Source organism: Pogona vitticeps, chromosome 4 (assembly GCF_051106095.1).
Source record: "Pogona vitticeps strain Pit_001003342236 chromosome 4, PviZW2.1, whole genome shotgun sequence".
NCBI classification, from domain to species: domain Eukaryota; kingdom Metazoa; phylum Chordata; class Lepidosauria; order Squamata; family Agamidae; genus Pogona; species Pogona vitticeps.
In genome coordinates this window covers 102,365,298-102,437,386 of record NC_135786.1, presented here as the reverse complement: position 1 = coordinate 102,437,386, position 72,089 = coordinate 102,365,298, and the positions used below count along the sequence as shown (strand labels likewise).

Here is a 72,089-nt window from a genome sequence, read left to right as displayed (position 1 = left end):
ACAGCACAGTGGCCAAGACCATACAGCAGTTTAACAGGACAGGTTCCACTCAGAACAGGCCTCATCATGGTTGACCAAAGAAGTTGAGTGCCTGTTCTCAGTGTCATATCCAGAGGTTGGCTTTGGGAAATAGACGTACAGTATGAGTGTTGGCAGCATTGCTGCAGAGGTTGAAGGGGGGGCAGCCTGTCAGTGCTCAGACCATACACCACACGTTGCATCAAATTGGTCTCCAGGGCTGTCATCCCAGAAGGAGGCCTCTTCTAAAGATGATGCACAAGAAAGCCCACATATGGTTTGCTGCAGACAAGCAGACTAAGGACATGGATTTCTGGAACCATGTCCTGTGGTCCAATGAGACCAAGATAAACTTATTTGGTTCAGCTTGTGTCAAGTGTGTGTGTTGGCAATCAGGTGAGGAGTACAAAGGCAAGTGTGTCATGCCTACAGTCAAGCATGGTGGTGGGAATGTCATGGTCTGGGGCTGCATGAGTGCTGCCTGCACTGGGGAGCTACAGTTCATTGAAGGAACCATGAATGCCAACATGTACTGTGACATACTGAAGCAGAGCATGATCCCCTCCCTTCAGAGACTGGGCTGCAGGTCAGTATTCCAACATGATAATGACCCCAAACAGACCTCCGAAATGACCACCGCCTTGCTAAAGAAGCTGAAGGTGAAGGTGATGGACTGGCCAAGCATGTCTCCAGACCTAAACCCTATTGAGCATCTGTGGGGCATTCTGACATGGAAGGTGGTGGTGCGCAAGGTCTCTAACATCCACAAGCTCTGTGATGTTGTCATGGAAGAGTGGAAGAGAACTCCAGTGGCAACCTGTGAAGCTGAGGTAAACTCAAGAGGCTTAAGGCCGTGGTGGAAAATAAGGGTGGCCACACAAAATATTGACATTTTGTGCCCAGTTTGGACATTGTCACTTAGGAGTGTACTCACTTTTGTTGCCAGCGGTTTAGATATTAATGGATGTGTGTCACGATCTTTTGAGGGGACAGCACATTTACACTGTTATACAAGCTGTATACTCACTGCTTTACATTATATCTAAGTGTCATTTTTTCAGTGTTGTCACATATAGGATATCTTCCTAAATCAAAACAAACTAAAGGAAGACATAACTCTGTAAAAGGTACACAGATGTCAAAATCTGAGGTGAAACTTCAGATCAGTGTTTAAATTCAAGTTAGAACACATCATAATTGAAATATGAAAGTTTACATGTGAAGAGTTGGAAAATTTCAAAAATTTGTGAGTGATAGTATCTGGCTATGGAACTGACAGGGGGCTAGACCTGATGATCCCTTCCAGCTCTGTAGTTTGATGATGATGATGATGATTTTCATTGAGTTCCAAAAAGAGTTCACTGGGGATTTTTTCTTTATTCCATTCTCAGAACTAGGAATATTATTAGACTGCTATGCCATACAGCTCTCAAGAAAAATACATTATACTGGAAATAGGAAGGAACAAGGGCCGTTGTCTCTGCCCAAAATATGCCAAAATTTGGTGACAGGAAATGTAGGGTTCAACCAAATTTTCCCCATTTCAGCATTTGGCTCGGAAATAATGCTTCTCTGATGGCTAGTCTTATTGGCTGACCCCACTCACTCTTCTCAAAATCCTGTTGGAATGGAAATACTGCTTCCATTGTTAACTACTATTTCAGTGCTTTTTTCTTTCTTTCTTTCTTTCTTTCTTTCTTTCTTTCTTTCTTTCTTTCTTTCTTTCAGGGTTGTTCAGATGAACAATGGAGGATCATGTCATATGGTGAATGGAGGGATGTTACAAATCTATTTAATCATGTTGGCTTACTTAAGGTACTGTAAATAAAGTTGTGGCCTGCGTCAACTGAGGAAAAAAGCAAAAAAGGAAGGAAATGTCAGTGTGAACAAACTAGATATAATTGTATTGATTAAGGGGTAATGTGGCACTCTGTTTGAGTTATGCCACTCAACTCTCATTCACAACAAATCTTCCAAAGAAGGTTGGTAAAATGTGCCTCTCCAGATGTTTTGACTACTACTCTCTTCAGTCTAGTCAGCATCTGCAGTAGTGAGTGATAATGGAAACTGTACTCCAGTAACATCTGCAATGTTACAAAAATACCCAGTCCAGTTTGAAAAAAATCATTAGATTTGTCTATTCAGAGCTAAACATGGAGGCTGCGAAAAGTCACTCTAAGAAATATGAGTATAACGTCTATCTGAAGTCATCCATAATAAATCAGTTGTAGGCTGATGCTTCAAATCTCACAGAATCATCCTACTAGTCTTCTGTTACGATTGGCTTCACATGTTTCTATGTTCATTCTTCTTAAAAGTACCTTTCTTTATTCCGTTTTTTTCCCACTGAATCGGGCAAAGTTAGGAAGATTTCCAAAAGAGATAGATCAAGCTTGCAAAGTAAAAGCTCAGACTTTTTTCCTTGCACTCAAAACAAAAAAAAATGTATATGTTGAGAGACAGATTGGTATTTGAACAAAACAATATTAGCAGGCGTTAATTGTGAATGTTTTGTAGCCGACTTTGTGACTTAAAGTAATAAAAGAAGATCACAGCTCCTTATTAGTTACGGCCACCCACCGTGCTGGGAACCTTGGATGATCAAAGAGTAGATCTATTTAGCAGCATAATGTTGACATACTCTTTTGCTCTTTTGCATAATGTGATCAAAAACATGTATCTGAGAAATGAGTGTTTTTAACCATCCAGTGCTTTCTGTTAGGTTAAAGAGCATTCCCTATTTGCTTCAAAAGTTAATGAATTCAGACACTGTTGTCTTCTTATTTTACTTTTATTTCCCCCAGAGGAATCCTTGATGTACTGTGAATAATGTTTTATAATACACATACTATGTTTCTGTGCCCGCCAGAGCAGGCTGGATTTCTGTAGCCTAAGCGATTACTTTTGCACTCCCCCCCCATTTCATTTCATACATGTATTCATTAACCTGCTGTACGTGCATTAATTCATATTTGTTTGCAACATAATTAAGACTGTTTTGTCAGGTGATGGTTAAGACGCTTGACTGGGACGCCGTCTCTGAGGCTTTCCACTATTTCTCCACGTTCTGAGATAAAACTTTCCAAAGCATGCACTGCCGAGAAGAAGGGGTCAGATGCTACTGGGTGACCTCTTCTTGGCTCAGGGTTTATTTTAACTCAGGACCATTTACCCTTGTCCAATAGAACTAACTTAGAAAACAGCAGGTTTCCTTGAAATATCAAAGATCACAGCACTTGTATCTTAGGGCTCGTCCACACAATGGTGTCATCTCCAGTCCTTCTGCAGTTACTCTGGTTATTCTAGTCATTTTGTTGTTGTTGCAGATTTGGGAAAAAAAATCAAAGCAGCATTTGCATCCACACATGCATAGAGTACAGTATTTGTTGCTGGATGCACTGGGTCATGACAATATTATCTGTCTGCACATACCTGGCATTGCTCCCTGACATCTCACTGCCAAGATAGGTTACAGTCCCCTTTTGCCTGTCTTCTCTGCCCTCTTTCCATCTAGGTCATTCTCTCCTGCTTTCTCTCATTGTTTTACTTGTCCATCAGCACAGAGGCATGGAGAGGGACCAGCAGCAAAACAACCATAATATCATCCAATGACATTCACCCACAGAGTACGTAGATCGGCACAGAACAATACTGTTCTAAGGTCCACACAAGCAGAGCCACCCAGCTGTCATGATTTTTAAAAAAAGAAAAAGAAAAAAAACTTGGAAAGAAAGGGTTTTTGGCTCCCATTTTGACTATGTTGACACCAGTTTTAAGTTGTGTTACACCAGGAAGCAATATCAGTACCATGAGTGCAAGGAAAATTGAAACAATGCTCACAATGGTTCTGTGGGATATAATCAAGGTAGCTAGGATTTTCTTAAGGCAGGAAGAAGCAATAGAGAGGCAAAGCATTCCAGAATTAGAGTTTTACTAAAAAAAGTGAAATGAGATGATGATTTATTTTCTGTGATGGGTATGCTAGAGACAGGAGTGTGTGTGTGTCCGTGTGTCTCTCTGTCTCTGTCTTAGTACTGCATCCCTTCTTCTTTACTCCTCCCAAGGTTCAGGAAAAAGACGTAGGATTCCTTAGCAGGAGGGCAAATCTCAAAAGAGAAATTGGAGAAAGTTTGCTTGTTTGGCATGTCAAAGCTTTGCCAGGTGAATTCTGCTGGTAATCAGATAGGCTACAATTGTTCTCACATGATTGCTTCTGAAATATCCGAAAAATCAAATGATGTAAGAATTCAGTAGCTTGCTATGAACCCCAAAAGGTGTTTGAAGCAGAATATCTACCAATAGCACTCTTCTTTGGATCATGTAAGTGGGGGAGGACCTCACTGAGTTCAGGAATTTGAGTACAGTAGGACCCTCATATCTGCAGGGGATTGGTTTCAAGCCCCCCACCCCTGCAGATGCTGAAAATGCAGATTATAGCAAATGCTGTTTTAATAGTGAACACTATACATAGCATAGTCTCTGGCTCCCTCTAGTGGACAGTTCTGGTAACTTCATCTTTAGAGAAATATATTTCTAGGATTTTTCTTTTAATATTTTTTAATATTTTCAGATTGTGGATTAGTAAATCAATGGATACTGATCCCACAGGTAAGGGTTTCCTGCCATACTGTATAGTTATGATCTTAGAAAACAGAGGAAGAATGGAGTCCTGTGTCAGTTTTCATTACACAACTCTTGCAGTGACATGAGGGCAGAAATCAGAAATAGTTAATTATCTGCAAAAGTAGGTGTTCTTTGGATGTCTCCCAAAGAAAGGCATAGCAAATTCAGAGCAAGGAATAGGAATTCATCCAGTGCTGGATGGGGTTACAGTCCTTCTGAAAACACCTGTGTGCTCGTGGATTCATCTCTGAGCCTGGATACCCAGGTTTTGGTAGTGGTCAGGAGTGCCCTTGCACAATTAAAAATAGTACACCAGCTGCACTCATTCTTTGAGAGCTCTGATCCAGCCATGGTGACAAGTGCCTTTGTTATATCTCAGCTGGATTATTGCAACATGTTTTTCATGGGGCTGCCTTTGGAAAGTGTTCAGAATGTCCAGTGGGCCCAAAATACCATGGCCATATTGTTAACTGGGGGTGGTTACAGGAAGCATGTAACTCCCCTGTTACAGAGGTTTCACTGCTCCATTTCTGGGCACATTTCAAGCTACTGGTTTTAAACTCTAATGCTTTGAATGGCTGGGTCCAAGCCATCTAAATCAGTGGTTCTTAACGTGGGTGATAATGCCCCCCAGGGGGCGATTTCATTTTTCAGGGGGGCAGTAGAACGAAAAGGGGCGGTGTGGGGGTGCTGGAGCAGAAGGGGGGCGGTAGGGGGTCGCTGGAGCAAGCCAAACCTGTGAAGATGGCTGCAGCCTTTTTACAGTGTGCATGAATATATATTTTCCTCCAATCTTAATTTAGTTTCAGAGTTTTTGTCTTGAAATTTTTAGTTCCTGCATTGCGGTTTGTTTTTATGCCCTTTTTATACCGTACTTCTTTTTGCGTCTTAAAATTCGCTTGCAACTAAATTATTAAATGTTACTTTTGGGGGGCATTTCATTTTCTTGGAATTGAATTTTGTTTTCAGGGGTCATTGGATTTAAGTGTCTTAAATAAATAAATAAATAAATAAATAAATAAATAAATAAATAAATAAATAAATAAATAAATAAATAAATAAATAAATAAATAAATAAATATCATCGCCATGGGGAGGGGGGCGATGATAACTTCCTCAATGGCTCAAGGGGGCGTTTCTTTCAAAAAGGTTAAGAACCACTGATCTAAATGACTGTATCTCTCTTTATAAGCTGCCCAGGTATTAAGCTCACCAGGAGAGGCCTTTCCCTCAGTCCCACCATGCGTTTAGTGAGGACACAGAAGAAGGTCTTCTTTGTTACTGCTATGACTGAAACTCCACCTCTGCTGTCCAGGATTTCTGGGACTTGAAGTCCAATAACACCTGGAGGCCCAAGGTTGGGGACCACTGCTTTAAGTGACTGGTTGATCAAGGAGATTTTTTTTAAAGGGAATATTTCATTCTGTGTTTTACTTATACTTTTAATATTGTTCTTATTGTGGGTTTTAATGTGATATTTGTTTATTACTTTTTGAATATTTTAATAATTTATTATTTGGTTTTTAACTTTGGTTTTGTTTTTTAATACTGTAAGCTGCTTTGGATTCTTTAGGAGAAAGGCAGCATATAAATATTTTAAATAAATAAAATCACGCTTCAGAAGTAGTCAGTGGGCATAATCCACTTTGTTACTTTATTAGTGTAAGAACTGATGTAAGATTTTTAATGAGGCATTTTAGACACATTTTGATGGATTTTCTTTTTATGCCATTTTTCTTATCAATCCTAATGTTGTTTAAAATAATATTGGATGGGAAAAACCTCAATAAAATGAGCTGCCTTCCAACTTTTTAATGAGGAATATCAACAAATTTATCATATTGTTACAAATCCACAATATAAAACATTGGCCATTACTTATTCTTTCATGGTTGTCTTGAATTACCTTTAAAAGCCATCTAAGCCAATACAGGCTATCAGGCACTAGTATTCATCACCTCAAGACTAGAGAGAGGTGGGGCTTGTCACGGTGCTGTCAGCAGCTCCTGAGGTAGCTCCCCGGAAAAGCTGGAACCGCCCAGTCTGGGGGCCCCCTAGATGATGGAGAGCCAAAGGGGAGACTAGGAGAAGTCTCCCTAAAGCAGTTAGTGAGCAACAGAGGGGAAAGAAGTCGGGTGGCAACCTGGTATTTCTTCCCTCTGAAGAGATCACCCATGCACAGATTGGATGCAGGAGCCATCTTGGGCAGTTAAGCTGTGAGTAACCCAACCCCTATGGAGGAGAGGAGAACAAACAAATACAGAGTTGTATTGACAACAATAAAGTAAGTTGAAGCCTTTGATCTATGAATAGCCCTATAAAGCAGAAAGAGAAAGTAGAGTGCAAAATATTTATTTTTAATACCTGTACAACATGTAACATTTCACACTTGCATACATACATACACAGTCAGAAATGCCGCCCGATCTTCACCAGCTTCAGAAATCTGATCTTTGCCAATGCTGCAATAAAGTGTTGTAATTTAGAAGCGGAAAGCTTGCTTACTGATCTGCTCTCTCAAAAGCAAAACTAACTTTCAAACTGCAGGCTGGTCAAGGCCAACAATGAGAGAGTGAGAGGGGAAAATGATTCTGGAAAAAATCCCTCTGTCCTACTGCCAGCTAAGTAAAGAAACTACCTCAAGAATGTCCCCAGGCTACAAGTAATCCTGGCATTTTTATGTTTGCAAAAGGCCTTTTCTTGCACTTCTCAAAGCTCCTCCAAGGTAGTGTGGAACTTATTTTTGAGATGTGGGTCTGCCATTTACTGTTTGCCCATCAACCTCAACTTCTGCCCTCTAACAGTGCAAGCCACTTGCTCACACAATACCCGCTTCATTTGCAAGCAACAGTGCCCTCTGCTGAGTCTTCTTGGGCTGCCTTTTTCCTTTCCCTCTCTCATTCCTCCCACCCCTGCAGAACCTTCCCCAAGGGCCAACTTCTTCTACCCCACACCCATGTTTCATGCTGCCTACAGACTCTGCTTGAAAGAACAGGATCTGATTCTGCTACACATGCAGACAGAGAGACACAAAAGAGATATTAATATATATGTCTCTGTATAACAAAATCTTATTCCCCGCCTGATATACACCAAAGGAGCCTAAGTCTAATTTAATATTTCCCTGTTGATTTATAATGTATTAATTTATTAATCTACTCATCCTCTATCTTATTCCTGATTATATTAAGTAAACAATATACAATGATATGTATATAATGTTAATGTAAGGTGAGGGTTCAAAAAAGGGCACAGAGAAACTGTTAGCATAACATATCCTAATAGCAAATTTCTGGGATTTATAAGCAGCTACTGTATGACCTTGGGAGGAAAGTGGTGACAAACCTAGACAGCATCTTAAAAAGCAGAAACATCACCTTGCCAACAAAGTTCGCATAGCCAAAGCTATGGTTTTTCCTGTAGTGATGTATGGAAGTGAGGGCTGGACCATAAAGAAGGCTGACCGCTATAGAATTGATGCTTTTGAATTGTAATGTTGGAGGAGACTCTTGAGAGTCCCCTGGACTGCAAGGAGAACAAAGCTATCAATTTTGAAGGAAAACAACCCTGAATGCTCACTGGAAGGACAGATCCTGAAGTTGAGGCTCCAATCCTTTGGCCATCTCATGAGAAGAGAAGACTCCCTGGAAAAGACTCTGATGTTGGGAGAGTGTGAAGGCAAGAGGAGAAGGGGACGACAGAGGACGAGATGGTTGGACAGTGTCATTGAAGCGACCAGCATGAATTTGACCAAACTCCAGGAGTCAATGGAAGAAAGGAGGGCCTGGTGTGCTCTGGTCCACGGGGTCATGAAGAGTTGGACATGACTTAACGACTAAACAGCAACTGTATGGCCACCTTTTAGTTGGAAAGCCTTTTGCGTCCTAATCCATAGGAGTAAATGTTCTCTGAATAGTAGTTCTTACAGATATGCAGAACTATTAAATTTGGATTCAGATGTATTTGGAACTTTCCAAATATGGCATTACTCAGTGAAATCCAAATATTTCCAAATCTAAATGCATGACCCTACAATATAGCTCTATATCTCTGGCATGTTCCCATCTGCAATTTGTTCAAGTTGCACTTTGAAGAATCTTCTAGTCTCTCTTGCTCTCTTTTCCCTAAAGCTGTAAAGTATTCATAAAAGCTAACAACTATCTGAGAAAATTAGCATTGATGGATGTTTTCTTGCTCTCCATCAGGAAATGATGTACTTGAAACTCATTACAGATCTTCACAGAATCTCTGCCGAATGTGCCTTGGGCTTTGTGTGGATCAGCACATGCTGCATTTTCTGCATAATTCATATCTCTTGTGTCGCATCTAATGTGTAACATGTATTCCTTATTAATTAGAAAAATAAGAGCTGCCCCTCTTTACCTTCAAACAGAACCAGAGAATTGTTGCGGAAATCAAGAAAACATAGACAGACCAGTCTTCTCCTACTTCTACTTTGAATTGAATTTTAACACTCACTCTTGATCTCTGTATCATTTTTTAAAAATAGCCAACGGAGTGGAGCTGAGATGGGCCATCATTCTGAAGTCATTGGTTCTCTGTACTTGGGCAATGGTGTCAGAAGTTCTAAATAGTCAGCCAAACATTGGCCAGGTTTCTATTTCCCTTTCTCTCTGTGTTCCCTCCACCAGCGAATGGGATTTTTGGGAATCGAGAACACTTCCTTCCTTTTTCTGCTCCAAAGCATTAAGTCCTCTTGGTGATGAATAATGACAACAGCCATAAGTCTAGATTCCATACATCTTTCTCTCAACACACTTGTACTTTGGATTCAGAAGGCTATTTTCTACCCAGAACTCTGGAATGCATTCAGGTTATGGAACCTAGATTGATTTGGATCCAAACTTCCTTTGACTAGAACTTAGTTCCCAGAATGCTCCTACTAGAAGAAGACAATGGTCAGTACCCTGTTCGTGCTGGCATAACATAAAGTTACACCAACTTAAATGTGCTAGGCATTACATCTGGCAACAAAGAATTATGCTATGGAATTGCACAATCGGTCATGCATCCCAGAGAGAAACAATTGTGCAATATGCTAGCAGATTGCTTTGGGGATACCACTTCTTCCTTGGGGCTAGCGCAACTATTATCCATACAACCTATTGCACCTATGTGGTTGTGCAATAGGATTTTGGCCACTCCTCGTCCATTGTTTGCCAGTTCTCCCACAGAACACTGTTTTCTTCTTTTGAAAACTGCTTCAGAGGGCCAGGGGCTGGGCACCTTTTGGAACAGCACTGTAGATGGTGCTGGGAGTCAAAGGAAGAATTGATGAAAACTGCTTCCTGCCCGATCTTCAGTGTCAGCCTCTGTTGCAGGGAAGGACAACCTGGATGGGCCACATCTTGTTCAACCTTGACTCCTGTCATCCTTATCGACAATATCCGGAGCACCACAAGTTGTTCACACCTGAAGTAAAAACTGGCTTTTAGTCAGTTCTGTGAACAGACACTGACTTTACGTTTTCTGTGACTAGAGTGAATACAAAGTTCTTCCTCCTTATGTGTAAATGTGCCACAAGACATTGTTTAGATAGTTAGGAGGAAAACAGAGAAGAGAGGGAAAAGAATCTGGAAGCATTTTAAAAACTATCTCCCTTCCCTCTTACCTGCAGTCTGAAATGGTTTACACTCCAGAATCCAGAATCTGTGTCATTTGTGGGGCATCCATTACTATTTCTGCAATGTGGCAATAGTTTTTTTAAAAAAAAGATACACGTCTGCAAAGCCCAGACCTTTGACAGAGAAAGTAACACAACACAGAACTGCTTTTGCACTCACACTATAAAGCATTTTGAAAGAATGGGAGTGAACCAAAGTTTAACTAAATCAACTATGAAATATTCTTTCATTTATGAACTGCAGCTTTTTTGCATAGCTCATTTATAATAAAGGTTTTTCCCATCACCTTAGCATCTCACCTCAGGGCAAAATCATAGATTTTCCCCCAAGTATTGATTCTTCGTTATATCCTAAATGAGATATAGGGATTAATTTTTCTTTCTTGCGTGGAGCTCTGGCTTTTGAAATGCATTGTCTTGGCCCAGCTCAGTCCATTATGAGGAACTGAAGAAATGTCACATTTTTTGCCTTCTTATGGGGATTCCACTGTTAAAAGTGTTTAATTTCTTTTGACACAAATCTTGCCATTTTGAATATTGGTTAAAGGTGAAAGAAAAGCAATGGAATTATTAATAAATTGAAGGGAGGGGATACTCCTTGAGGATAAAGAATGTGCATTCTTAGCCTAGAGCCTTCAAATAATTCAAGACAACTAATTAGTTTTCATTTCTTTTCCAAGTGCTGTGAGGAAAATCCATTCAATATTTAGGGCTGCAGTGCAAAGCATGCTTACTAGAAAGTTGGCCTGCTGAACTCAGTATGACTTGCTCCTGTTTAAATATGCATCCAGTCGGCCTATAAGCAACCTCAGTTATTTAACCAAAGAGAATATGAAGATGACTCAATGTTGTTGTCCTTCTGAGAGGATTTTGCCTAATATTGTTGTTATGTGCCATCAACTGACTTATGGCAACCTCTCAAGGCAAGATATATAAGAAGTGGTTTTACCAGTTTAACAGCTCCAGTGAGCTTCCATGGCTGAGTGGGGATTCCAACCCTGGCCTCCTGAGTCCTAGTTTGTCACCTTACCCGCTATACCCCACTGGATATTCTTGCCTGATATACTGTAGCAGGGTAAACATGTTTTCAACAAAATAATTAAAGAAATGCCAAATTATTGTTGCTATCATTATAATTACATTTTGCATTACAAATTAACCAAAAGATTTTTTCATAGGTTTCTTGGGATACAGTGGGGTCTCTACTTAAGAACGTCCCTACTTAAGAACAATCCAACTTAAGAACAGCTCCATTTGCTAAATTTTGCTTCTACTTGAGAACAGAAATCCAAGATAAGAAAAGGAAAAAAAAACCTTTCCTGCTCTTTTTTTAACCTTAGGTCATCTTAGGTTAAAAAAAAAATTATCCCCCTAGTGGTAGAGTACGTATTAACCAGCTTTGCATTACAGTGGTGCCTCGCTTAACGAGTGCACCGTATAGCGATGTTTCCGTATAGCGATCCCTTTTTCGGGATCGCTATACGGAAACATACCCGATCTTCGCAATGGGGAAAACCCGCATTGCGAAGATCGGGTATTGCGGCGGCCATTTTGGAGCCGCCGAACAGCTGATCAGTGGTTCCAAAATGGCCGCCGGAAGCCCGGAAATGGCTGCCGGCCACCGTTTTCGCGCCCTGCCCTCGCTTAGCGAAGGCGCGAAAATGGCTGCCGGCACCTGGAATCCTCGCTGAACGGGTAAGTAACGAAGGTATTGGAACGCATTAAACGGAGTTTAATGCGTTCCAATACCTTTCCCCTACCCGTTTAGCGATGATTCCGTATAGCGAGGGTTAATCCGGAACGGATTAACCTCGCTATACGGGGCACCACTGTAGTTCCTATGGGAACTAATGCTTCAATGTACGAACACACCTCTACATAACAAAAAACCATCCAGAACAGATTAATTGGTTTTCAGTCCATTCCTATGGGAAATTTTGCTTCAACTTAAGAACGTTTCAACTTAAGAACACCATTCCAAAATGGATTAAGTTCTTAAGTAGAGGTTCCACTGTACCTTATGGAGGAGAACAAGTAATGTTCCATAAGCTTCCCTAAGAAATTTGTCCATCACTGCCAATCATCTCCTAATGCACATCAAAAGTAGGGACCAAAAGGAAATTCAAAATAGCCCTAAATGTTTATGAACTGATTCATTTCATGATCTAAGATACTAAAGACACAAATAGATCATACATATCAGTGAAGGTATGTACAGTATATATCTTTTTGCTTCCAATTATTTAGAAGAAACCACAAATGGAGTTTTCTCTTTTTCCTTTCTGAATTATATGCAAGTAAATGCACAGAACTCCAAATGCATACCTTAGGGGGGGAAAGACACGTCTACAGAGAAGTGCATGTAAAATATGTGTATTATGAAAAGCATGCAAAACCTGATTACATTTGGGAAATAATAAATAATTATGTGCTGTCAGGTCAGTTCTGACTTATGGTGACCCTTATCAAGTTTTTATAGGTAGAGGTAGAGGGCACTCTAGAGAAGACTCCTTGGAAAAGACCTTGATGTTAGGAAAGTGTGAAGGCAAGAGGAGAAGGGGACGACAGAGGATGAGATGGTAGGAAAGTGTCATTGAAGCGATCAACATGAATTTGACACAACTCCGGGAAGCAGTGGAAGATAGGAGGGCCCGGTGTGCTCTGGTCCATGGGGTCACAAAGAGTTGGACATGACTAAACGACTAAACAACAAACAACAAGAGGGTACTCAGAAGTGGTTTAGCATTCCCTTCTTCTGGGGGCACCATAGGGTTGTGCAACTTGCCCAAGGTAACACAGGCTGACTCTACTCACTTGAGGAACAATGTGGAATTGAACTCTCAACTTCTAGGTTCCACAGCTAGATACCTAAACCACTGAACCATCTGGCCAGCCCTATTTGAGAAAGGGCATACAAAAATATGTACCAGTTTCCATGCAATCAACCTCCCCGGCTCCAGGAAGAAGAAAAAAATTCATTTAAAACAAGAAGAGGGAGAAAATACAGGTAGAATTAGGGAGAAAGTAATCAGAATCAATACTCAGTGATTGTAACATCTCTAACTAGCACAAAAACCACAGCGATCTTCCTTGTGTGGTGGGTTGTAAGGATGCTTGAAACTTAGTAAATTGCTTTGATTATTTGAGAACTATATTGCTAGATTGTAAAATTCCAGGCTGGTTCTGTAGGTTTCTGTTTTGTATAGTAATCATTTCTTGGGTACCTAGAGAAAGAAAGAATTAATGTAATAAAATTGTCTCTCTGTCTGTCACTTATACACCCTTATATGAACATCTCACAAAATTATATAAAGTTGCAGCTACAAGTGCTTGAGAACCTGGCTATTGAGACTCGATTTTGTACACTCAGTTTAACTGCCAGCTTAACCATTCTTTTTGAAAGAGCTAAATTTGGGGAAGAGTGTTGCGATGGTCATCCTTCCTAATAAAACATTTCTTCATATTCTATCAGAAGAGCTCCTCCTGCTGGTGAAAAGTGGTTGTCAAGTACGTCCCATTATATAGCAATAGAGAAGTACTTTAGCCTTAATTATGTGCTTCCTGTATTTCTAGATAAAATTAGAACAGGCCGTTTCCAGAAATACGGTTGAAAGAAAGTTCTGTTGAAAAGCAGCCTGCCTCTATTTACACTGCTGTAATCTAAGATGCTTCAATCATCAATGAAAAGTGGAGGATTTGCATTTCTTTTTGAAAAAAATAAAGATGAATAATATTTGCATGCTTTCTGTCCAGTTGCTAGGATTAATGCAATTAATTCTATGCATGGATAGTTCAAGATAGGAACTGGATCCAGATTAAGGAAGGATAAATGTCTCAGTTCTGTTGTCTTCCCTAATCATAATAAAAATATTAACTAAAACAAAATCCTCAAATTCTTTCAGTTGTGTTTATGAAGAATTTGCAGTTTAATTTTCTTCTGTAAAAAATAAATAGAATAAAATCCTGAACATTTGCACTAACAGTGAAAGATCATTCTCAGCAACGTCCCCTGAAATCCGAAACACTGCCTTCCAAAATGAGGGTCCCTATACCTTCCAGACCAGATATTTAGGGTCATAGATATGCTCCAAAGACAAATACTTTTATGCATATGTTCAGAAGGAAATTGATCACACCCCAAAAAGGTATACTGAGAATTATGGACGGACGGAATATAAAAGCAAGAAACAGACCAGAACAAAACTATGCTAAAGAATTTGGCCTAGAAGTCACAAATAAAGCAGAAAAGCAATTTTTAGAATCTTGTGAGTCACAAATTTGTTTATGCCAAGTACAGGCTTACAGAAACCTGATGGGTAATTGTGCAGATGGACGTCACTGAATGCCCAATAGAGAAATCAAATAGAATCTATAATTGGAAGCCAAAGTTAAAGAAGTTGTATTCTCTCTACAAGAATACGATCGGGAGCAGACAACTGCAGTAGCAAAATTTAATTTGAATGACATTCCTAAATAGTTTCAAAACCATATAAACAACAGATTTTCATTATTACGTTCAATTGATTGAAAACCAGAACAACCATAGATTCAACCAGAGACATTTATCAAGGGAGAATGCAAAAAGATTATTCCTGCAGTAAAAAGAAAAAGAAAACCCCCATGTATGGCTGAAGAAATTCTTAAAATAACTAAAACAGATGAGAAGGAAAAGTAAATGTCACAAAAACAGTTCTCCTCCTAAGGTCCCAAATTCTCTTTTCAGAATCCTATATGCAGTTATTCAGAGACTAGCACATAATGATAAACAGAATCATAATAATATTTTTTGCAAACAAACAAGAGATAACTACAAAAAAAATCAGAGATCTCCATAAGATCCAAACAATTGAATGGAAATTTAAGGTACCATTAGGGATGCTGAAAGATTTTTTTAAAAAGGAATGTACTTTCTGGTCAGCAAAAATAAACAGAAAATGAAAGCAGTATACATCAGAACAATGAAGAAGAGATTCAAAGACAAATTTTGTTAAACAAGATCCTTTCGTGGAGAACCTATAATTTTAGAAAATAAAGTGAAAGTTGCTTTTAAAGCACTTGGAAGAAATACGTAAATCCCCAAGAATAGATGGTTTGTTTTTTTGTCTGTCTATCTGTCTGTCTGTTTGTTTGTTTGTTTGTTTGTTTGTTTGTTTGTGAAGCTTATATCTCAACTCAGTGAGATCACTACCTGGGGTGGTTTACATGAAATGAACTAAAAACTACACGAATCAAACAAGAATGGAATTTCCATCAACCTGACAACTGAATCAATTGGACATTATAGCTATAATAAAAAGGTGAATGTTTCATGACACCTGAAATAAAAATAGAAACCCTAACAAAATTACAATAAACCACATAAACAAAACAAACAAAACATAACAAAATGTAACAAACTATTGAGTCACAAATCAGCCTATGAAAGGATACTGCTGAAGACCTCCCTAAACAATTCTGTTTTATCAAGTTTCTTAAGGGAGGTCTGTCTCACTTCCAAAGGAAGTCTATTTCACAAAGATGGTACCACTATTGAAAATAACCAATTCCTGATAGCATTTTTCTTTATCTCTGTTGGTGTAGACACCTTCAATAGTAAGGTCTGGAAGGCTAGGCTTAACCAATTAGATGTTCTTGGGGAGAGACTCTCTAGGAGATAACGAGGTCCCAAATCATTAAGAGCCTTCTAAGTCAGAACTAACCCCTGTGTTATCAACATAGCTACTTTCAGAGACTGCATCACACAATGAGGTAACAAATATAGACAACAAGCCAATGGCCCACATACTGGAAATATTCATTTATGCATTCCGGTCCAAACCAGACTTGTAATGAGGAACATCACATTAATGTCTTATGCTTAAAATTTTACAACAGAAACATTTACTATATACAATATGGAGCAAGAAATGCCAGATGTTCATGCTGGAGTCAATAAAGGAAAAGACACTAGAGATCATGTTGCAAATATATGTTGGCTACTGGAGTATACCATTCTGATACCTGTCGGACAAAGGAGGTTACCACCTTCCATATTCTGATCCATAAAACTAGACAAGGGGATATTTAGGCTTTATTGGACTGACAAGAAACTTTTGATATATATTAACATTAGAGATGGAGGTATTCGCATACAAATATGAATACCCCCACTCAGGTGGCGATAATGAGGGTCCAGCCCCATGGGGCCGGATGGTCCACTCACAATTCTGCTGCTGCTGCAACCTTCACGCTCCCATCCTATAACTCAGGAGATCGTGATCGGCGAGCCACTCTTTGACCTGGCAGAAAGGCTTGTCATCCCGCCTCGTCCTAGGAGTGGCGAGCCAATCACAATCTCTGGAGTGATAGGATAGGGGCATGGAGGTTGTGGCAGCGGCGAAATTGTGAGTGGACTGCCTGGTCCCATGGGGCTGGACCCTCGTTATCGCCACCTGTGCGGGGGTATTTGTATTTGTATATGAATACTGTAACAACCCCAGACCTACTGGAGTGTGCCACACTATAACTAAGCTGCCACCAACCATTCCCTATAAGGAGTCACACAGACCAGGAATGGATTTTAACAAATAAAAGAACAAGGTTTATTTAAATAACAAACAGGGTAAATAAAAAGATCAAGTAAATAAGATACTGTAACGTGGCAAAATCCCAAACATATACATATACCAGTTTGGTTCACACAGAACACTTTAAAGTAAAGCACAGACCCCGAACCTATCAGTTCTGGCTACCTATAAAGAAACCTGAACCTATCAGGTAGGTACTAACTGACACACAGTTGTACTCAGTCTGACACACAGACTCCAACTCCTACAACTAAAACTCTCCACACAAGCTCCAAATATATATACAGTACAGCACCTCCCCCCTGATGTCCCGCCTTCCACTCCCCATAGGATGGAACTTTCCCTCCAAACCCATGACAGACAGGTACCATCAGTGCTGTATGTAACACCTCCCCTCTTTATAAGTTGTTTTGCAGGGGAAAAGCTAAAGTGCTTTTCTCCAAAAAAACAACCAGGATCAAAACACACAAAAACAGTTATACAATAACACAATACCATACTTACTCATACTTACACTCTAGGTTAAACATATCAATTAGGCATTTAAACATTGACATTTACAATACATTAAGTCACCTTTATTAATACAAACCAGGCATGTTTAATAAACAGGTACATTTAACTTTTGGGTCACTAAAATATATACATAGTCCATGTTTCTTCGCCGTCTTCATTCTTCGGGTCTTCTTGACAATGCGTCAGCAACACAGTTCTTTGACCCTCTGACCACCTTCACTTCAAAGTCATAGTCTTGCAGGTTTAAAGCCCACCTCATAAGTTTACTATTATGGGTTTTCATTGTCTTTAACCACTGCAGTGGTGAGTGGTCAGTGCACAGAACAAAATGTCTTCCCCAGATGTAAGGTTTGGCCTTCTGAATCGCGTATACTATGGCCAGGCACTCCTTTTCCACGGTTGCCAAATGTCTCTCACCTTTCTGGAGTTTCCTACTCAGGTAGGACACTGGATGCTGGTCACCATTTTCATCCTCCTGGCAAAGAACTGCTCCTACCCCGCTGTTAGACGCATCGGTGTAGATGATGAACTCCCGGTCGAAGTCGGGAGCACGCAGCACTGGATAATGGATGAGCGCCTCCTTCAACCTCCGGAACGCCTCCTCACAGTCGCTGGTCCACGGGATGCGGTCATCAGTCTTCTTCCGCGTCAGATCGGTCAGCGGAGCCGCCATCTCGCTAAACCTCGGGATGAACTTTCTGTAGTAGCCCACCAACCCAAGAAATGATTTGACTTTTTTCTTGGTGTTGGGTCTGGGCCAATCACGAACGGCTTCTATTTTGGCCTCCAGGGGTTTGATCACTCCTCCCCCTACTATGTGACCCAAGTATTTTATTTCTGGGCTACCCAGCTGCAGTTTGTTCTCTTTGCAGGGCCTAGGCCAAAGCACTTCCTCCCCTGGGTTAAAGTGCCTCTCCCTGGCTTTCTGATCATACCAGGTTTTCTTTCTGACCTTCTGAGCTTGCAGGTTTTCTGCTGCTAGCTCTAGGTTTCTCTTCAGGTCAGTCATTAAGGTGTCTATATATGTCACAACATCTTGTGGGTCATCCTGGGTGATCTGCTCCCAATTTTGTTTGATTAAATCAAGTGGACCTTTCACCCTTCTCCCAAACAAAAGTTCAAACGGACTGAACCCGGTACTGGCTTGTGGCACTGATCGATAAGCAAACAAAAGGGATTGCAACTTCTGGTCCCAATTGTTTGGATTCTCTGCCAAGTAAGCCCTAATCATGCGCATCAGAGTCCCATTGAACTTCTCCGTTAACCCATTACTTTCAGGGTGATAGGCAGTGGTTTCCTTGTGCTTAATTCCACAGATTTGCCATAACCGTTTCATGAGCTTTGATGTAAACGATGTGCCCAAATCTGTGATTATTTCTGAGGCAAATCCCATCCTGGACATATACCCCACCAAGGCGTCTGCCACTGTGTTAGTTTCAATGTTAGTCAAGGGAATGGCTTCGGGGTACCTCGTGGCATGGTCCACAATGGTGAGAATGAACCGGTTCCCCCTCTTTGTGGCCTTGGACAAAGGTCCCACAATATCCACTCCTATACATTTGAACGGGGTGTCAATCACAGGCAAAGGGCACAACTTCGCTTTGGTCCTGTCACGGTTATTCCCCTGCCTCTGACACACATCACATTGTTTACAGAACTCCTTGATCTGCTTCCCTATTTCAGGCCAGTAAAAATTTTGTGTGATTCTCTGCTGTGTTTTGTTCACCCCTAAGTGCGCAGCAAACATGTCAGAGTGCCCCCTTTGTAAGATCATGGGGCGATACTTTTCAGGTACCACTAGCTGACTTCTGATCCCATCTCCCCCTTTTGAGATATTCCTCAGGGTCTCTCTATATAAAATTCCCTTTTTCTCACGAAATCTCGCTGTGGTTTCAGGTGTTAGCTGGGTGTCTGTCACCTGTTCAAAACACTTTCGGAGAGTGGCGTCTGCCTTTTGCTCTTGGCCAAATTTGCTGTCTGTGGTTAAGGTTTCTGCCACAGCTTCGGGACTACCCCCATCTGCTTCAGCCTTGGGCTCGTCAGTACCCCCCTGAACTGTCCCCGTGGTGGCTTGTGAGCGTGTAATCACTAGCACCCTTTTCACATGTTCGGCCAGGTCATTTCCCACGAGCACGGCTGCTGGCAGAGTCGATGAAATTGCTAGCCGCCAAACTCCCCTCCAGCCTTGAAAGCTCACAGGTACCTCAGCTACTGGCAGTGAGATCACCTGCCCCTCAATCCCTGCCACCTTCAGGCTCTCATTTGGGATTATATACTCCCTAGGAATAATGTCTGGATGGCACAGGGTCACCTGGGAACAAGTATCCCTTAGCCCCCTATACTGATGGTCAAGTATTCCTACATCCACCCCTGCGGTCTCAAACAACTGCGAATCTGTCCTCACTAGTAAGCAGTGCTTGACCTCCACAAGAGGACCATTTTCCCCAGCCTGATCAGCAGATGTAACTGTTCCAGATTGAGTAGCCATGGTAACAGGCTCCCTCAATGGCAAGGAGCTTTGCTCTGTCTGGACACAGAACACAGCTTTTGGCTTGGTTCCACTCAAATCATGAGGCAAATTTCCCTTTAGCTGCTTCCATTTCTCACACTCTGAGATTAGATGGCCCTTTCCCTGACAGAAATAACATTTTCTGCTGTACTTGGAGTCTTTCTCATCTGGTTTTGGTTTTCCCTCCAAAATCTGAGGTCTAGGTGGTTTCATGTCTGAGGGCTTCCCTTCACCCTTATTGTTATTCCTATTTCTACTCATTATTTCCATCTTCTTCAGCTCAAACACCATTTTGTCTACTTCCAACAGTCTCTGTTTCACTTCCCTTTCAAACGCCAGTTCCCTCACCCTCAGTTCACGCAGTTGGGCTCGGAGCATTTTTCTGAGTTCTGGGGTCAGTTCTCCCGTGTTCTCATCCTGCACTGAGCCAAATTCCTCCTCAGAACCCTGTGGTTCTCTCACTTCACCCATTTCTGCCATTTGGCTTCGAGTCAAGGGCATAATCCCCCCAGAACAGGCTGCCTTCAAAAGTCAAGCCTCAAAATAAAACGACGACTTTTTTCCTTTGGCCTCAGAAACAGCCTTCTATAGATTGCTGCTGTTCCTTCAGCACTAACTTGCAACTGTTGCCAGGCAGAATTCACCCCCTCTGCTAGGCCTCTCAGCAGACAGGCTAGATCACTGTTACTTCACACAGCTTCGCCTCAGCCTTTTCCCGCCAAAACGGGTTGCCTCAGAGCTCCCTAATCTAGTCTCCCCAATCTGAGTTGGCACGTTCTTCCACTAGCGTACCTCCCCGTGAGGTAAGCCTAGAAGATTACCTACGCGCTCTCAGATTTTCCCTGACTATACCCCCCTTGCTCTAGGCACACTTGCCAAGGCTTTGCTGGACCACTGGACAACTGGACCAGTCGTATCCCACACGCTGGACACCAATCAATGTAACAACCCCAGACCTACTGGAGTGTGCCACACTATAACTAAGCTGCCACCAACCATTCCCTATAAGGAGTCACACAGACCAGGAATGGATTTTAACAAATAAAAGAACAAGGTTTATTTAAATAACAAACAGGGTAAATAAAAAGATCAAGTAAATAAGATACTGTAACGTGGCAAAATCCCAAACATATACATATACCAGTTTGGTTCACACAGAACACTTTAAAGTAAAGCACAGACCCCGAACCTATCAGTTCTGGCTACCTATAAAGAAACCTGAACCTATCAGGTAGGTACTAACTGACACACAGTTGTACTCAGTCTGACACACAGACTCCAACTCCTACAACTAAAACTCTCCACACAAGCTCCAAATATATATACAGTACAGCACCTCCCCCCTGATGTCCCGCCTTCCACTCCCCATAGGATGGAACTTTCCCTCCAAACCCATGACAGACAGGTACCATCAGTGCTGTATGTAACAAATACCTTCATCTCTAATTAACATTTAACCAAGCCAAACTAGCTGGCATTTATAACGTCGAAATTACAGGCATGACTTCCATCTATAACCCCAAGTCCAGCCCTCAACACTTAATACTCTGGCTCTGGGTCTGACAGGTTACCTGCCTTAAGACAAACCATGCAAGGGGTTCCACAACAAGGATGGTTTATAGTATCAAGGATAGATGGGACTGGACTACTCTCCCTCTTCTCCTCTGCCTGTTCAGAATACCAGAGGGGTTGGCAGGTTCTCTCTCAAATTCCCAGCCAAGTCTGTTTAGAGGTAGGTGAATGAACCCTGAGAGCCTTTTCCTGAGCCAGACATTGTTTCTCCCTTCTTTCCCTCTCACCCCAGAACGAATGTTTATGAGGAGGTGGCTTACTGTGATTATGTTCAGCCTCAGCACTGGGTATCCTTAGAGCAGACGTTGGCAAAATGTGGCCCTCCAGATGTTTCTGAACTGCAACTCCCAGCAATCCTAGCCCACATAGCCAATAGTGAGGAGTGTCGGGATTTGCAGTTCAGCAACATCTGGAGGGCCGCACTTTGCCCAGATCTGCCTTAGAGAAATTCCTGTCCAAGGGCCCTCTTTCTCAATATATTTCCATTTGGTTGGGGGCTCAGGAGTAGTTGTCTTTTCCACCTCTCTGTGGAGTGCTTCCTTCTGCTGTTCCTCCAGGACATCTTCCCGCTTTTCTTCTTCCTACCCATCTCAGTTCAAGTCTCCTCCTCCTCCTCTGGTCCCTCCCCCTTCTGTTCTTTAACTAGGAAGCAATACTGTCTTCCTTTTTCATCTTGTTCTCCTCTTCCTACAGTCTCTTATTCTTCTTTTATATCTTACATCTCCCAAAATCCTTGTTCTACCTCTAGGGGTTGTTGTTCTTCTCCTCCCTCCATTTCCCGGCTTCCCACCTTTTGTAACTGTCCCCCCTTTTCATATTTGAGAAGGGTTTTCCCCAAATCAATTTGGGAACTAGAGACTGGGGAGTCAGCCATTCCTGTGGACAGACAAGATGGCCTGTCAATTCGGGTCCTAATGTGCCTCTTAGCCTTCTAACGTTCACAACCATACAATTTCAGTAGAAAATCCAAATGTGCATGATAATTCTGGTAAGGTTTTTGATTGCAAAATGAAATGGGTGTGCCATAATATATGATTGTCCTGACACATAATCTGTCCAAGGAGCTATTGCTGAGACAAAATATAGAGAAAAAGAATGGTCTCTGATTGGCAAAGACAAGGTTTATTTTATCTATCTAGCCATAGACCATATAATCCAAAAAGCTGGGTTAGATTTAGATGCAGGAAGAGTGAAAATTGGAAGAAACATCAGTACTTTAAGATCTGCAGATAATAGATTTGAAACGAGTACTGACAAAGATTTTTTTAAAAAAAGATTCAGTAGTAGGATAATAGTTGACCATTAAGAAGATAAAATTCATGAGTACAGAAGAATTACCTAACCTTATACGTATATCTATATAAAGTTAGGCAATTCTTCTGTACTCATGAATTTTATCTTTATATATTTATCTTGGTTCAATAATCAATGAAGAAAGAGACCACAGCCATGAAGGAACCAGAACAGATACTTAAGGATTTTTCACTGGAGGCCAAGCCCAAGGTCATCCATTCTACGTGGTGATTCCACTAGAAGCCTTTTTCATTAAAATTTGTGTAGAGATATTTATGCTAGGTTGTTAGATAGACACGTTTGAATGCCTGTATTGTGGATGGTCATCAGCGGAGTGCTGGAGTGATTGGCAGCTGAGTAGCTGAATGGTGGCTGGTTTGTGTGATTGCAATGTTGAAGGGATGTGGTCTGGGAGGGTTGTCTAGTGAGGGTTAAGTTGAGATATGAGTGTTTAAGCAGAAAGATCAGAAAAGTTAGAGCAGACACCTGCAGGGAATTAGACGTCTGTCTGGGAGTGGTAATCTGTGGTAGTATTTATGAAGGGAAGTCTGTCTATAGTACAGTAGTTAGAAGGTGTGTGTAGAGAATCTGTAATGTAATTATATTGAACATTAAATATGGAAGAAATATATTTAGATCTTACTGTTGCGTTAACCTTTATTGTTCATGTCCAAGAACCTACCTTTCCATTTGTATCTATTACCTATGGTCCCTAAATAAACAACCTCTTTGGTTGTTTAAACCAGTCTCCTCGTTATTTGTTTTATGTGGAACTAAGAATAAGGAACTCGGACTACTAAGGAATGAAAATACACTCATGTCATAGAAAGCTATGCTTTACCAATAAGAATGCAAAGTTTTATTGAGTTTAAGAAACCCTTTCACAGAAAACCTGAATTTTCCAAGATACCAGCTTGGGGTAAAGGGAGGTCTACCTGGAGCAAAATTTATTATTTACTGTATTTATTTATTTATTGGACTTATATACCGCCCCATAGCGCTACAAGCACTCTCCGGGCGGTTTACAATTTAATTATACAGGCTACACATTACCGACCTCGGAAGGATGGAAGGCTGAGTCAACCTTCAGCCGGCTACCTGGGATTTGAACCCCAGGTCGTGAGCACAGTTTTAGCTGTAGTACAGCGTTTTAACCACTGCGCCACGGTATAAAATAAACATGATATAAAAGAAACAACCCCAAAATCCCAAAATACTTGCCCACAACCATCTGTGACCCATCTAGTGTGAAAATAAGCAGAAAGCTGACCATCTCCTCAGGCCAGAACACTGCATACATTTATTCCCAATTGTGATTTACAGATGTGAAAGCTGGACAATGAAGAAAGTTGGCAAGAAAAAAATAATCACTCATTTATAATGTGATAGTGGAGGAGAATTGAGAAGAAGACAAATATGTGGGTTCTAAATCAGATTAAGCTTGAACTCTCAGTGGATGAAAATGACCAAACTGAGCATTGCTCTTTTCCTGAGAAGATGACACTTACTGCGAAAAGATAATAATGCTGGGAAAGGTAGATGTCTGTAGAAAAACAGGAAGACCTAACATGAAATGAATTGATTTGGTAAAGGACGTCACAACCTTGAGTTTGCAAGATATGATCCTTTTGAAATTAATGAATTCATAAGACTACCATAAGTCAGAGACAACTGACTAGTGCATGATGACAGGAAAGGCTGCAGAGGGAATCAGTTAAAATTGTCTGCCTCCATCTATCCATTGCTTGGCCTGCCTTGCTCCCTACTTATTTTAGGCCGGAATTGGATTTGTCTTGGGAGAACTGTGCCTGAACAACAATGAATCCAATAGCATCACAGTTAAGTAGAGAGACTTTTGTACATTGTTATCCACATGTTCAGATGCATAAAGTATGGCCACATTACAGAGACAGTTATACAGCAGTGGGAAATGTCAGAGTGTGCCATCTAATGGAAATGCATACAGTTCAGCGTGGTAATAGTCAGTCAATGGTTATTAAAGGTTGTTGATAGCACTAATGGTGATAACTAAGAGCCATTCAAAGGTCATTTGTGGGTGACATTTGGGCTCTACCAGAAAGACCCGGAACTTCTGGTCTTTCCCTTCACACAGGTACATAACTAAGCATAAATAAACTCATACAAGGTAGGAAGAAGTATTTCTTTAAATCCGGATTATAAAAGAGTTTGCCCTACAATTCCAGTGGGTTTAGAAGTAGTAATCTGATAGGTTAGAGTAAATAAAGGTGCAAGTAGAGAAGACTATCCAGACATTTGTCGTACTACATCCACCAGCTGGGTGATAATATAGACAAACCTGTATGGAGAAGCTGAGTAATATATGTAATGAAATAAAAAGCCCTTGTCTCTGTTCCAGCCAAGTGGGATCACTAGAGAGTAGAGATGGGCATTAATCAGCAAAATTGTGGTTTGTTGTGGTACGTGGTTTATTGAAATCCACAAACCACAAACCTGTCCTTTTGAAAAAATGAACCATGACTTGATTGGGTTTGGTTTGGAAGTTCAGGAACCCTAGAATGGGCCCCCCAATGACTTAAAGACACCAAAATCACATACAAGTTTCCCCTGACTCCCATCTACACCCACTCCAATTTTGATGGATTTTGGACATCCAAGTTATGTACTCTCAAACCAGATTCCTAGGAAAGTGCCCTTGAGCCCTTTAGCAGCTGGCTTGGGGAATACTCAAGTAGAGGTTCATGCCAGAAAACCTGACACAAGGCGTTGTTCATCTGGAGGTGGATTGGGGTGGGACAAGACCCCTTCCCCAAACCCCATGGACAATGCCACACTCAAGGTCTGAGCTGAGGTACAGATGTTGTTGTGTGATCAGTGGAGTGTTTGAGACAGGCTGACTGACAAGGGAAGCAATGTGCCATTGGAGATCTGAGCTAATCTGGCTCCGAGGCAGAAAGGTTCCTCTGACTAGCAGAAGTGGCTCTGAGGTGAAAATGGCTCCTATGAATCGGTCTTATAAATAAGAACAAGCAACTTCCCCTGAGCCCTTTGAGCTGCTCATTTGGTTGCCTGACCTTCCAATCCAGTCTCTAGGTCCCTCCCAGGGTTCCCTAGTGCTTCCGATTGAGAGCAGCAGGCTGTTGGGGGAAAGGGAGGGGAGGAAAATGGGCAAACGAACCGAACAAACAAAAATTTGCTTAAAATGTTTGTTGGTTCAATTTGTCTTGGTTCTTTGCCTTTAATGAACCTGAACCAACCAGAACCAAGAAACCAGCATTTTTTTACTAACTTCCTGGTCTACTAGAAAGAAAAAGAGAGAAGGAGGGTCCTTTCAGTAGACAGATTCAGAAAGAAGGGGGCCTACAGAAGTAGCTTCATTTCCCAATCAAAGGTATTTTTCTCCAATAATATAACATATGGGCAAACCTTGCTTGATACACATAGATATTCAAAATACTTAGATTAGATACTTAAGGAAGGTTTTTTGAGTTCCTTGAGGGTATATTCAACACCTCTGGAGGGCTACAGTTTTATATTAATCCATGGTGTGACCAGACTCAGTCAGAATACTATATACAGTTCCAATCAGGGACCCTCACAAAGAATATTGCAAAGCTGAGGGGGGGGAGTGCTAAGGAGGCAGCTGGAGGGGGAACTGGAGTGGCTGTCCTGTGAGAGAAACATAGAGTGCTTGAGGCTTTTATTTCTCAGCTCAGAAGATGAATAAGTGGTGGATGTGACAAAAGTGAATATAATTATTCAAAGCATGGGGAAAGTAGATAGAAAGAATGCTTTCGTTTTTCTGCAATATCAGAGCTAAAGGATATCCAGTGAAAATGAATGGTAAGAAATTAAGGAGAGATTAAACAAATTAGTTCTCCACACAGCAGATTGTTAAACTGTGGAATTTGCTGTTAAAAGATACAGTGAAAATCACTAGCATGGGTCATTTTAAGAAATCAGTTGCATGGAGAATAGGGCTGTTAGTGGCTACTGCTTTTGATATTTTTGTACTGTTTTCAGTGGGAATTGGCCTTTCTTGTTTTACAAAAGACCCAAAATATGTTTGAGATGATCTTCCCTATATTTTATGTTCTTTCAAAAAAGCAGCACATCTTCATCAATTGCCAGAAAATAGCCTCCAAAACACAAATGATTAATGTTTCTAAAAGAGGGGTAAATTAAACCCTAGTGTCTTTTTTGTGTTCCCTTTTTAATGTGACTTTTTTCCACACTTTGTTAAATAACCTAAGAAATTTTTATCCAGTTGTAAAAGCTGGTGTCAGCAGTCAATCACAACATGGTGAGGGGGGTTTTGATTGTGTAAAAGGGTTCAGAAACCAATGAAGAGCACTCCTTTTGCTTCAGTTGTTCCTTTTTCAATAGGATTATTGTGTGCCCTCCCTTGTGACTTTTGCTGCCTGCCTGCTTGCCTGTGCCTTCATCTTGGATTTCTTCCTTTCATCCAGGCACTGCTGAAAGAACCTGAAATGAAACAAATATAAACATTTTCACTGTTCACAACTATCTGAGAGAATGCACCTCTGAAGATCATCTGTTGGAGAATATCAGAGAAAGGGTGTTCTTGCCATCATGTCTGGCTTGGGAAATTCCTAATGGACCACTATGGACTTCGAATGCTGGACTAGATAGGCCTTTGGGGTGATAGAGCATGGCTTATATATTTCATCAATAACATACAAGAAAACATAAGGTTCAGGAAGCCAAGTGATGTAACAGAAAAACAAGAGTTTTAGAATTAGTAACATTTTTCTTTTTCTTTCTTTTTCTTTTAGCAGGTTTGGTTTGGGACCTGCTGAAGTATAAGAAAAGTGACTTATTTGCTGCAATATGGAATTTATTTGGAACCTTTTTCTGGCCTTTTTCTGGTGCATTGACAGGTGATTTTCAGAAATTGAAGATAAAATACTTTGTAAGACACTACCTGGAGTTAATGACTTTGAAAGCTTTTTAGATTCACTGTGTTTAAATTAGCAAGCGCTCCTATTGCATGTTGCTACTTTATGGAGCACAAACAAATCTAATAAAGAAGGCAATCTTTGACTCAAAAATCACAGGCATGAAACTCCTTTCTTCTTTCCCTCCTCTCCATCCATGTATCTATCTAACCTGCTTATTGTACTTTATCTATCACCAAAGGTGATTTTAAAAACCTCAGTTTTTGTAAGTGAAAAACTACAACATCATTATGAGGGGAGTAAGGAGTTTTCAATATATATTAATCACAAGTGAGCAGATAAGAAATGTTTGGGCTAGGGGTCAGACTTGCTACATTTCAGTTCATTCATTCATTCATTCATTCATTCATTCATTCATTCATTCATTCATTCATTCATTTATACCACCCATCTGGCAGCCAAAGCCACTCTGGGCAGTTTTCAACAAATAACAAAAAACAATAGAGTAACAAAATAGCAAATCAAAAATCATAAAGTGAAGTAAGGGTAAAATTATAAAACAATAAATACAATTAAAAGCATAGAAAAATAAAAACATGAAGCATGGCAGTATGATAGAAGTTATATTATTGGACACGATCGTATCAGAGTATAGTCTGTTCAGGGAAGGCCTGTCTAAACAGCCAAGTTTTGAGTAGCTTTTTGAACATGTCCAGTGAAGGGGCCAGGGGGACTTCGAGCGGAAGAGAGTTCGATAATTGTGGCACTACTGCCGAGAAGGCCCGATTTCTAGTGGTTGTTTTCAGGGCCTCTCTCGGGGTCAGAAATCTCAGCCACACTGCCTGCAATGATCTTATAGGCTGGGAAGTCCTAACTGGAAGGAGGCGCTCAGCCATTTCTGAATCATGCCCAGGTACCAATTTTCAATTTAATACATTTCCAGAGTGGCTTACTACAGATTAATAAATATCACTTCATATTATCAAAACATTTAATTACAATTCCAAACCTGTACCAAGTGACTTAGGCTTAAATTAGAAGCAGAACTGCCCTCAAGTAAAAACAAAGAAAAGCAGATTGTTAATATGGATATAAAATAAGAATTAAGAAAGGTATCATGAAGATTGTGAAGAAAATAAATGTCTGGTGGAAAATAAAGAAGTAAAAATGTTAAAGACTAACTGTTTTGCGATAGCGATACAGTTGTGCCCCGCTTTACGATTATCCTGTTTAACAACGAATCCATTTGACAGTGAGGTTTTTGCAGTCGCTTTTGCGATCGCAAAACGATGGTTTGAATGGGGTTTTTCCGCTTTGCAATGATCAGTTCCCTGCTTCGGGAACCGATTTTCACTTTACGACAATCAAAAACAGCTGATCGTCGGGTTTCAAAATGGCCACTGGCGGAAAAAAATGGCCCCCCGCTGTGCTTAGCGGCGGATTTCTCACTGCACAGGCACCAAAAATGGCAGCTCCTATGGAGGTTCTTCGCTGGACGGTGAGTTTTCAGTCCATTGGAACACACTGAACGGGTTTCAATGCATTTCAATGGGCTTTTTTGTTTCGCTTTATGACGTTTTCACTCTACAGCGATTTCGCTGGAACGAATTAATGTCGTCAAGCAAGGCACCACTGTAATAGAAAGTTATAACCAAAATAACCAGTGATAATATTGTGATGATTATTTACTTTTTTTTATAATTTCTTTTTAAAATGCAATAAAGATTAAAAGTTAAAAAACCCATTTAATTACAATTGTGTTGTTGTTATGTGCCCTCAAATTGCTTTTATATTATGACCACCCTATGAATGAGTGAGACCCAAAAGCTGTCATTAACTGCTCAGCTCTTTGTGGCTTCTTTTATGGAGTCACTCCAGCTCTTTATCTGCTGCCTTCCCCGGCATTAGTGTCTTACCAAGTTAGTCTTGTCTTATGATTTTTAATTTAATTTTATTCATTACATTTATATCCCACCCATCTAGTGCTGAGGATCCATGAATTTTTATTTTGAATGGCTGTCCCTTTTTCTTTAAGCATTTGGGTTGTATTAGTTTATGCCTTGTGAGCAGAGATGGGTACCTGGAATTTGTTTTTAAATGTTGTTAGCTGCCCAGAGTAGAAGATATTTATTTATTTAAGATATTTCTATGCTGCCTTTCTTCCCTAAAGGACCTAAGGTGGCTTACATCACTAAAATAGCATTTAAAAGCTAAAACAGTAAATATACAAATATTTAAAAAGAATTAAACAAGTAATGATGTATTAATCCTAGATATGGTGGGGAACAGCAGCTACAAAAGGGCTTTTGTTATTTTCTGCCAATATTGTGGTGTTTTGTGATGTTGACTACATATCTTAAGTTATTAATCTTTCTTCCTCCAATGTTCACTCCGACTTCATCTGATTTCAGTTTAGCATTGCATATGAATCCAATTATTATCTGTACATTATTATTTATCTGTACATTATCATCATCTCACAGAGTTAGACCTCTTCTTTCCTTGCCCTTTCTTTTGCATCACTGGGTCTAAAGAGGAATCCCCAAGGGATAATACCTTCTTCTGGAACCACGTTTGTCCTCAGCAGTTGGCTCTATTTAGAAAGTTTCAAAGGCCATTTCATTATTTTTCTTCAATACTAGACTCAGTAAAAGCTACTATAAGAATCAAGCAGCCTCAGCTGGCTGCTGGAAGTACTGCTATATTTTGTAATATAGTACCGAGAGAATCTATATTGTGTGCATCATGGCAAATAGTTTGATGAAACATCTTGACCTAGGTTTTCCATTATCCGTTTTAATTGAAATCTGTTACCTTTTTTCCCCCTGGGGACAAAAGAAAGAGCTAGAGTTCAAAATACCCTTTGGGAGTTTCAATTTTGACATTCCCCCCCCCCCCCAAATGCCACTTGTGCTGAGGGGGCCGAAGAAATACATCTGCTAGGGTTGCCACATAGTTGGTGCAAACGGTTCTTAATGCACCAATCCTGGAATCGTGTTTCCTTATTTCAAGCTCAAGGGAATCTTGATTCCTTGGACCTCAAGTCAGCTGCATAGTTCTGATGCGTTAATCCTAGAGGAGTACATTGGTTCTGTTTATAGGCCTGCTAATCTTTTGCATTAAGAGTAGATTCGATTCATGGCTTTTGCTTGCTCTGAAGAATTTTTGCATCTTGCCTCTGTGTCCCCCCCCCCACTGCCGGCATAGCTTACTATGGATACAACTGGACACAAATATTGGGTGAGAATGTGTGGCTGAAGCATCTGGACGGTCACTGTGTTTCTTGTCATGTTTTTGCTGCTGTTGGATGAGCCAGTTAGAGTTCCCCTCCTGCACTAGGAATGGCGAAAGGAAACCCGAGACTCATTCCTTCTCTTCTGACACACTTACAAGACAAACACATGCTTCATTAAAAATAACATTGCACTGCTGTGATATGGGGCCCGCCCATGTGCTTGGCATAAACATTGGTTTTTAGTGTTTTAGTGTAGAGTAGAGCTCCTTCTTAAGGCATAACACTTCCACTTGGCAGGGAGGTAGTTGAGCGAGTTGAGCAAAGATGGCTGTGAGTTGCAACAAAACAAGCATTTCTCACACCAAAGCTATGCACCCTTGCCCTGATTAATCTCAATTCTTTATTTCAGCCTCTCTTCTTTATTTCTCATGTCATTCTGGTTCCACCTTGGACAAGCTATGATGGCATAGCAGTTTTTACCTTTCTCCTCTCTTGGCAGCTGTGATCAAAGAAGAAGAAAAAGGTATTATGTGTTTTCTCTCTCTTCCTTAATGTAACACCGGCAAAGTGTGGTGTCTCCTTTTGTGACACCCCTTGGTATTGTCAGGTGCTTCTAATGCTGATTTGTTAACCATTGCTCAGAATAATCTAGGAGAAAATGCAAGCTAGAACATTCTGTGGAATAATGGCTTCCCTTCTTGAAGAATTAGGCTCCAATTACATATGACTTCATCTTAGCCACCTTTGGCTTGACAATAGCACCAATATAGTCATGGCTGAATGCAAATACAGTAAGTGTATGTTTGTATGTTACTATCAAAATAGAGCTAACCCTTTCAAGACTGGTCCAAGATGATTTGATTCTGAGATGGAGTGGCAAGCCAAGGACAATGGAAATTATTTTGCTTCCACATATATTAGCAAAACACCACAGAAATTCAGAATAAGAAGGAATGATATAGACTAGCCACTGTGTAAAACAACAGGAAAGAGACTTATGGTCCCTTAAAGTCTAAAACAGTTTAATTGGTGTAAATGTTCGTGTACTGCAGCCCACTTCTTCAGACACATGATACATATTCATTTATTTTTTATTTAGGTAAACCTTTATAGTCTGTCCTAGTATCACAAAATCATACGGCAGGTTATAAAGGTGTGTTAAATAATTTTAAGACAAGATAATTAAAGCAACCCCAAAGGTTCTAATAAATAAGTACATATTGACTTTGTGCCAAAATGATGCCAGTGTCAGTATCAATTAAGCCTCCAATGGGCAGACTTTTCACAATTGGGGTGCTACAGCAAATAAAACCCTCCCCCATGTCTTCACATGACAAACTGTTGCCAGTGGTGGGACACGGAGGAGGATTCCCCCAGCAGATCTTAGTGATCATGCATGTGATGAAGTGTGCTGAAGTTCACAAAAGCCTGTGACAAATAAATCTATCACCTACAGTATTTAAAAATACATGTCCTGGAAGCATTTTGTTACTTGAGTGAGAGATAGGATTGTCAGACTATCAGCATCCTATTCCGTGAGGTGTTTGTCATCAGACCTGAGACAAGGGGGCTTGTGATCAAAGAAGGGAGAGCACCACCCATGATGGTTTTGAAGTGAAGTATCCCCACTACACTTAGTCCACAGACTGCCCGTGCCAGAAGGCAAATTGTTGACTGTTAAGGGCAGGTTGAGTGAGGCTTGATAGGAGGCCAGAACTGCCTCTGTCCTTGTCAGCTAATGGCAGGAAAACAACACAAAAGGAATCTGGCTAAATGAGTACAGAATACCCTGCAGAGTTACAGGGCAAACCTGAAGAACTGGAGCCTTCAAAGAATTTTATTTTATTTATTTATTTGGATTTTTATGAGATGTGCAATCTTGTCCCTCCAAACCTGAGAACTCCAACTCCAATACCTGTGGGTACCTGTTACCATGCTGTTTAGTGAAGAAAATACCAGTAGATGCCTAATTTCAGTTGACATCTCCACCTTTGGAAATTCTGCAAACATTTGCCCTTATCCATCCATCCATCCATCCATCCATCCATCCATCCATCCATCCATCCATCCATCCATCCATCCATCCATCCATCCATCCATCCATCCATCCATCCATCCATCCATCCATCCATCCATCCATGTACCAAAGCTCCCAATGAAGTCATTCATAATTTGTTTCTCTGACTAGGAACTATACTATAAATTTGTTTCAGGGGCAAAGGTGGGAAGTCCAAAGATGTCTGTCAAACTATTCCTGAAAGACTAGGGGCTATATATAGTCGTTCCAGACAATTTGAAGACCTGATATGTTTCAGGAGAGGTTCAGTTTTTGCCTGCTGTAGCCCTGCAATAGCTTCCGATTTAACGCAGCTTCTCTGAGGGATTAAGGAGAGTTACCTCCTCTTAGAAGATTAGTAATGCATGTTCACAAACAGGGAGCTTCCTCACCCAGTACCACCTCCAACCAGTGGCGGGTAGCAGACAGGGATCAGGGAGGTGCTTTACCCCAAATTTGGGGGCAAGTCACCACTACCATCTTGGTCACAAGACATTTTCATTTCCAGCTTAGCTATTTGAACCTGGGCACCTTCGAATCTAATGTTTTCAGGAAAACAAATAGCAAGTTTATTGCTGTTGTTTACTTCAGTGAAAACAAGGTCATATTCATTTAAAGCAGGAACAGATTAACCATATATAATATCCTCAAAATTCTCCACTTTGTTCTTCCGTATCAAATATTCTCTGAATATTCCAATACTTGGAAGCAAGATTGAAATCTCAGTAATTCTTGGAGTAATTCTTCTTGAAGTAATTCTGGGAGTAATTCTTGTTGAAGTAAATGGGACTTTCTTCTGAGAAAATATGCATACTTAAATATATTATCTGAGTAAATATATTAAATCTGTAGCTGAAATTCTATCATAGTGAATCTCTATCTGATACGTGACAGTGTTTGAGAGTCAGTATGCAATGCTGATTCAGCCTATGGCAGTATTTATCAGTTGAGTCTGAAATAAGATATTATTTACAGTTAGGCCTTACTTGATAGCATGCCTGCAATGGTATTTCATATTCTGTAGCATTGTAAATGATATTAAATGATACTATTTAATATTTGAAGGCATCTAATAGCTGACAGAATATGGAATTTCATTATCTCAGGCCTGCCAAAAGAATAAAGTGTTGCTAAGAGTGTGAAACGATTAAATTTGTGAGGTAAAATTTTGCATTTTAAACAACACTGAATTTTTCACAATTAAAAATTGAGTAATGAAAACAGAAATCCAATGAATCTGGAATATTTCTGAATGTTCTTCAACCTTATTTTCATTGTGCTCTTTTAAAACAAGAGAATTGTGTCATTGGCTGTATGTACTTGCACTTATCTTGATATTTAGTTCACTAAATACTATGGATGTTCTCTTGGGCAGTAGAATAAATGAGACTGTCTTGAAGCTATGCTAGGCAAACACTACACATATAAAAAATCTTCCCATTGCACTATTCCTAGCCACCATATCTGCTGTTCAAAATCTGCTGATACCTCCCTATAAGCCGTGATACTTTGACTGTTTTTAACAAGTTGTGTGTCCTAATCTTCCCAACAGCCTTCCTGGAAACTCTAGGTCAGTGTGTGCCTGCAAATGCTGCTGATCCTATCAATAAGGCTTTTATAGGACAATCCGATCCTCAGCACAATCTGGTTGCCTGTCTATCTTGAAACTTCTGCTTGTCTGGTAACTAGTTTCAGCTCCCATAAAATGGCCACCTATCAATGTCAAGAAGACTCTTGACACACATGCATCAGAATTTCTGTGGTGATAATGGCACCAGTTCTTTCATATTTTATTCATTAAATATTATTTGTCAATGTTCGTGGCTATTTTTAAAGCTTACTGTAAACCACACCATTATCACCTTCATATTTTGAGTATTTGTCAATATGATGCCTTCAGCCCATGTAGTTATAATTATACATGTTTTTTCCCCTGCTCTAAAAGGCCAACAATAATTCAATCAAGCTTTGGTTGAAGTGCTCTTATTTAGCAAATCTGTCCTTCAGTCTACGGATTACGAGTGCTTTTTATTTGCTTTTTTTAAAAAAATTGAAAGAGAGAAAGAGAGAGAGAAATTTGAGATATAACTAGCTTGTTTTATTCTCTCAGCTTCAGAACATGATATAATCAAACCTCTCAATCAATAGCAGTTTTTATTCCTGCAGAATTGATGCATGGCATCTTTCTTCACGCTGAGACTTAATGTGTTGTAAATTAATTATCTGCAATGAATACATGGTCAGCGAACCTTGGAATGATGAGGATATAATACTAAAGCCATTCCATTTCCTCCCACCATTTCACAGACCTCTTACTGAATCTTGTATGGAGTTAAGAATGAAGCCTGCTTTTGTACAGAGTGTTCTTAAGGAGTTGTTCATGCTCCTCTAAGCCTTGGAGTCTAAGGGATGACAGATGGGAAATGCATACTTTAGCCTAGATTTTTCTCCAAGAATTTAAACTGTCAATTAGGAACTCATTTGTTAACAGTGGCAACTGGTGACTCCTATTTCAGAGGTGCTATGAATCCACCACAGGCTTTAGTTTGCACCAAAATGCAGAACCTGTTTTGGGAATAGGGTTCAGCACCTTGAATAGCCGTTGTAAAATGCAGAAGCAAATCCAGAATGGATTTACAGAATCCCTGTAACACAAATCATCAGCCACCAACTGATAAGACATTTCAGTACAGAAACATCTCCAAGTGCAATCACAACTAGCCTTTTTTGGTTTTTTTTGTTTCTGTTTTGCTTTTTTTGAATTAGCAGAGGAGTTTGGGGATTTTTTTGGGGGGAGGGGCAGATATTGAGATCAGCCAACAGAAGAAGGGTCTCTCAGTGTGAGGACACTTCTGGAAACAGAAGGAAGTTCATCCCAGCAGAAAATATTTCTGCCTAGTCCAAGCCCCAAACAATGAACGCATATTTGAATTAGGATGACACTACTTGGTTATAGTCCTCTACTGCCTCACCTAGAAATAAGCCCCTGCCGAACTCAGTGAATCTGACTTCGCAGCAGACACATGTAGAATTGGAATATTCTTATTTGAAATGGAAGATGGTAGCCCTACTCCTCGGAATAGCACAGAATCAGCATTATAACAAAGAGAGCCTTAAAAAATACTTTTGCCTGTGTTAAAACAAACTTGCAGTATAAGCCCTTGAGCAGACTTTATGTATATACAACAGGCATCCTCAGATGAAAACGTGAACTATTATGTGTTTGTTTGTTTGTTTGTTTGTTTGTTTGTTTGTTTACTTACTTACTTACTTACTTACTTACTTACTTACTTACTTACTTATTACAGCCATTTGTATACCACCTGATTTAGTGCAAAGCACTAGTCTGAGCAATTGGCAATCATCCACATAGCCCTCCAACTGAAATCAGACCCTCATTCACCACTCTATCTCCACAATCAAAACTCCAACAACCTAAACTCTAATCTCCAAAATAATACCAAATATACATGAACATACAGATGTTTCATAGATGTGCTCCTGGTTAGAGCAGGGGGAGAATATCTCTATAAGCCTCCTCAAAACAGGCAGGTCATAAGCCACTTCTTAAAGGCTGTAAAGCAGTGGTCCTCAACCTTGGGCCTCCAGATGTTCTTGGACTTCAACTCCCAGAAATCCTGGCCAGCAGAGATGGTGGTGAAGACTTCTGGGAGCTGTAGTCCAAGAACATCTGGAGGCCCAAGGTTGGGGACCACTGCTGTAAACGGCAGATAGGACATCCATAAGAGATCAGCATCAATATTGTTTTTCCTCATGCTTCAATAAGCAGGAAAAAAGACTACATTAAACATATCATTCTGTTCCCCACTTTGAGCTTTTGACCTGTACTACTGTAAGTATCCAGGAGAGCTTGTAAAATCTGTTGGGGTTTTTTTGCAGCACAGGTCCCAGAATCCCTCAGCCAGCATGGCCAGCTAGAAAGATGTTTGCAAAGTCCTAGTTCTGCACAAGTGTAAATTTTCTAGATGGATCACTTTTAATCTCCACATGTGTTTCTCTTATTTCATATTTCTTGCTATTTAAATGCCAAATAACAATGTATTGTTAGAGTTATACATTCAGCAGCAAACAAGGGGAATTAGAGAGGAAGAATGTGTTCTGTTTATTATAATGAAGAAGAAAAGTACTGTAGTGGGAACTGAGTATACGAAGCATGTGCTCATGCACACAAGTGCACACACATGTACACAAAGAGTCTACTACTCCTTGTTTGGAATACTTCCCTCTAGAGTTTGGGCCTGTTTTTCAGTTGCAGAACCTCTCAACCAGATGTGGCCATGGACTTGGAGAGTCTGAAAGCTATAGACCCCCCCCCAAAAGAACTTTTCCAAACTCTAATCTCCCTCTCTGTTTATCTGTTCTGCAGGATGAAGGCAAACATGGGATCTAGAATTCCTAAAGAGGCAATCCCATTCAATTAAGCTGTCTGAATATTTATATTTTTCATAGGTTTGATTTAAGTAACATGTTCTGATACAGTTGCAACCAGAGCAGGAAATAAGCAGCACTTTTTCCCGTTTAAAGGAAAGGGAAGAGATGATTGTGGGTGCATTGTGTGTAAAACCACTCTGGACAGAATTGAACTCTCAGCCATGGACTCCTTGATTGAAAAGCCTGAGCTCACTAACTTCTAAAGTCCTCATTTAAAAAATAAAAAAATAAAAACAAAATGAAGAAGAAACCTCCATTATTGCTCTAGAATTGCTTCACTGTTAGTAGCTATAGAAACAAGGTTACTGGCTAGTGGAGATGGGCTCTCCATGAAGCACAATGTTATCTGAATTAGAGAATACAAAAGAGAAACAAGTCACTACAATCAATTACAGGATTTTCCTCTCAGGATGGTTGTAGCAGTTGAATCTGAAATCACAGAAGCTGGGTCTCAGTCTGCTGATAGATCTCTGGATGCTTTGCAAAAGAGCAGCAAAGACTTTGGACTCCTAATTACTTAATAACATCAAATACAACATGACTCCCTCCAGCTCCACACAATATCCCATATATAAGAAATGTTTAGGTGACCACAAGTAATTTTCTCATTTTTCTTTGAAGGCACTGGAAGGTGTTTTCATTTCAACTTCTCCTTCTCCTTTTTCTCCCACCAAAAGTTGGATGCTGTAACGGCCACCCTCAAACCTCAGAGAGTGGTTGCTACTTTACTTTAAAACTCTGCTGCCACCAACTTATCCTTAAAAATCAAGCGAAGGACAAGTGTAACTTTGAAAAACAAAAACTGGTTTATTGATTACAGGAAATAGAAATTGTAAATCACTGGTAAAGAATCAATAAGTCAATCACTGTAAATAAATCGCTGGCTCTCACAGACTATTTCACATTGACAGGCTCTCTTACTCACTATAACTAACAAACTCTCTAAACCCTCAGCACAAGCTCTCATCTCTAAATCTATCTCCCAAAAACTGGTCTCTCAAACACCATACACCCCTTTATATCCCAGCTCCTCCCCCTTTAGCACCACCTTCCGTCCCCTCATTGGCTGCTGTTCCACTGCCCAGCTGTGACGGACAGGTGAGGGCAGGGCTGAACGTTACAGATGCCATAACCTTGGTTCAGAAGTCTTTTACCAAATCACATAAGTGTCTTGTGGTCATATGACCCATACAGGAAAAGAGTATACAGTAAAAACAATGATATATTAGTGTCAAGAGAGTGGCCAAAGGTGATGACCACAAGTCCAGGCACTTTTTTAAAGTTTCAGGCAGCATATCATCAGCGCCAGCAGCCATTCCCAGTTTTAAGTTGGTGATTAAAGCCTTAATTTCCATGATGTCTACTGGGTCCCATTCTGGTAAGTTGGGAGGGATAAGGTGTATGGGATCTAAGTCAGAGGCTAGAGGGTCAAAAAAGATGTTGGTAAAATGATCCTTCCAAACATGTAACTATACACTGTTTATGCCATGCTCTGGTTTGGTGGGTCCCAGGAGTCTAGTAAAGATAATGTAAGCACTGTGTTCCATAGACAGGGCTGGCTCTGGTGACAGGACAGCTTCTTTCACCCATCTGAAGCAGCAGCTTAGTTAATTTCTTGATACACTACTCTGTTCTCTGATAGAAATGACTAATTGAGGGGCTGAGGAGGAACAAGTGGGAGGTCACATCACTGGCTCTCTCTCCATTATCTGCCACATCTGGGTTCTGCTACCTGAGGTAATCACCTCTCTGTGCTTAATGATAGCACATCTCTCTGTTGGAAATTATATTTTAAAAATAATTTTTCCAAGTTCTGCAACAGATTTGGGATCTGTGTCCCCCCCACCAACCCCAACCCCAGTATATTCCAACCTCAGCCTCTGCTCCATGCGCTCATCACCTCACTGGAGTTTCAAGTGCATCTTTTTTAAACAATCTAGGATTAGCTGGGATTGATTCATCAGTCTAGTTTTTATCTATGCCACTAGAAACAAAGCCCCAGTTTTAGTCTATGCCCCTTATGCATGGGTCACGTCTGAATCAATGGGGATGTTAGCAAACTGGCTACCTGTGTTTTTGTAGGGTTTCAGACACTGCCATGATGGTCTTTTAAAATGCGTATCTATGGCACACCATGCAGGGAAGTGCAAAATCTGATAGACAGCAGCAAGTCCAATCTGCTATAGATTAGCTCATAGTGGACTGTACGCAGACTAAGCTCTTTAAACATCCCTAAAAATCAGTCTGAACCATTATGGATTAGGTGGGGGAGATTGTATCCAGTCCCATACTCCCTAATGACCAACTGGTGGCATTTTAGCAATTCCAAAACGCATAACCTGCATAAATCACTACCATTAGATTGAAGAGGACAGCTATTTACATTGACCCATATTTTGACCATGTCTCCATTTAAATGATCAGTGGGGGCAGGAGAATGAAATTGTGCCATATATTGATGTATAGAGTAGGGCAATATACAGGAATAGGATCTATGTTCATTTTCTATCCCAAGTTCAGTAATGATTTTTAGTCTCAAGCAGGGGCTGCAGGAGAATGAAGCCCCTGTTTCTGCTCTGTTAGACCAAAAGGTCTTGCCACTTATAAATCTCTTCTCTCCCAGTGCAGTTGTTAAGTCTCACAGCCTGTCAGCTCAGCAGGACATTAAAACTGTGCCGCTGCAGTAGGAGCAAACATCCTTAATTCCCATCTTGTGTATTCCCCTGGCTCAAACATCTCTGGTCTTCTGCTGAAAGTTCTACCACTATTTTTTTTTAAAAAAAAAAAATCAGTTTCTTCCAACAAAGGCTGCTGTCAAATCACCCTAATAGTATAATCTTAATAATGTCTCTCTTTTTGGGGGTCATTATTTTAGTCCTGGCATGTTGCCGCTACATATACAACATATGTGTGCATTCTGAAGCAAAGCTGAGTTTGGCACTTACTGTAAGCTTGGAATCTTCAAATGTTCAGATAGAGGAGAGGGCAGAGGCAGGTGATTTGCTGTTGATCTCCCAATAGTGTTTAACTGCCTTTTTTTCTGACTTCTGTTCCTAATAGGTTGGGAAATTTGGAGGCTAAAGCTCTCTTAGGAGGTAGAAGATTTCTGCTTATCCTTGCAAAAGTTTCACTTAGTCCATGTGTTTTGTTTTGTGATTGGGTGACAAACATGGGCTACGTCTGCAAGTTAGATTGCTCAGGTTGAAAGAATTGTGTGCCAAGAGAAATGCTGTAATATCAAGAAATAGAGATTTCTTTTAATGTGTCATTTGACCTTAAAGTGTATTGTCATAGTTGTCCCTAGTACCACAGCATGGGCACATTCCTTTTTCTTTATTTTCTTTTTTTCTTTTTTTTTCTTTTTTTTCTTTTTTTTACTACAATTCCCAGGATCCCCCAGCCAGCATGGCCAAACTGGCTGGGGGAATTCTTGTAGCTCTTGTCCAAAAATGTTTTTTTTTTCCCCTAAGCTTTGTCCCATATATAGACTACTAATTTTCTTTACCATCTCACTTAGTGACTCTTTGTCTTTTGCTTGGACCAGTGAAATAGTTCATTAGTTGGAAGTGGTCAGATACAGCAAACACTCTTTTGGGCATCAGGCAGATTGTTATAAAAAATTATTTGAATTAGTATTTCATTGTTTTCATAGTGTTGTGTTCACTAGTTAGTATCAAGACTAGCATTTACCAGAGTTCTGCTCCTGTTGGAAGAAAGAGCCCTCCCCTCACAGCCCTTTTGTGTCCTAAAAATCTACGCTGCAAGGCAGGGTTTCTGTAAGACCCTTCCCTCCATTTCAGAGCCTCCAATGGGTCCCAGTGGCCTCCATTACTGGAATTATCCCTTCTATTCATTGGGTAACTCTTCTAGATCCAATCCAAGGGCAACCTGTATCTCCCTTGTCAGCAAGTGTTATAAACCTTGCTTACATGTCTAGCAAATAGTTCTATCATTGGCAAAGCAACAGGAATTTGAACAGTTAGCAAAATCACTGGAACAGCTGACACAAGATTGCAAAACTGGCCCCAGTCTTACTCTAATTATCCAGTTACTTGCATGCATCAGCTCATGATGGCAAAGCATGTTTTCACACACATCAGAAAATGCATCTGACTGTTTCAACAGGACGTGGGTGAAGATCATGAAGCAGCTAGAAGATACCTGCTTCCTCATGAGCTCCAGTCCTACAGCCCTGCTCATATAAATACGTCTTGCCTGCTAGATCTGGGCAATTATGAGTATAAATGAACTGAATTGTAATCAGGGCAGGCCCAAGACATTTTGCAGCCTGAAGCAAAAGACAAGATGGCACCCATCCTGATCTCATATACTGACTCTCATTTGGACAGGTCATGTGGCACACACTGTCCGTTCCTTCAGCAATGAGGAACACCACGGGTGGTCAGGAAACACAGCTGAAAGAGTACTATATCTGCTCCCAAAATCTACCACATAGGATGCTCACCTCACTCAGCCTAATGATAGGTCTAGCCCTGTTAATAATATTTCACTTTGAAAGTGCAAGTGCCCCCAGTTGCCCCTGCCATGACACAGATACTCGGTTGCAGTGAGCAGCTCAACTTGGGTGAAGCAGGGTACAACCGCAAACAAACAAAAGAATAGTATAACACACCGAATTTCCATATCCTAACCAAGAGGGAAGAGCCCTACCTCTCCTTCCTGCCAGGCTGTTGGGGAGGTATGAAGCCTTGCTCACTAAGCAGATGAAGGACCCCTTGGAGACGAGCCAGTCAGGGCATCACAGGAGGTGGATTGCCAAGGTTGGTTGTCCCCAGACAGTAGTCTCTATCAGGTGGTGAGGGGAAGTGGCAACATTGTCTTGGCAAAATGTAAAACCCTGGGGTTCAGCTGATGTAGTAGCTCTCACATTGACTTTGTGAGCTCCCCTCCTTCCTCAGTGACACTGCTGTCATCATTCTCACTCCCCCCAAAAGCAGGACTTTCGAGGACTTCAGGTTTCCTGCACTCTCTCTGTTTCCTTTGGTGGTACACTCAGCTGGACCCACTCCCCAGTCCAGGAGTCCTTTCACTCCATGACTTCCCAATCAGCACTAGAGTTGACTGCTGGATGGTCAGCCACTTCTGCCTGGTAGGTCTCCTAGTCTGCACTCTCTGGAGCCTCCTTCCAACGATCTGGCCTTTCTTGATCCTCCTCGGCCCTTTTAAACACCCCCACCACCACCTCTATAGGCTCCTCCTCTATCTCAGGATGGAGCGAGGGAGCCAGGGCCTGCTGTCTCTGGCACAGTGGTAAGGGTCTTTCCTCTTTCACTGTCCTGACAGGAAGAAATACAACACATGCACCGAGGATGTTTAAAAATTTGATTCCTGCTGGATCCGAACAAAAAATTATCTACCTCAGCATTCTGTTTCCTCAAGAGGCCAACCAGATGTCCATGGGAAGCTTTGAAACAGGACATGGAAGTAATAGCCCCCTGCTGCTTGTTTTCACCAACAGTGGTATTCCAAGGCATGCTGCCTCTGGTCCCGGAGGCAGCATATAGCCATTATCCCTGGCACTTATCCATAGCTTTATCCTCCATGAATGTGTTCATTTCCCTTCTGATATCATCTACAATGGTGTCATCACTACCACATCTTGGGTTAGTGAATTCTGTGGTTTAATTACATGCGCTGTGATGGACATGTAAGTTCTTTTTGTGACAGGAAAGTCGTTTTGGAAAGTCCTTATGTTCTTTTCATAGACTGTCTTAAAGCCAGATTGTATTGGTTCAAAATATTGCTTTTCATTGCCAGTGTAAAATAAACTCATAATGCTGAAGTCTGCCATTAAGCACCTAAACTTAAACATTGAATCTTACTTTTAGATAAACGATTTTACATTGATACCTCCGTCCAAGAACACTTTATTATCCACAGGCTTCATTCCAGTCCAGTCATTATGGTATACTGAAGGCCTATAACTGTTGAAGAGGAACAGCTGGAGAGCTACTGGTGAATGTCTCATGCTGGGAATGATCAATTGCATCATAAAAGGTTTTTGAAGCCTTCAGTTCTGACTATACAGGAGATGGACATCAACTTTTAGTAGTTTTTCACCTCCCCAAAGCCTAGCATAGTTAAACTCTTCCATGTGGTGAAAACTACCTGCATAAAATCATATGGATCTTTCTCTGCCATCATGGATTTTGTGTTGTCAAAAAAGATGACAAAGTGTACAAAGACATGAACTTTGCTGCCTTCCACAGACAGAAATATGCTTCAAGAAAGTCAAGCCTTAAATGTTCTTCAACAATATTCAATAAATTTCCTGGTTGAAGATTCCGAAAATGCTTTTTAGGGTCAAAGTACATAACAGCCAGAATCTTATTGACAAGATATGCTTGTTTGACAGAAATAGCGTGAGTCTCAGCAGCAAATTGCTACTCATTAATGAGAACTATGGCAAGTTCTTAAATAAATGGGAGTGCCTGATCACCTTATCTGTCTCCTGAGAAATCTATATGGGGGACAGGAAGCAACAGTTAGGACTGGATATGGAACAACTGATTGGTTCAAAATTGGGAAAGGAGTACAACAAGGCTTTATATTTTTCTCCCTGCTTATTTAACTTATATGCAGAATACATCATGCGAAAGCCTGGACTGAATGAATCCCAAGCTAGAATCAAGATTGCTGGAAGAAATATCAACAACCTCCAATATGTAGATGGTACCACTCTGATGGCAGAAAGTGAGGAGGAATTAAAGAACTTTGTAATGAGGGTGAAAGAGGAGAGCACAAAAAATGTTCTGAAGCTAAACATCAGAAAAACTAAGATCATGGCCACTGGTCCCAACACCTCCTGGCAAAAAGAAGGGGAAGATATGGAAGTAGTGACAGCTTTTACTTTCCTGGGCTCCATGGTCGCTGCAGATCGTGACAGCAGCCATGAAATTATAAGATGCCTGCTTCTTGGGAGGAAAGCGATGACAAACTTAGATAGCCTAGTTAGCATCTTAAAAAGCAGAGACATCGCCTTGCTGACAAAGGTCCGCAGAGTCAAAGCTATGGTTTTTCCAGTAGTGATGTATGGAAGTGAAAGCTGGACCATCAAGAAGGCTGACTGCCAAAGAATTGATGCATTTGAATTGTGGTGCTGGAGGAGGCTATTGAGAGTCCCCTGGACTACAAGGAGAACAAACCTATCCATTCTAAAAGAAATCAACTCTGAGTACTCACTGAAAGGACAGATCCTGAAGCTGAGGCTCTAATACTTTGGCCTTCTCATGAGAAGACTCCCTGGAAAAGCCCCTGATGTTGGGAAAGTGTGAAGGCAAGTGGAGAAGGGGATGACAGAGGATAAGACAGTTGGACAGTGTCATCGAAGCTACGAACATGAATCTGACCAAAATCCGGGAGGCAGTGGAAGACAGGAGGGCCTGGCATGCCCTGGACACGACTAAATGACTTAACATCATCATCATCATCATCATCATCATCATCATCATCATCATCATCATCATCATCATCATCATCATCAACAACAACAACAACAACAACAACAACAACAACAACAACAACAACAACAACAGAGTGATGGACTAGGAGTCAGGAGACCAGGGTTGGAATTCCCACCCAGCCATGGAGACTCACTGGGGGTGGTGAACTGATGAAATTACTCCTTAAATATCTCACTTACCTTCAAAGCCATATGAGAACCAATATAAGTCAGTTCCAACTTGATGGCACATAACATAATCTGCTCATTAATATGATGCTGAAGGGATCATAACTCTCTTGGTGGTATTATGAGTAGAACTGCATCATTCCTGATCATTGGTCATTCTGGTTGTGGCTCATAGGATTTGGAGTTCAACAACAGCTGGAACAAAAAGACCCATTAAGTTTTATGTTTTCTTTTTTGTTCAGTGGTGTCCTCCTTATTATTTGTATTCCTTGTACTTTGGTGTAGTGTGAAGGTATTGCAATATAGAGTCGTTTTTGTTTTTGTTCTTAAACAGCAACCCTATGGAGAATTTGAGAGGAGCAGAGTGGTTATTCTTCCCTGGCATTCTTTGCTAGGGGAGCTTTTCGATAGTAGAAGATAATTTCCTGAAGCACCATTTTTTCTTACTTTGGGTGGCTTCAGCATCCCATAGTTCCATAGAAAAGCAAGCATGCAAGCATGCAGTTGCTTGCACCTCGTCCATCTTATCAGTCCTTTAATTCCTCTGAGTGCCTGTCTTGCCTTCTTCGTCATGCCTGGCCTCCTCAATGAGATCCATTCCCAATTTTTTTTTCAGAGCATGGTAAATTGACTTGTTATTGACTTGTTAGCTACAACTCCTGCAATCCCACAAATAGCACAGCCACTAGCCATATGATCTAGAATATATGGCTGAGCTGTAGTACAAAAAACTTTTCTTAGCTCTGGCATTTTTTCCCCATTATTATTTCACAATCCTGCCTGCCTGAGCTTTCCTTGTCACAATCCTTCCAAAATTATCTTATTTCCCCTCAATCCATGTATGAGCTGTGTCTTTGCTTATTATCTCCAAAAGCTGGAGATCAGCTAACCCTAGTTTGTTTTACTTCTGCTTGTAACATCAGCTTGATACTTAGAAGTCAGCAAGCAAAGCTGTCCATTGCCTGGAGCAGAAGCTTTAGAGTGAATCCCTTCATGAACCCCTTTATCCACTGAAAGCACACATGAGTGAGTCAGGGCAATGTTCAAACTATTTTTTTCTTTTCCTTATGAATTGTGTACTAGCCATTCTCTTGGCAGTTTTGAATTTGGCAACAAGGACAGTAGGGTCTCTCTATGTGTAGTAAGTAGTAAGAATCTCACAACACAATGCATGATACCTGTAACAGGTGTGGCTGGGAGGAACTTTTCTGGACTGGGGTGACTGTCAGCCTATCCAGCACTAACTAATCATTCCTTCCCTGCCTCTGGATTCAACAAGAGCCCCGCCTCTGTGTTCTATTTTCTTTTCCCTCTCTTTCCTGGGTTGGTGTCAGTCTTATTTGTTTGTTCTATACCTTGTTGCTGTGGGTAATAAAACCTTTTTAATCTTTCTGCTACAAATATCTCAGAGTGACTTATTGAGACTTTAAGTCTAGTTAGTGAGAAAGGAGTGGACTCTGGGAAACATTAAGTATTATACAAGTGGTGCCTCGCATAGCGAGGTTAATCCGTTCCAGATTAACCTTCGCTATAGCGAAACATCGCTGAACAGAAATAAAAAAGCCATAGAAACGCATTGAACTTCGTTCAATGCCTTCCTATGGCTATAAAACTCACCGTTAAGCGATCTTCCTCCATAGTGCCGCCATTTTTGCGCCCTCGGTAAGCGAGGGCAGGGCGCGAAAATGCGGTGCGGACCTTCCGGCGGCCATTTTGGAACCGCCGATCAGCTGTTCTCCCCCGCTTCGTTATGCGATATTCGCTAAGCGAATCGCTTAGCAAATATCGCAAAGCGAAAAACGCCATAGGGGCCATCGCTGAGCGAATGCTCCAGCGATGGCCCAGAGCCCCTCGTTAAGCAATTTAATCGCTCAATGGGGCGCTCGTTAAGCGAGGCACCACTGTACTCTGTGAATCTCTATATTTCTGTGCAGCAAAGCAGAGTTTTACCAGAAATTCAAAATTCTGCAAAAGCAAGGGAAAGAAGAAAATGTAGGTGGGATTTGAAGAAACTCAGCAAAATTGAAACTACTTTGCCCAGGCCTACCTACTCAGTATCGAAACGCGTGGCTCTCAATAATAGATGGGAGAGTACCAATTTTTCTCTGCAGGCAACCCAACTAAAAAGTACACACAGCCTTGTCTAGCAATTCTCTCCTACAACCATAGTTCCACAAAGAACCAAAAGACTTCCTTTGGCCTACATGAGTGGGCTCAAGAGTTAAAACTGATGAGGTTCAGAATAACCAACTAAGGGCGTTGCATTTATTAGAGAGGGAAAAAGAGAATTCAAGGGCCATTATTTTTTGTAGTGTTTTCTCCCTGTCTTTAAGACTGTGGGACAAAGCCAGCATGGAGAAATTACACACACAAATGTTGAGAAAATGGAGTGTTTGAAATCAATTCTAATGTTAAATGCAAAGGACATCCTTGGCTCATTAAGTAAAAATATCTCATTTAATGAGCAGGAAAGCACTGGAGCACACTGAACCTTGACACAAAGCAAATTATTTAAGTGATAAATTATATTTTATGGTGAATGTAAAAGTTAATAATACTCCGGAGTAAGGTAATAAATGCAGAGGTGTAACTAACATCACTGGCTGCTTTACTTACAAACATGCCATATGTACTCAGTTACTTGCAAAGGTAATAAAAAGAAGACAAACCACAAATTCTTCATGTGAAGACTTACATCTTCACTAAAACAACTTCCACTCTCTTCTGTGTTTCCAGCTATTTCTTCACTCTTCACACTTTGGCTTTTCACTTTTTATCAAACATTTTGTTTTGCAGTCAAACAATGTTATGCATGTCTATGCAGATTAAGACACATCCCATCCAGGAAGTGGGGTATATTCCCAAGTAAGAGGGCATAGGCCAGAATCCAACAGTAATTTGTGCTTGTGTTAATGAAATAGCGTAAGTCCTAATGTCAAAGTGCTCTTTGCATTTGTGTCCAGGAACACAACTAACATCTCATGAATTAGCACCAGTTACTGTTGTGACTTACACCGTTCCACTTAAGCAAGCATAAATCACACCAATCCTATGGATCACAATTACTCTCAGATAAGTGGGGATCAGGATTGCAGCCTTGGTCTCCTTTTGAATCTGAAAGACAAGGAAAAATACAAGCTTGACAACTTGACCAAAACTTGGTCAGATTGAAACCAAAAATAAATAAATAAATAAATGGTAGTTTGTCATGAATCAGACAAAAAGCCTTCTCCTTTTCCAAAGTTTAGAATACTCTTTTTTAAAAACTATAACTCCCAGAATCCCTCAGTGCACATCACTAGCAATTATGATAGCTGAGGGATTTTGCCAACCATAATCTAGAAAACTCATGTTTCCAGCCTCCGTAGTGTTTGCAAGAGGTAGACAAAAATAATATAATGTCATTGTGCCAGATCTATGAAAGGAAGAAAGACTTCTGTGTTACATGCCATTTTAAAGTTGAAATATGGGCAGAAAAGTTGAGATGTGTGTCCAGAAAAAATGTTTGTATCTCAGGCTCACAGCTAAGCTTGACTTCCATACAGCAGGGCCTGGAGTGATTGAAGCATCTGAAACTCTATGCTTGGCTAGTTATTATAACAATGGAAGTATTTCTAATATCTTACAGAAATTATGCACCTGTTCTCTGGATTTTCTCTGTAACCTCTATAATTTTTGGTGTTGGTGTCTCTCTTTATAACAATTTGTCCTGCCTTTCACCAGAACATTCTGACAGTTTTAATTCTAAAAATTGTCCATTGCAATTTTCAACTGTGTATTTAAAATGATGTACAGGATGCATCATTTGAAGGCCTGTCAAAAGAGAGTCCCTTTATTTGAAGGAGTTTCCTCTTTCACTGGTTGTCTACCTCCAAAGAAGGGAAATCAGAAACCTTGAAGTTGCCTGTTAGAGGTCATCTACAATGGCCATCTTGGAGCAGGCTACTGAAATCTAAATAGGGCCACTTGAGGTCAAGTGAGCACAATATGACATTTAGTGCACTCCTACATCCAAATGGCATACACAACTCAAGGGACCCTTATTCAGTTGAGCTCGCTCCACTGTCAATTTCCAATATCATGAAGTGGCTTAATAAGCAAGACACTCCAGGATGTTGGCAAATTGAATACTTCCCCCGCTCCTTGGCACAATGGCAAGAGAAATGATTTTTTCTTCCCTAGACCATCACTGATGTGCTACATCACTTAGATTAAATGTTTAAAAAAATAATTTCTTTGCCTCCTCTGATGTGCCGGTCAAAAAACTGCCCACAGCTGAAGCTGTGAAATTATTATTATTCAAAAATACCAAATACAGTCAGTCAAATTTATAAAAACATTGACTGGTTTTATATAGCAGATTCAGGTTTCAACCAAAAACCTAAATATCTGTTAAATGTCAGTACAGTATGTATGCTGTTCCTAATGCAGGTTTTTGTAATTCTGGTGGTGTTATTTTTGAGATCTGCAACTGTTGAAAATACTGTGTGAAATTTCTTGATATTGTTCCCAAAGCTCCAATGACTACGGGGACCACTGAAGCATGTTTCTTCCACAAGTGAGATGTTTAGATTGCCAGGTCTCTGTATTTTGATAGTTTTTCTGATTCTTTATTTTCCACTCTGGCATCCCCTGGAATTGCAATGTCAATGATCCAGACATTTCTTTGTTCTATTACTACTGTGTCTGGTGTGGCACGTTTAAGGTGTCTATCCATTTGGATTCATAAATCCCACAAGATCTTGACTCCCTCATTTTCTGACACTTCCTCTACCGGATGTTCCCATGGGTTTTTCGAGGGTGGCAAGTTGTATTTTTTGCATAATGACAGTGCATTAATTTTGCCACTCTGTCATGTCTACTTTTGTAATTTGTGCAATCTTTGGACATTGGCAGATGAGGTGTGACACAGTTTTATCGTTTTCTTGGCAGTCAACATTTGCTGTTAGCACTAATTCCTTGGATCTTAGCTTTCATCACATTGGTTTGGAGTGCTTGTTCTTGTGCAAAAATCAAGCCTCCGGTTTCTTTCTTAAGGGTCCACAGTTTTAACCATGTTGAATTATGATCATGCTTGCCATCAGTATTTCTCAGATGGTATCCATGTAGTGGTTTATTTTTCCAACTTTCACCCAGTCTTCAGTTGTTGAATTTTGAAGGAACTGGTTAAATTGCACTGCTATATCTTGGTGGAGACTTGTTAGATGCTTTAACCAAAATCTGTCAACTCATAATTTCTGGGTTGTTCCATAGGTTGCTCCTCTATTGATATGTTTTCTTCCACTATTGTGTCTACCTCTACCCTCCATTTGTCTTCCATATTATGGCCATTGCCCTATATTGATTTTGCCACCTTTTCTACTTCTTGAAATTCCAGTTCTGTAAACACTTTACTCCGGATAATAAACCTTCTCTGGTCCATTAATCATTGTTCAGTTATGTAACTACTTTTCTGTTTCCTTTTCCAAATTTCCATCATTCTTTTCTGAAAACCATGGGTTGTTGGGTTTGCCTTGTAATAACATTTCATAATTTCTCAATTTTTGGCGAGAGTCCGTTTCATGTTTATGTTTTTCCAGTAACTTTGCAGCAGCCTGTCCTGGTCCTTCAACATGGGCTACAGGGTCTGCTGAGCCCTGTAGCCCATTTGTCACCAGATGCCCAAGGGCTATAGCATTTGATGCAGTCCTTGTTGACCCAAGCGACAACCAATCCGGTATGGATTTCTGTTTATTCCCTCTCATCATAATTGATGGTTGGTGGACACAGTTGTTCTGGAGGCCCTTCAGCCTAACTCTCAACCTCATTGAAGCATGTAAGCCCCTCCACCTCAACAAGGCCTGGGCCCATGAAGAGGATGATGATGATGAGGAGGAGGAGGAGGAGGAGGATATCTAGCAGCAGTCTGCAGTCACACAGGACATTAGTGTCCAAAGAAGGAAGCAGCTTCTCATTAGTGAGTGAGGAACCATTGATATCACACTGCAGAAGATACCAGCATCTCTCCATTCTCAGATCCATTGATGGAGGACCCTAGAACCCTACGTACAGTGGTGCCTTGCTTAACGACTACCTCGTTAAACAACGAATCCGCTTTACGATGAGGTTTTTGCGATCACAAAACAATGTTTAGATAGGGAAAATTCACTTGATGATGATCGGTTCCCTGCTTCGGTAACTGATTTTTTGCTAGACGATGATTTTAAAACAGCTGATCGGCAGCTCTAAAAATGGCGGCCCACTGTGCAAAATGGCTCCCCGCTGTTTTTAGCACAGATTCCTTACTTTACAGGCACCAGAAAATGGCCGCCCTATGGAGGATCTTCACAAAATGAGCAGGTATTTAGCCCATTGGAACGCACTGAATGGTTTTCAATGCATATCAATGTTTTTTTTAATTCGCTTGATGACGATTTCACTTAACAGCGATTTCAACGGAATGAATTATCGTTGTCAAGCGAGGCACCACTGTACTAAAAACCATCCCTTCAGATATGAGAATAAAATTACCAGGATTTTACAGACCATGAGCACAGTCATATACTATTTTAGGGCATCTTCCCATCTCTGTTTATTTACCTGCTTCTGGAGATATTGTCATGTGGATTAAATGATAGGATGGTGCAGTTTAGTTATTTTATATTGCTAAATCTCCACAAATAGATTTGTTTTACACGGTGACTATGTGAAAAAGTAGTCTGCAGAAAATGCACATTCAAGGGACTGCTAAGAGAAAGCACAGCAGTAGCCACATGATTTAAATTGATAGAGTCAGCAGTGTTAATGCCTCCAAAACAGGTTGCATTATCGTTTTGAATCTTTACTGGCAGAAAGCTATAATTTACATGTACAATATCCTTCCACATTGCCTATTAATTACATCTACAGTGTCTCCGTTTACAAGCAATCCATTTGAAAACATATGCTGCAATAATTAAAATGTTATTATGCTGACAGCGCCTTTCTTGGAGGAACTTGTAACATCTGTATTGACCGCGATAAGCATTGATTATCTCAAGCGATATAAATATTTGGGGAGCTAATAACAATCAGGTAGGAATTCAGTTCATGCTATAGGCAGCAGAAATAAATTACAGGAAGCCTACATCAAAGCTGCCTCCTGCATCAGTTTGTTTTCATACTTAATGGCTCCCAATAAAGCACACAGAGAGAAAACTCTTTGGAGATTCAACATAAGGAAGTGCCTTAAAGAAACTTCCCATCCTGTTGGCATCAAGCATTTCAGGACATCTGCAGAAGCTTACAGATGTGGTACAGTGAGGAAGTGGAAAACAGGGTAAAAATGTAAGAACCTGATGAAAATACAAATGGAATACAAACTTATACAACCACAGCAGATTTTATATGATCAGTGTGAGGGGATGATAGTAACAATAATGCTATTGAGACATTCTGAAAGACCACAGTAACATGCTATAGGCTCTACACATAGGATGTGGAAAGAGCCCATGTCTATTAGCACACTCATAAACTCTCTCCACATGTCATGTGCGGTATCTACACAAGGCTCTGGGTATCCAGAGCAGAGGTGCAGGTGGGACTAGAAGTACTAATGTAGGTCCCCAGCTTCCTCACTTGTTCTGTACTGCCCCTTTAAGAAGAGGGTTCACCAGACCCCAGTGTTAGCAGGCAATTAGTGTTTCCAGTGTGGGATCGGAAGGTAACAAGTGGTGTTGGACGTGCAGTCATGGTGGCTTATGACTCCAATGCTGTGATTCCACTTAATGTTTTAATCTGTACTCTATTGGAGTTTTGTAGCTCTTGTAAAGTACAGACCAAAACCCAGAGTGAACTGACAGGACCTCTAAAATTGGTTTCATCAGCTGCCATTGTTTGCAGCACTTCCTTAAGGGTGAAGAAAATCGTGGACCTGTTTCAGTTAATTTCATTCCATTTCTTAAAGTCAAATGTTACTGTGTGTTCCAAGAAATTTTACTAAATCATATACATGAAGACATGTGTATGCAGTGCTCTTTCTCATATCCAGAACCATCATATACTTTCATTTCATTCATGACTACAGCAAGTGTTCCCTACAGCAGACCCATATGGTATAACAATATGATTTCTAAAAGGCATGGAAAGTCAAACTTCTTTCCCACCGAAAAGGCTGGATGAAATTATAACACATTGGATCCCAGTGGGTCCTGGGCTGCAGGGCTATTTCCGTTCAAAGAAGGCACTGGGATCCAATGGTAACTCCTGGTAGCAGAAGGAATGTGAATCAATCCTTCTGAATCTTCCTTCCAACATGCAGCCCTGCCCATCACCTGCTGCTCCAGAGTCAATCTTTATGGACTCAAAAGGCACTGCAGTGAATATCATTTCTTTGTTTTTCATGCACACCTTCGGTTCATTTCCTTTCATTGCTATGCCACTTTCCTCCTGGTGGAGGGTCCCAAGATGGCTTGCAAATGGTTAAAAAAAACACACATGTGTAACTAAAAGCATAATGAGTTACAAGTAAAAGACAATTATATTGTAATTCCATAATATAGGAATAGTGGTTAAAAAGTCATTTTAAAACATGTTTAAAGCACACTGTGAAAAATAAAAACAAACACAATTCTGTAATTAGGCTCCTTTCGTCTGTCCACTTTCATTGCTAAAAGCCTGCCTAAAAATGAAAGTTGTTACCTGTGGCTGGAAAGAGGGGGAGGGGACTTGGCCTTCTTAGGAAGGGCATCCCATAACCTGGGAGCAGCCACTGAAAAAAACACTCTCTCATTTTCTTATCAAGCGTGCCTATGATGGTCTCCCAAAAATCTTAAACCCAGGCTGGCTGATATAGAAGATACAGGCTAAGATAGAAGATACAGATTAAGTTCTCCTTACATTCTTCACCAGAATAAGAATTCTTGTATTTGTGTCAGGTCCTATATTGCATTCACACCCTTAAAAGCCATGGCACGCTCAGAGCAGGGGTGGGCAATTTTGTCCAGCCTGGGTACCAGCACACACCATGGGCAACGCCAGTCTCAAAAAAGGATGAAATTATTATCCCAACAGGTAGATAGAATACAATGTGCTAGGATGACCATCTTCTGTATAGGTTTATGATTTGGAGAAGACTGGGGAGGGAGCTCAAGGGGCCTCCCCAATCAACCTAAAGCAAAAAAAATTTTCATTCATGGAAGCCTCCAGAGATGGGAAAACACAATCTTAAATTAATTTTCGTTCCACTTTTTGGCATGGGGGTAGGTGGGTTTCTGCCTAGGGCTGGAAGTGGTTTATAAAGTGAACTGTGCTCACCCCTGCTTTCAAAGAACAGACATGTTTCAACTATCAGCCTGTGGGACAACAGAGACAAGACTAATTCTTTGGCGGTAGAATGCAGAGTGTGGTCTCTGAAGATCATTGCAATTGGGTCTGTTTTTGCAAGAAAAGAAGAAACCATCTCCTTATTCACTTTGACTATACCATGCATGAGTTTATATATTTCTTTCAGACCAAAGAACCCCAGATGTTGCAGTTTTTATATCAGTACTGCTCACCTACAGTCATAAGCTGAAATTCTATTTGCACAGATATACCACATAAGGTTGTTGGTATCAGCAACACTGGTGATTTTTCTGGAAACTAAATATTTCTTACTTGCATCATAAGGCTCCCATGGCTTCCGTGTAACCCGCTTCACCATTGAGAAGCTGTGGGAACCATGAGACGGGAGGAGAGAGTCTTTAATTACCAAAAAAAAAAAAAAAATCACTGCCACCAGCGTAGTTGCACAAACAGAATTTCAGCCATAGACTGGAACAATCCCTCCAACCTAGAACTGGGATCCATATGCATACAGAAAACAGAATCCAAGGTTTCGGAGGACACATCAAAGGAATTTCACTATGGGAGGAGCAAGCTTTGCTCTATAACCAGCATCCATGGTTGGATTAATGTAAATGGGATTATTGTTAAGTGTTGACTTGCCACTGAGCAATTGAACAAATGGGTCTACTCTATAACTGAGCTTTGCAATGGAATACTGGTTTTATATTTATAACCCTAATAATCCAATGGATGTTTCATACAAGTCCTTCATAGGTGATATGTGTGTTGGGGGAGGGATCTCTAGTACAAACTAAGGCAAGGTAGATTATTCTATAATTTATAACCAGTCCTTAAACCAGATAATTATTTAATTCATTTTTGATACAGGTATTCTCTATGGAATATAGGTACATGTAATATGTATTTGTTTCTTAATCATGTTTTAATGACTACTGGCCTCTTTCTTATGTTCCAGGATCATTTTGTATTCTTTTTTTCTCTCCGTTTTTCAGTTCCAGGCATTATTTTGTCTCCTTATGACCTCTGCACAGTTTTCTATGACAAAGAAACTGTTAGCAGTTTGTACTGTTCAGAAATGCACAGATTAATTGTCTCCTACCATTATCACGTCCTTGGTTTCTTCAGACTAGTGCCTCAGCTTTTTATTCTCTCTCCTCCGCCCCGTAAGAATAGTAAAAAAGACATTGCCGCCTGCAATAGCATAAGCTGATGCTTTATAGACATAACAATAGCTGCTTATTGTGCCCTGTACAAACTACATTTAATTATCTTTAGATTACTTGTTTTATTTTATTTTTAAAAAATGATTTATAGCTGGAGACATTTAAAGAGACTTCTCCGGCATGTTGCGTTAGGCTGCAAGATAATATCTTTTCTTAATGCATGCTCCAGCACAGGCAAATGTTCTTCGGTTTTTAAATTATTGTATTGATTTTGAAGGAATTAAAATAAAACTATTTTATTTGGTTTAGTAGGTGTTAAACAACCACTTTGGTTAACCAATAAACCAAAGCGAACGTTTGTTCAATGTCCATGTTAGTCTTTATTATTTTACATTGAAGAAATTGGAAAACGGCAGCCACATGACCCAAAACAGATCAGTAAGAGTGAAAGATGGCTGTGGTTTAAACTCTGGGAAGTTTTCTGTGGTTTTCACTGACAATAGCTTCATCCCAATGATACACACATCCCTACCTTTAGTCATAATATGTCAGCGGCACAGGACACAATGTTTTTAGTGCGGCCGCCAAATTGATAGCTGTGGCTCTGTGCGATCTGACAATGACTGCCGTGAAAGGGAATTTCTTTTAGGTGTTGCCCCCATGAATCAGGACTCCTGAGTTTCTGCTGGGCTCCATTATTTTCTGTCTATGTCATAGTGTAGCTTTGGGGCTTGAGAGATCCAGATCCTAGTCCTCATTGAACCGTGAAAATCACTGGGTGACCTGAAGCCAATCAACTCTTCTCTCAGCCTGATCTACCTCCTTGGGTTGCTGTGAGAAGACCAGGAGGAGCGGAGGTTGGGAGGGGAGAGGAGGAGGAGAGTCATGTTCTCTCTGGAGGCAAGGCAAGATATAAATGTGTAATTAATTTTTTTAAAAGAGAAGTCACTTGAAGCTTTTTGAAATGTAATTTCATTATCTGTGAAGGAACAAAATCTTCTCGGCAGATTTTGTTCCTGTCCAAAAATAACTAGAGATCATGCCAATGTCCTGTTGCCAGTCCAAACTTGTATAAACCCCATTGAGACACCTGATCTGCTCCCGGTGGAGCTAACAATATGCGACTGGATAGATATATAGATCTAGACAGAAGTCAAAACCCAGAGAAAGGAACTAAAACATTCTTGGTTCTCCTTCCATTAATCATCCCCTGCATTGTAGAAGCAAAGCAAAGTGTGCTACTTATATACTGCTCCACAGCACTTGAAGTATTCTCTGGGCAGTTTACAATTTAATAACACAGGCTATGCATTGCCCCCCCCCCCCCCCGAGCCTCAATTTACCCATCTCAGAAGGATGAAAGTCAGAGTCAACCTTGAGCCAGCTACCCAAGTCCATCCAGACTGAACACAAGCTATGAGAGGGGAGATGAAAATATGGGGAAGTGGCGTGGAGAGTTCCTGTCCATTGCCTTCCTCCAGGATACTCTGTTCCATTCTCCTCCCTTTGGTTTTCCATTCCACCTTCTTTTGCCCAACAATAAGCCAGCATTTTCTGGTGTGTGTCTGTGTGTGTTTATTCCCCAGGCTTGCTATTTCCATCTTGTGCAGGAATGCTGCATTTTCACCTGAACATCTGAAACAGAGAGAGCCACAGCTTTCCAGGAATTGATTAAATACTCTTCACAGGACTGACTATGATATGCCATTTCACCCTTATAGCCCTTATATTGCAGATTGGGTTCTGTAGCATTTCGAAACATCCTTTATTCCAATATTGATTGAGCATTGGCGCCTCTGCTCAATTAATGAGCTTGTAGATGAAGTGACATTTGAACTAGGGATTTCAAAGCTGGCAACACATCTTCTGAGCTGGTATACTACACCAGTTTTGCAGCTTAGCCAGGCCACTAACATTTTGAAACACAGATTCTTGGGGTAAGCTGTCGGCATGCTGTAAATACATGAGCTGCTTCTTCTTCTGTGTCCACCTGGCATCAAAATCAGAAGATTCCAAGCCAGAAAAACTAATGCAGACAACCAACAGTGGGACATGTAACCAAATCTTGCAAGTTATCCCCATCTCTTAAGACAGGGAGGAATAACTGTATTGTTGGACGTCAACACTCATCATCCTTTACCACTAGCTAGGCCAGCCAGGCCTGATGGGAGCTATAAAAAGAAAAAGAAAAAAGCAAAGTGTGCTGCTTATATACCGCCCCATAGCACTTCAAGCACTCTCTGGGCAGTTTACAAGTTAATTATGCAGGCTACACATTGCCCCCCCCCCAGCAAGCTGGGTACTCATTTTACTGACATCAGAAGGGTAGCAGGATGAGTCAACCTTGAGCCGGCTACTTGGGATTGAACCCTGAGTCGTGAGCACAGTTTCGGCTGCAGTACAGCAGTTTAACCACTGTGCCACGGGGCTCATATAAAGCAAAATGTTCTGTTTACATACCGCCCCATAGATTCTCTGGGCAGTTTACACTATAAGTATGTAGGCTACACATTGCCCCACCCCACAAGCCAGGTACTCAGTTTACTGACCTTGGAAGGACAGAAAGTTGACTCAACCTCAAGCCGGCTACATGAGCCAGTTGGGATCAAAATCAGGTCATGAGCAGAGTCTTTGCTGCAGTACTGCAGTTTAACTACTGCGCCACTAGTCCACAACATTTACAGAGCCATTTTCCTCATGCTCACTCTAAACTGCAGCCCTCCTATTCAAGCATCCTTGAAACCTGGAGCAAAAGCCCTAAGGTGTTATTCCGGTCTTTCAAAACAAAGTTCCAGCAGAGAGTAAGGGGGGAAAATCACTTTGAGGTTCATGGTGGTTCATGGTTACCCTTGAACCACAAAACATCCAAACTTTTTTTAAGAAAACGAATTATGAACTGGTTCAGCTTTTTAAAAAGTTTGTGCCTTTTAAACCTAAAGCTAACCCCTCCCCATTCCCACTACCCCCATTGCCTCTGTACCTTTTTTTTCTTTTTCTTTCTTTTTTTTCAGCCTCTCAAGAAGGCAGTGATGGAGGAGAATGGTGAGGCAGCAGCAAAAGGTAGGGAGATTATGGGGCAGTGAGAAGGGAGTGGATGAGAGAAAAAATCTGGAAGTTCAAGAAAATGCTTTTAAAAGTTTGTGGTTTAGGTCTGTTTGGGTTCTTTGGTTTGGACAAACCCAAATTGATCTTCCATGAACTTCTTGGTCTGTTTTTTGGTTCACGCCTATCTCTGCTAGAAACTGCTATTTGCCAGGCTTAAACTTGAGCATTTTGTTACAAAAGTATATGTGGGAAGGTTCATTCTGGAAACAAGGAAGGAGAAAGTATACACCTTTTCTTTTCCTTCTTTTGAAATATGTGAAAAGGGACTCCCTTAACCTCACTGTGCACTTCCCTCTAACCTTCATCTCTCCCTCCAGGTCCTGTTTTACAGACCACGGTCATCTATTTGAAGGACATGATTGTTTTATTTTTGAAGGTTGCCTTTATTTGAAGGGTTGTCCTGTCTTGGTCTGGTTGAAAGAGAAACGACAACCACAAGAAAAAGGACCAGTAGGGAATGGACTTTATTGTTTTAACAAAAGAGGGGGACATGAAAAAAGGCTCTCTCTCTTTTTTTTTTTTCCATTTCTGTTTTCATTCTTTGATTCCCAAAACTTTGGTTTAATGAAAAAGACAGAACTAAAGATTTTACCCTTTCCCCCCCCTTCACTCCTTTCTTTCAAATCCCCCAGGAAATCTTCCATGAAATAACATTATAAGGGTGGATGTCAACAGCCAATCAGAATGTCCAGGGAAAAGTGGGAAATTTGAAGCTGTAAAAAAGCCTGGATTGGTTGGAACCCATTGAGAGTGCTGCTGCTTAGATCTCAGATTCCTTTCCTCCTGACCCTGCTCCAAAACCTTCTCTTTCCCTCCAACCTCTCTAGCTGTGTAAGTAAATGACCTGGAGTGTTGATGAAGTTTTGGAAAGAGCAAAGGGAGAATGAGATTGAGGTATGAGGGAGTGAAGAAAATGAGGGGGTGAAGAAAAGCAGGGGTGGGGGAAAGGGAAAGGTCAGTGCAGGTGCTATTGCTTCTGGGAGTTCCACAGCCAGGGATATACCTGAGAATCGGCATGCAGAAGTGACAAGAACTTTTCCAATATCCTTTCCTTATTTCCTTTGGCCTTTCTTTCTTTCTTTCTTTCTTTCTTTCTTTCTTTCTTTCTTTCTTTCTTTCTTTCTTTCTTTCTTTCTTTCTTTCTTTCTTTCTTTCTTTCTTTCTTTCTTTCTTTCTTTCTTTCTAGCCTTGTCTTGCAGCATGTTTCTAAAAACCTTTCAAACAAACAAACACTAAAATAATAATAAAAAAAATCCCTGGGCTACAGAGACAGGTTTGGGTGGCAGGTAGCAGGTGTGAGTTCCAGATGATCTGGATGATCTGGAATGTAAGATAGTGTCATGACTAATAACTTAAAAGTTCACCCAAAGTTTCACTCTCCTCCCTATCTTCTGCCTTGTGAGGAAGGGAAGAACTGGATAAGAGCACCTTCCATTTTTTCCCCTGCCTCTTTCCCCCAGTTCTTTCCTCCTTTTCTTTCTGAATTGTATTAAAGATGAAGGAAGATCCATGTAAGAAGCAGGAGGAGAAAATGAATGTATTTTTTACTTGTGATGAATGACAGTGTTAGCCGGCCTGGGGGTGGAGCAGGGAAAGCAAACTTCCCTGTCAGAATTAAAAGGAGAGAACAACTCATGAAAAATATTTTTCTTCTAGCATATCAGTAAATTTCCAAGCACCTTTGGGGAGGGGAAGATGGACGTGTGATGTATTCACTTACAATTTATGGATGCACAAGCTCCATCCTGTGCAGCCTTTCTGTCTGTCTGTGCCTTTGTTGTCGGTTGTGCTGTTGCTTGCTTTTGCAGGAGATTGATTCTCTGTTGCTTTGCCTCTGTTTCTTAGAACTAGTTTTATGGGGTTTTAAGGGCTTTTTTGGACCACTAACACTAGAATAACAAATCAGGGAAAACAAACTGAAATGACTCAAAAGAGGCAGTTACTTTTTGTGTTCACAAAAGGACTTGTACATGAAAGACACAATAATGAAAGATGCATGCACACATGTGCACAGACAGAATCTGAAAAAATATAAAAACAAAAGTTTTTGCCATGCATATCTCTAGGGAGTAGCACCAATGAAGTCACCCATCAACTTTGAGCACCTGGACAACATGTTGAGAAGGTACACAGGCTTCTTGGTCACTCTCTTCCCTGTGGTAAGATCTATTCTGCTTTAATATAAATCACACTTGCATTCAACTGGAGATGTGTGTGAATTTTTGTCATGAATTGCCACTAATGTATGAGTAATGTATCATGTACCAGTTGTGTGATTTAATGCACAATAAGGAAAGTGAACAGCAATTCATTAATTAGTGGCAATCCACCACCATGATTCATGCAATTTTTGATACACTGGGCTAAATCCCAATAGGATTCTGGCCACTAAATATTTTAAAATTTTCATTAATGCATATCAAAGGCCATATATAAATTTTATGTTTATCTGTGCCTCCCCCTCTCTCTTTTTGGCAAAGTGGCCATTCTAACCCCAGCATATAAACTGTTACTTGCCAGTTCTCTTCTAATTATGGTGTACTTTCTGCTTCCTCTTCTGCTTTCGTGAACCGTGATGGATCAGAAAAGAGATCTTGGTGTGCTGGTGGACAGCTCAATGAAAGTGTCAATCCAGTGTGCGGCAGCAGTGAAGAAGGCCAATTCCATGCTAGGTATTATTAAAAAAAGGGGCCTGAAAATAAAACAGCCAACATTATAATGTCATTGTACAAAACGCTGCTAAGGCTGCACCTGGATTATTGTGTACGGTTCTGGTCGCCTCATCTCAAAAAAGAGATAGAAGAACTGGAAAAGGTGCAGAAGAGAGCAACTAAAACGATGACTGGACTGGGGCACCTCCCTTATGAAGAAAGGCTACAGCATTTGGGGCTCTTTAGTCTCAAGAAAAGGCGCCTGAGGGGGGACATGATTGAGATGTATAAAATTATGCAGGGGATTGATAAAGTGGATAGAGGGAAGCTCTTTTCCCTCTCATGCAATACTAGAACCAGGGGACATCCACTCAAATTGAGTGTTGGGAGAGTGAGAACAGACAAAAGAAAATATTTCTTTACCCAGCATGTTGTTAGTCTGTGGAACCCCTTGCCACAGGAAATGGTGATGGCATCTGGTCTAGATGCCTTTAAAAGGGGATAGGACAGATTTCTGAAGGAAAAGTCCATTGCGGGTTGCAAGCAAGCCATGATGGGGATGTATAATCTCCAGGCTTAAAAGGAAGGTACTTCAAAATGCCAGATGCAGGGGATGGGGATCAGGAGACAGGTATCTAGTTGTCTCATGTGTTCCCAAAGGCATCTGGTGGGGCCACTATGAGATACAGGAAGCTGGACTAGATGGGCCCTTGGCCTGATCCCGCAGGGCTCTTCTTATGTTCTTATGTTCTCTTCTAATCTTCCCTTCTGCAGGCAGTGACACCTCAGTATCAGAACAGTGCAGCTGATTCAGCAGAATCCCAAATCCCAAACTAAACTGGCTCATTTCAGACCAATCTGGATCAGTTCCAAAGGGGATCACATGCCCTCTGAATCACTTTTGGACCAAGCTGGCAATCTAGGCAGTAGATGAAAGCCAGACAGTATGTCTCCAAAATGATGCAAATCATACCATGTAAGAAAATGCTAGCTTGGGGAAACAGAGGGAGGCGGGGACCTGAACTTTGCTCACTGTTAGCTTTAGTGTCCAATCCAAGAATCCTCACCACCAATCTCCAGTCACAGTGCTCTGGAAAAAGGAATGGTGAAGCGATTTTCTCTTTGCTTTTTCTTCTTGCCAGCAGGTGCTTTTTGAAAAGGTTTTGTGGAACTCCAGTGGCAGTTTTGTGTATATTGCACAGCGTCTCATTTGGATCTGAACCGGAGCAGATCAGACCCAAATTAGCCTAACCGAATCAGAACCAAATTAGAGTCACCAAATTGGGCTTTAACCAAATCAGGGAGGGAATACTTGGCACAACCCAATTTAATATTCCTGGACAACATCAGGGCTTTTATCGGTTTCCGTTAGTTTTGACACTTCTTTCCCCTTTGAATTTAGTTAGAAATGTACATGCTTCTCCATACTGAGGGCCAACACTCCTCACAAAAGGGAAAGTTACTTGGGATTGTATGCCAGAGACATTTTGCCTCCCCATCTTATATATACGCCAGATGGGATGTGAGCACCCAGTGTCGTGGATAGAGTGCAGACTAAGGCTCAGAATGCCTGGGTTCAAATTTCTGTTCAGACATTGAAGCTCACTCGGGATATGGATCTGGTAAAGCCACACAAAGATCTCAATTACCTTGAAAGCTGTATTATTTTAGACAATAATCTTAGAATTGCAGAACTGTAAGGGACCGTCTGGATCATTAAGTGCAGCTCTGGTCAAGGAGGCACAGTGGGGAATCAAACTCCCAACCTGTCTAACTTTGCACATGCTTAGGTAGTTTTGTGTATTAAACCCAAGGAAAACCATTCATGCCAATTAAAAAATGTGGTAACGCTAACTCTTAAAGCTCTCCCTTCGGGTAAGAGAGTTGGTGGGATATATTGCTTAAGATTCGACTAGGACTGTGAACATCCGGGTTCTGATCCCCAACAATGATAAAGTCGCAGATTATAGCGACTGAACTTCCTTCAAAGTACAATCAGACTTTCAAATGAAGCCCATGTTTATCTCCCCACGACCAATCAGAAAACAAAAGCAAACTAACTGGCAAAATGCATAGTGGAACAAGCTTTGCTGGAATAATGAGACACTTCTTATCACTTTTACTTCTAATGATGTTGTAGCTGTATTGGCTCATTTGGTTGCATCTATGAAGTCAAGATCCTCCCTGGTTGGTGTTTAACCACTTAGTACCCCTCAGACTAACCTGTGCTACTGGGTGATTATGAATACAAATTGAGAAGGAAGACAGGGAATCCACAATGAAAAGGCAAGATTTAAATGTACAATTGCATTTTAAGACATTTCTGTCTCTCTCTCACATATGTACATGATAGAACTTCTGGATAGCAAAGTGGTTTAAGGTATCTGGCTGTGTAGTCAGAGGTTGGGAGTTCGATTCTGCACTGTGCCTCTTTGACATGGGCTGGGCCTGATGACCCATAGGGTCCCTTCCAGCTCTGCAGTTCTAAGATGATGATGATGATGATGATGATTCTACACATTCCAAAACAACCTTTATTCAGAAAATGATGTAATTTTAAAAGCTTTTATATGCAGTCCAAATTACTGGAAACATTTGGCTTTAAATAAGAGAAGAAGGAGTGTGTGATAAATAAATATAAAAAAATAGAGAGGAAATTAAAAATTAAACAACATATAATATACTTTTGTAGTGACTTTGATAACAGTATCAGCTCTATAGCCACTGCATTCTTGCTATTCTTTCTGACCGAATGTGGGTAATGGAATCAGAAAAAAAAATTGTGAGCATGTAATTATCTTTTTCCTTGTGTGTCATAATAACAATAACGATAACAACTCAGAGTCTTGACCTTTTCATTACAAAACCTCCTCCATTGTCACTGTGAGAAGAAACATAATTTGTACACAAGAATAAATTTTTCATGCTTCTATCAAACATTGAGAATATAGGTTTTAATATTTATTGTTACCCCCTGGCCAAAAGTCTCTGAGTTCCTGCTCCAGTAGGGTCAACCTACTGAAAGGCGGCTTGCCTTTGGGTACAGCTGATTGGGACAGTGTTGATGTTAGCAATTCCCCCCTGGAATATCACACTGGTCCTCAGTTCTGCTTAATCTTCTTAATATTCACTCTTACATATTCATCTGCAATCAGCCTTTATCTTGAATTCTAATGCATTCTCAACTTACTTATTTATTTCCCCCTCCCCTCTTCTTGTCCTCACAGTGGCCCCAGTCACCCTTGAGGAACTTTTATTCCTTTCCACTGGGCTTGTTCTGTTGTTATACAAAAATGGCCCTCTCTACTGCTGCATGGATGGCACAGGGGTAATTTTCTCACCTCAGAGCAACATTTCACATCATCACCTCGTTCATAAAGAAATGAAAACATACTACTGGGCTATTCAAAGGTCCCATTGCACAGTTGTTTTTGCTGCTACAAGAGATTTTTGTATGCTCCCCCACAGTGGCTAAGGCACTGTTCAAAGCAAAGTGAAAGATGCAGGGCTTGTGCAACAACCACTCATGGGATTTGAAATAGGCTGTAGCTTTGACCCCAGGTCATTATTTTGAATATGACCCAGGAAATAGAGAGATCAAAAGTTTCTGCCATCTCAACAGCTGGTGCACCGGTTAGATATTTATGCATGTCCTTGTATCAAGTTATTGTCAGCTTATATTTGCAGTTTTCCAAATAAAATACGTACCATAGCACCACTGGCTTTTTCTTTTTAAAATTAATCTTTCTAAAACATAGTGTGGCTGACGTCTGCAGAGTTCTGTTATGTGTATTTTGGAGTACAATGAAGCTTAAACAGTCATCAAAACAGTTTTAAAATAATTACTGTTTGTGAATAGTTACCAGATTTGGGTATACTTAGTTACTGTTAATTTCTCCATCTTAGTAAGTATCCCAGTTTTGATTAATTTTTCTCTTCCACCATTTCCCATTCGTCCCCATGACCTTTCCTACTGTCAATTTAGTGACTAATTTCAGAATCTCTCTGACTTCCTATCATTTTCAACCTTTACCTTTACCTAAAGGTACCTTACCTTTACCTTACCTAAAGGTAAAGCCCACGTTATACACTGGGGCTTTTATGCATGTCTTGGCCCCAATTCACTCTTAGTCCCTATGGCTTCAGACAAATGTTTGAACTTTCCTCAATATCAATCAGCATTCATGGTCAAGCTGTTTCCCTCTGGAACTGTGTGTTCATCCTGAAAGGCCCTTCCATATCCTGCGATGCAATTCTACGTGTGACAGTAGCGACAGGACTGTCAGTGGCAGAGTAGCATTCCCCCTGAAGGAGTAGGTACATTGTTTGGGTGTACTCCTAGATTCATATCATTGAAGACTGATGTGACTCAGCGGCTTGGAGTGCCTGGGGCTAGCTTTGACTGATGTACCAGCTATGATCATTCCTGGACAGGGATAACCTGGCCACAGTAGTCTATGCACTGGTAACTTTCCGGCTAGATTACTGCAATGCAATCTACATGGGGCTATCCTTGAAGATGATCAGCTTGCTGCAGCAAGTGCAGCATTCACAGCTGGACTGCTAATGGGAACGTCTTTCAGAATCCACATGACACCAGTTCTGAAGGATTTGCACTGGCTGCCAATATGCTTCTGGTCTGAATTCAAGGTGTTGATGACTTGGCTTGGGACCTGGATATTTGAAGGAACATGTCTTCCTATATAAACCTGCCAAATCAGTAAGATTTGCTAGGAAGGTCATGCTCCATGTCCCACCATTGAGAACAGTTCATTCTGGGTAGAGTGGGTGGCATATAAATAAATAAATAAATAAATAAATAAATAAATAAATAAATAAATAAATAAATAAATAAATAAATAAATAAATAAATAATGTGGATATGTGAGGGATGGTTTTCTTGGACACAGAACCCTGATCATGGAAAACCTCCCCTTGGAGGTTCAGTTGGCACCAGTGATGGTATTATTTTGGCACCAAGTCAAAACATATTTATTTATTAAATCCCTTGGGGATTGAGGATCATGACCTATGCAGGTTTTAATGCAGTAGTTCTAATGTCTCACTGTTTTTATTTTGTATTTTAAACTGCTCAGTTTTAAAATCTTTTAAAGAGCTCATGTTTTTATGTTGCTGAATATGGCTCTATAACCCACCCTGAGATCCTGTGACATAAGGCTGGCTACATATATATATTTTTAATCAATAAAATAAATAAATAAAATAAAATAAAATAAAATTGCCACTAGTTAATGAGTCCCCGCTTCAATTGCAGTCTGTGTGCAGCACTTTATCACTGAATGCAAGTGGCACCTAATCCAAAACCAAAGTATGGACTCTTCAGTTATGGCAGTCTGCCCCGAAGGCGATGTTGCTCCCACAGCACCAACAGAGCAACACAAGAGCATTTTGGACTATGTTCCATACCACCATAAGTCAATATTCTCCTCCTAATCACTCTGATGAAAGGATGGGAGAAAGGTTATTGAAACTCTGAGAGAAAACGAAGTAAGTAGAGAGTCTGAGGGAAGGTGGGAGGTCTTTCACTTGAGAGATGACTTCCTAAATATCTCTCCCCCCTCCACCAAGAACCCATAGAAGTACAATAACACTGCTTTCCTTGTGTATGGATATGCAAGAGTTATGGCCACTATAGTCACTTGGTGCCCATTCCCCTTTTTTTTTGGTGGTCGCTTCAGCAATACAGTATATTGTCAACTGCAATCATAGATTTATTAGCTGTCCAGCTGTCATCCTGTGTTACTGTTAAAGAATTTGATTTAAAGATGTGAGAATGACGGGAGAGAAATATCTGTCATTGTGCCACTGATCCATTTTCAGTCAGTAAACAGAATCCAGAATGAGTTTTTGAGAAGCAGCTTTTTATATACAGTGAAATCTAGAGCTGTATGGGCAGGTGGGGAGTGACTGGAGTTCTGGACCAGAACATGGAAGACCAAGGTTCAAGTCCTCACCCAGCCAGGAGCTTCTTAGGATGACCCTGGGCAAGGCACTCTCACTCTCTCGACATGGCCAATATCACCAGATTGTGATGAGGACGGGGAGAATCATGTGAGTTCCTTTGAACTCACTGGATGAACGACACAATAAAAATGTAAGTCAGAATCCTGTTCATTATGCCACTGAGGAAGGGCAACTGTTTTCCCAGCTATCTGTTGTATGCCTGGCCATGCCCTAATTGCATAATAAATCAGGTGACTGAGCACACAGCAGACTGATGGGGGAACTGAAACCACATGTGCAATTTTCCTGCTATGCACACACACACACACACACACACACACACACACACACACACACACACACACACACACACAGAAGAAGAAAAAATAATAAAACATCTATTCATATATAAGTCTCATGATGGAGTTTACTCCCAGGTACGTGGGTGTACAATCGAAGCCTTAATGACAATGGTTTTCTCTATTAGACATCATTATAATCTTCAACAGATGATTGTCTGTCTGACTGATTGAATTACTGGTTGACTTACTGACTGACTGATTGATTGATATCCCTTCCCCACAAAAAGGCCAGCGTGGTTGCCAGCCTACATTAAACACAAGGCACCACATCTTCTGATTCTCTGAGAAAACTGACTTCATAGATTATGCCTCCCTCCAAAATACATGTAATGAAATTACAGTGGCCAATAAATTAATACAAAAGCAAAGGTTGTTGTGTTGGCCATGGGGGATGCAGAATCTAAGATCCATATTAGGTCAATACTTTTATTTGATCAACAAATGAGTCTAATAAGGCTCATAATGAATAGCTTTTAAAGCAAACAGAGTGGCTGAAAAAAGGCAGCTCTTTCTATCTTGAAACTTCAAGCTTGAGTAACAATATATTTCCATTTTAAAAGTTCTATTAGCAGTAGTAAGAGATCAGTTTAGTGCATATGAATAATCTCATAATAACTGCAATACACACAAAGGCACCTGAAGAGAACCATGAGTATCAATCATAGCTCTTTCCATGTCTTGTATATTATAATGCTGTGATAACAAATGCTTTGAATCACATCTTAAGTTACTCAAAGATTTCTTGAAGGTTGTATTGAATGACTTGCTTCCCTGGTTAACTAGGGAATGCTGTGTAAGAGCAATGAAGGTGGTCAGTGCTCATTAACAGTCACATCAAAGACGCTACTATGATGGTCTGAATCATCAGGGGATTTGCTATTTAGCTCCATCATCTACAATGGTATTGTCCATTAAAAACTGCTTCTGCTCCTTTCTCTTCTTCGAAGTGGTTTCTAAAAAACCTAAACATTATAAATTACAGGCTTCTCAGCTAAGCCATTGGTCAAATTACTATTATTGCTCTCCTAAAGTATAGCCTCCCTGCTGGAACAGGGGCACACAGACTGGTGTAACTAGAAGAAAACAGGCTTTCGTCTGCACACTTGCATACATGCCCATGCACAAATGCACACTTAGTCCTGTGCATTCAGTCGTACCAATAGATGTCCCTGACTTTACAGTGCAAGTTTTTTTAAAAAAATAAAGACACCAGCAGTTGTTTCTTTACTCAAAGACTATCTTCAGGGTTTCAATGGCTGGAATGTGCAGGAGAAGCCTTAGGTTTTATTGGAGGATGAAGCAATAACTTCCCCCCTTTGGCACCAGCTCAGCATTTTCCATAGAAGGTATTTATGCTTTCCATTTCCCTTTCTCTGCTTTTCATTGCACTCCTTTTTATTATTTAACATTTTAACTCCACAAATGCCAGGCTTAATGTAAGGCTTCTATAATGAGTGGTCACCACAGCGATGCATGAACTGCCCCAGTTCAGTTTGTGTTTGGCCATTCAGCTAAACGTGGTGAAAGGTCAAAGGAAGTAGCATTGTTGGAGCTAAACAGTTGTAAACCAAAACTTGGAAATGTTTTCTTTTGGGGAATACAACTCCCAGAACCCCCTTGCCAACATGACCACTTGAAATCCTGGGAGCTATTATCCAAAAAGCATCATTTGCAAACTCTGTCCTTAGCCCACTCCTTGGATGGGGGACTTTGGGGTCACCATATAATTATGGTGCTAATTATGAGAAGTAAACCAGGACCTCTTCTCCCCATTTCCCCTGCAACCATTTCCTTTCTAACAATAACCATATTTGCTCCTTATCTAGTGGCATATGAATTGTGCTCACTCAAGTTTTCCATAATATGAAAATTATTATGCTCTGAAAGGGAAGTCATAGAAAATCCTCTGCCTTTGCCACAAATACTATTACTCAGCTCTTTAACTGACCTCTTAAGGGGACAAAAAGTGTTTCTGTGCAGTTATTTAAGACAATTAAGGCTTTATGTAGAAATTTTCTTCTACACACACACACACACACACACACACACACACACACACACAGGCACCGCAGAAAACCTAACAGATAACTACTCTGTGCGACTATTTCGTACTCTCTGAAAATGTCTAGAATATTGACCTGGGGTTTGAAGATGGTATTGATGTCCAGTATTCAGTTACGGCTGGATGGAAATTACCTTTAAGAGGAATTCAAATGGAGGAAATATATTACAGGTTGTATGACTTCTGTTATGCAAACAGACAGCTCCTCTAAGGAATAAAGTGCACATCCTTTCCATTTTTTTCAACTTTTGCAATTCCCATAAGATCAGAAGTAATCAGGGAAATTTCACAGAGAGGTTTTACAATACACACCCATATTCCTCCAGTTCCAATACTTGCATGCTTTCTGGAAATCTGCAAATAGAATAGTCTTATGGCTTTTAGAGCCCACTAACACAGATGACAGAACTAGACTGTGACACTGACTCACAGAAAAAAGAGTTCTACTGTATTGTAGATGATTAACCAAATGTCTGCCATTAAGGTAGAGATTTTGTGCACTGAGAAACAGTGCGATGGAGACAGCCCTGGGACTTTTTAATTAGCTGGGACTATGACGTCTACCTGACCCCCACCACCCACAAGCTTTCCTTTCTATCCAAGCTTAGCTCCAACCCTCGCAGAAGCTGAGAGAAAAAATGGAGCAGTATATCCTTGCGTGAAAAGTGCTTGAGGGTGATTTGGTTTAAAACGGGCAGTTAAGAACCAGTAGCTTTACAAAAGACCTGCTCCTCACTGGTTGGCATGGAGCCAACTTTGCCTACATTTTTGAATTCTCATTGAAGGAGGCTAGCTGTCACTTCCAAATTTACAGCTACAACCATAAATGGTAGCCATAAATTTGGAGGAAAGACATATACTGTTCGTATAAGAATACAAAGAGAACCTAAGCAAAGCCCTCCTGGATCAGATTTGAAAAAACACAAACCTACATAACCACAGTGGTTAAACAGATGCCAGGAGGAAAACTACAAGGACAACATCTACTGTATCAGAATAGAATAGAATAACACTTCATTGTCATTGCATGTGCAACGATTACCAGAGTGCTATCCAGTCAGTGTCTCACTCATTCAGCTAAAACTCCATATAAACGCCTTATAAAATTCCAACATAATACAACGGCAAAAAAATACATTCATATGCAACCCTACAATAATTCCGATTAAATCTTAACTGAATTTAGCAAAGTTGTTGCCCTTGGACAAAAAAACGGTTTTAAATCTATTTGTCCTTGTTTTAACATACCTATATTGTCTTCTAATGGCAGTAGTTCAAGCAAAGAGTGTCCAGGGTGGGAGGTGTCCTTTACAATATTTTGTGCTTTTTATACACAGTGGAACTTGTACAGTTCCTCCAAGGTGCGGAGGGGACACCCAACAATCTTCTATGCTGTATGAATCGCACTCTGGAGTGATTTTCTCTAGGCCACTGTACAACCCATGTACCACGTGCACATGCAGTATGACAATACACTTTCTGTAGAGCATCGATAAAAGGACACCATCTCTGAGTGATGTTATTCTTCCTAAGCATCCTTAGAAAGTACAATCTCTGTTGAGCCTTTTTCAATACCTCTGGGGTATTTACACTCCAAGTCATGTTCCCCTCAATTTTGTTGTCATTTAGTCATTACGTTGTGTCCGACTCTTCATGACCCCATACAGAGCACGTTACCATAGTCTCTCAAGACTGAAGGATGCCTAATCTAAGCTTTGATGACACTGTCCAATCATCTCATCCTCTGTCGTCCTCTTCTCCTCTTGCCTTCACACTTTCCCAATATCAGGGTCTTTTCCAGGGAGTCTTCTCTTCTCATGAGATGGCCAAAGTGTTGGAGCCCCAGCTTCAGGATCTGTCCTTCCAGTGAGCAATCAGAGTTGTTGTCCTTCAAAATGGATAGGTTTGTTCTCTTTGCAGTCCAGGGGACTCTCAAGAGTCTCCTCCAGTGCCACAATTCAAAAGCATCAATTCTTTGGCGGTCAGCTTTCTTTATGGTCCAGCTCTCACTTCCATATATCACTACTGGAAAAACCATAGCTTTGACTATGCAGACCTTTGTTGGCAAGGTGATGTCTCTGCTTTTTAAGATGCTGTCAAGGTTTGCTGAGTTGTCAATGTATTTTTCAGTTTTAATATTTTATCTTTTCTCACTTCTCCAACCAAACAATCATATTTACCTTTATGCTGAATTTCATAGTGTTGACACAAATTATATTCTTTGAACACAGACACTATATTCTGGCATATCAGACATATAGCTCTTTCCTTGTACTGCATTAAAAAGCAATCATAAGTCCACTGTTCTTTGAATATTCTACACTCCGAGTCAATTTTTCTTTTTCTTGACATTTTTCCCAGCCTTCACACCAATGATTTCCACACATGCTGCTGCTGACTTTGGCCACTGTTGCTGCTGCCTGCTTACTTGCAAGTAAACCAG

At 40.6% G+C, this 72,089-nt stretch overlaps 1 long non-coding RNA gene across 1 annotated transcript; it reads right to left on the bottom strand.

The window, feature by feature from the left end:
• Positions 1 to 21,890: 21,890 nt before the first annotated feature.
• Positions 21,891 to 61,760, bottom strand: LOC144588830 (uncharacterized). The gene is made up of 2 exons (XR_013544554.1): positions 59,611 to 61,760; positions 21,891 to 27,205 (listed from the first exon to the last, which is right to left on the bottom strand). It is a non-coding gene; the product is annotated as an uncharacterized LOC144588830 (long non-coding RNA).
• Between the last annotated feature and the right edge of the window lie 10,329 nt (positions 61,761 to 72,089).